This window comes from Anarrhichthys ocellatus, unplaced genomic scaffold (genome assembly GCF_004355925.1).
Source record: "Anarrhichthys ocellatus isolate YVR2014 unplaced genomic scaffold, GSC_Weel_1.0 scaffold36, whole genome shotgun sequence".
NCBI lineage: Eukaryota > Metazoa > Chordata > Actinopteri > Perciformes > Anarhichadidae > Anarrhichthys > Anarrhichthys ocellatus.
The window spans coordinates 4560873-4621905 of record NW_022280066.1 but is presented as its reverse complement, the minus strand read 5'-3'; the positions used below and the strand labels follow the sequence as shown (position 1 = coordinate 4621905).

The 61033-nt window shown below is 43.9% G+C and overlaps 1 protein-coding gene across 3 annotated transcripts; it reads right to left on the bottom strand.

Annotated features, from left to right (window-relative positions):
- Nucleotides 1-3376: 3376 nt before the first annotated feature.
- fndc5a (fibronectin type III domain containing 5a) lies at nucleotides 3377-30015 on the bottom strand. Of its 3 annotated transcripts, none has more exons than XM_031866785.1 (6): nucleotides 29909-30015; nucleotides 12166-12281; nucleotides 10665-10863; nucleotides 4460-4549; nucleotides 4098-4231; nucleotides 3377-3748 (listed from the first exon to the last, which is right to left on the bottom strand). In XM_031866785.1, exons 3-6 carry the CDS (start codon nucleotides 10846-10848, stop codon nucleotides 3689-3691), a joined length of 468 nt encoding a protein of 155 aa, XP_031722645.1. In that variant the 5' UTR covers nucleotides 10849-10863; nucleotides 12166-12281; nucleotides 29909-30015; the 3' UTR covers nucleotides 3377-3688. The 3 variants fall into 3 exon arrangements, with proteins under 3 accessions (XP_031722645.1, XP_031722644.1, XP_031722643.1); XM_031866784.1 differs by lacking the exon at nucleotides 29909-30015 and adding an exon at nucleotides 29443-29612; XM_031866783.1 differs by lacking the exon at nucleotides 29909-30015 and adding an exon at nucleotides 28716-29435.
- Nucleotides 30016-61033: the final 31018 nt, after the last annotated feature.

The window sequence follows — 61033 nt, the reverse complement described above, 5'->3', positions numbered from 1 at the left end:
GTTGGCAAACAATGAATTGGTGCATTACCGCCACCAACTGGTATGGAGTGTGGATCAGGATGTCTAGTACTGATTTAAAAATTCAAAGAAAAAAGAAACAAAAAACTAAAATATATATATATTTTTTTACTATATTGATCCCAGAAGGAATCAATATAGGAAGGAAAGCCTGTCATTGTCAGTGGGCTGCCAATGACAGGCGCCCGGGGAGCCATTAGGGGTTCAGAGTCTTGCTCAGGGACACTTCCGACACAATGATCGAACCGTTGACCCTGCAGTTACCAAACAACCCTCTTAACCCAGTGAGCCACGGTATAGTCCTTTATTATACTTGATAACACTCACTTCTTGACTTCTTTTGCAGAATATATACACTATATCCAACCGTACCTTCATCTTGCCGAGGTCTCCAATCAGCTGCCCTCTTTCCTGCTCATATTTCTGACATTGCACAATAACATCATCTCAAATGTCTCTTACTCTTATTTCTCTACAGACCACCATTGTCCAAATGTGAATTGTATGATCAGCTTATTTCCATGTTAAAGGAATGTGACTTTGACAAAGAGGTTATATTAACAATATCAAACCCGTGTCTGTGTGATGTCGAATTATGTTCCACAGCTGTTCCCCACCAAACTGAGGTTGTTGGATTATCATATGTGTGTCAAACACAATGCTGGAATGTAGAAGCTGTGACCCTTAAAGGAACGAGTTGAGCATTTTGGAAAATACACTTGTTTGATTAATTTGATGGGAAGATACACTCTGCAAGATTATGAATGAACGAGTTTTTAACAATATAGCTGGACAATAACCTGCCACTAAAGTGGATGCAGACAATAGTTCTGCATTTAGATTGGTAGTGGGAATAATATATTTACAGGGACAACATAGAGGAGTGTACCATCATTTGGAGTCGAAGCAGTTTCTGGTTTTTAAGTCAATTTTATTTATCTAACCCAATATTATAAATCACAAATTTGCCTCAAGGGGGCTTTAAACGTGTGTGCAGCCTCCAGCACCCTCTGTCCTTAGGCCCTCGATTCAGAGGACCCGAGCTGAACCCCAGTGACGGCTTTAAAAGCAAACCTCTTTAAGTTCTCCTCATTGAAGCGACGGAACTGGAGGAAAGTCAATCTTAAAAAATGCCTATTGGGAGTGTCCTCTCAGAAATATATTGTTGGCACACTTAAGACCTGGCACCAGCTCAAAGAAACCATTCGGGGAGGCAATCATCATTATCCTTTGCTGTGTGGATGGATGCCTATCGATTGTAGAGCCAGCTACTGGTGCAGTGTTCCCGGGCGGGGGGGTGCTTCAACCTTCAGCTGCAGAAGTTTCCGGTTTGGTGCTGATCCCCTCGTTCCCAATCTGTGATTTTAAACCGGCTCCTGTCTCTGACATGACACGGTGCTCATCGGAAGAGCCCCAGTTTGGAGCTTTCCCACTCTTATCATCTCTGAACAACCTTTACCGGCCACCTCTCTTCCACCACACTCCAGCCTGTAGTGACCTGTGCTGTGTGTGTGTGTGTGTGCGCACACACGTATTGTTCTGAGTTTACAATAAGTGACCTGCCAGAACGAGAGAGCCGGTTCAGAGAAAGAGCTGCTGACGTGTTTATCGTTCTGCCAATACAGCCGCTGAAAGGCTCTCCATTATGTTTGGATGCTTATTTAAAGTGTCCCGGCGCTTTTCATCGTTTTCCTCATCAAAAATAGTCTTTTTTTTCCTATTGCACACGGACAGTGCGATGACATAACGTAATAGAAATAGAACAGTAGAGGAGTGCTATGAGAAAAAAAGGACTTTCACAGCAGTGTATTAACAAAAACAAGTCGCCTACATTTTCAACAGTAGCAGTACCCTTTTACATCAGGACTTCTATACATTTTCCACATGAGTCCTATTTCATTAAAGGCTCTCTAAGCTGACGCCACCAAAAAGAATGAAATATAAAATGTATTTACACATTCAATGTCAGCCGTTTCTTCCAGATGTTCAAACTTACCTTGTCTGCATGTCGTCCGTAATGTCTTCCTTTCACTTTTACTTTGCACACATTTGAATATTATGTGAAAGCTAATGAGTATGACACAAATGTGAGACACAGGGCCTTCCATCTTATTCAGTAAATCATAACATATAATTGTTTTTAAGGCAGTACTACTGAGTTTGAATCAGCTCTCAAATACATCATTAGCTTTCCTGGGGGGGGATACAGGGAGCAGTACCGTATGGCGACAGTTATCCTTATTAGGCTCCTCAGCTTGGAGTTTCAACTCAAACGTTGACTTTGATTTGTGAAAAAGTCTTCATAGAAGCCCTTCTGTCTTGGTGACATGAAGGAAGTTGAATGTTGGGCCCATGAAAAGTTTTTATTTATTATTTTGTCCATGCTCTCCATCAGTTCATACAACAGCGCTGACAGACTTTGCTCTGAAAGTTCAGGAGAGGGATCACCTGCAGGCGAGGCTCAGGTTCCATCCCCTCACATTCGATGTGCACCTGTCTGAACATTGCATGCTGGGAGGTTGAGTTTTGGACGAAACAGGCTACCGAGTTTTGAGTCCTTGCTTCCGCGCTTCACTGAAGGCTGTTATTGCTGATATAAGGGGATCTCTGTAGAGGCCACTTCTCCATAGACGTCCATAGAGTCCGGCCCCCCTTTTTAAAGTCCACTCCCTCAGTTATCACATCACGCTTTGAAACTCACCACCCTCAAAGAGAAAGACACACGGGAATACTAAAGGGCTGATCCTGGACGTGGAATGTAACAGTTCACAAATCTATAACAAAAGCATGAGAGAAGTTAGAGGACAAAAGCAGATGTGACCAAGATGGCCGTCACTGTCGGTACGTGTTCAGATCAGAGAGGCCTTTTATTATGCGCTCTGTGTCTTCTGTCTGGGTGACTCAGCTCTGACGTCATCGCAGCACATCGAAGAAATGGCTCCCGAAATTAGCCAGGTGGCGTCTGGATTCCCTGAGGGGGGATTGGGGGGGGGGGGGGGGGGGGGGGGGGGGGGGAGAGGGGGGGGGGGGGTGAGCGCACGAGAATGAAAACATTTCCCACAGGAGTTTCTGCCTGAAAAAATAAATGAAATAGGACACCATAACAACAGGACTGCTCTGGTGGCACCTTGTTAGAATTAAAAGAAAATAATTCAATAATACACTTTTTATGAAGGAAATAAGGTGTGGAAGAGGTACAGCGGACAATTTCGACCAAGTGGATGCATCTCAGAGCCACGCAGTGACGGGACATGTCTGTGGGTGTGTTGATAATGCGCTGACCGAAGGTCAGAGGGGAGGGGGGATGAAAATGTCTCTAGCGCCGTTTATGGGCTTTGGTCCCTGGGGTTGGGGGTTGGTTTATCTGCAGTCTCTCCACTGCCGGAGCCTAATCTCTGCTGCCCCCCTCATGGTACAGCAGTTATTTAGCATGGCATGGCCTCTGAACTCTACGCCGCGGACTCCACTCTCAGGGCGGCTCCGGCCGGGCCGTTGCCTGACCCTCCGGGGTCATGCAGCCTCAGGCCCCATGCCAAAGCTGAGCAAGCGGTCGCCGAGAGGGCCCACAAGTCCCGGCCTCATCCTGACAAGCAGATGGACTTTAAAAGGGGGAACCGCTTGTTCGTGATTACACAAGGACTTTTGGGGTAAAGAGAAGGCGTCCTGGCAGTCACACCTCAATGATGTTGACGGATGGCATCCTGTTGTTGTTGTTGTTGTTCTTGGGGAACTGCGGGGGGAGAGGAGAGGAAGATGACAGGTCTGAGAGAGAGGCTGGAGTTGCTGCTTGTTTGCAGCAAGAGAGCAAGAGGGAGAAAGATTTGTTTTCTGCACTGGAAATTAATATTATGATATGGGCCTCTGTGCATTGATAAGAAGCCAAGACGTGTGTGTTTGTTATCTGAATGTTGCAAAGTCATGCACATGATGGTGTCATGTGGAAGCACTGTTAAAGCCGAGGTCGACGCTATGATTGTGCATGAAGTGTCGGTGGAAGAAAAGAAATCTATTAGTGGCCAGGATCATTCACCTGCCCGGTGGGAGGGAGGAGGAGGAGAGGGGGGGTGGGGGGGTTATACCTTACTGCGCAACAGCCCCCCCGTCGGATGCTCAGGAGTGCTGCACTCGGAGGAGTTTTTGGCTTTGTCCTTGTTGTTGTTGGGCTCGTTGTCTTTGATTATGTCGTACTGGCGACAGAAGAGAGCGATCACACCTGAGGAGAGGAGAGGAGAGGAGGAGAGAGGAGAGAGGAGAGGAGGAGAGGAGAGAGGAGAGGAGAGGATAGGAGGAGAGAGGAGGAGAGAGGAGGATAGAGGGGGAGAGGAGTGGAGGTCAAACACAAATGAACGCTCATGCTTTTTGTATTTTCTGGTCCTTTCGAGCGAGATCATGACAGAAAATACCGCGTGCGAAAGCGGTGTGATCCTGGTTTGGTCCTCACCTGCCCACATGATGAGCACCACCACGATGATGATGAGCTCCCCCGCCCTCAGCTGGGTGGTCTGGCCCACTTCTTCCATCGTAACTTCGTCTGGAGGAGTCAAGGGGCGACATGTTTAACTGATTGTTGGTGGGAACGGGTTATGATTGACTTAAAAAGTCAAATTCTGCATTATGACTGAAACACAGTGGAGAAATTAGCAAATATTATCATGATTTATCATTGAATGATTTTCTGCAGTCACACTTATATTCATTCAAATGTCCCATCATACTGCCTCACTGTAGAAGAACGGGGTCAGAGCCCCTCATTAACAGCAACCTTTAAAATTCAATTTTCTCTTGATGTTGCCAACATGACCTGAAGTTTGGATGATTCCCCTTTCACACTCAGTTGCCTGTCACAATGTTTTTTTGCATCATGGCAGCCTGTTATATTCCGCATCGAGGTGCTAATGTTTCCTAGTCTTGAGGCGAGGAAGACGAGGAGTTAATTGGCTTTGAACAGCAAAATGCTTCCAACATATCAGCAAAATAGTTTCCTGTTTATTCTCACTGAGTCTAATGACTGACACTTCAAGCACGCTGAGCTTGGAGGCAAATAAGTCAGCATCCCCGTGTTTATGCCACGCTGCTCTCTTGTAATAAGAATTGCCAGGTTGCTCTATCACAGAGCGAGCACACGGAGGCCCGTGCACGATGTAACCGCTTTGCATCAATCAAGAGGTTTGGAATTTGTGACACAGCTGATTCAACATTCAGCCATCAAGCGGTAAACAACTCCTGATGTCCATTTCTTTTCTTTCTTACGGGACAGAACGACAATCATTATTGAAGGAGGGTGGTCAGAAAAGGGGTTGGGGTTATGAAGTTGTTCCTTTGGCTTAGAGACATGGGGTGCATGCCTTAACTTTTTCTCAGCACAAATTCTTATTTTATTTCGGCCTTAAGCATATAACATATGATCGACAGTAATGATCGACATGAAGTTGCAGTTGAGACTCTGTGTCAAACTGTTGCAAAAAGACGTGCAGCCCCGCTGTTGATAAGACTGGAGACAAACTTCTACCAGACAATATGACTGAAGGACGCGGTCAGATGTGGACATGTCTTCATAGTCACGTGTGGATTTGATCTCAGGCCTGTTTGCAGGCTGATTGGATGAAACTTCGATTACAGAGGTGAGATGTGACCGTAAACAACACGCGCGCACAATATGGAAGTGAACAAAAACAAAGCTTCCGGCAGCCAAGAAAAGTTTTTTCAACAAGTTTCAGTTGACGATTTCATTAAAATTCTCTCTTCTACTGAGAACTTGTTGCATCCTGGCAAAGACTAAAGACTGTAAGAACATAAGCTTAATGTTATAAGGTCAGGCTTACAAACTACTTCATGGTCATATTTTTAATTACATCATTGACTTTGTCACTGCACCTTCTATTGATATCTGATCACATAACAAGTACTGTCTCATGTCTCGGCAGGGATATCTGCAAGCAGCGCCCTTCATTAGCTTCAGTATTTTAGGAACTGCTCTTACAACTTTCATACCGTCATAAGTCGATGAATTCTTTAACCTTTGACCATTCGCAGTTATTAACTTTGCTTCTGCTGTGGTATTGGTAATAACCAATCCCATGTGGAGTGAATGGGATCATTTAGTAAGGCACTTTACCTCACTTTAGTTCTCATCGCACATATGGAACAGGAACAGACCCGATTGAACTATGTTTCGCAGTCATTTTTATCCGCTTGGGGTTTCATTGACATACTCCATTTGAGACAGTTGCAGTACGAGGTCTGCTCTCTTTCTTTTAGGATATTGAACTCCCTCACATGGTCCTCAAGGGTTTCACGGCTGTCTCATTCCCTGAATGCTCAGATCTCCGTCTAGACTCTCTCCATCCATAAGGAATGCTGGCTCTCTTATGTCAGCCAGTCTTCACCTCTCCCTATTATGTGTTAAATTGCAGGTGCAGCAACGTAAATGGCAGGGAGCTGAAGCACACGGGGGTTACAGCAGGAAAGTCGGGATTTTCAAAAAAGGCTGACTTCATACAGCCGGGCATCTTGAACTGAATAAACACAGCCAGACACACGTCCTGCATGAGCGGCTATAGAAATGTGATCGCTTATAGCACTGATTCTGTGAGCGCCCGACGGAGTCAAAAGATCACAGAGAGGCAGAACATGAAGGGAATATAGTCAAGGCTTCATCCAGGCCACTGGGGATCCTTCGTACTAGAGCGCGATGGAGGGATAAAGCAATGAAAAGAGTTAATCACAGCACTCGGGATCAATTCTCCGCAGCCTCAATTAAATCCCACCATGGTCTTTGAAGTCGTATGACCATCGGGATTAATATCAAAAGGAGTAGCTCGTGTTTTTTTCTGTGCTTGCAGCAGTCTGCCTGCAGACGTCGGCAGGAATATATCGGGCAAGGCAACGACTCGTAGGAACTTTTTCTTGCACAGTGTGTTGGAAGTCAGGGGCAGCGTAGGGAGCTCTCCTGTCCTTTTGTGCGATGCAGTATGTGACATTTTGGAGGGCCAAGTGTGGCAGGAACCCCACGCTCCAGTAGATTTTTTAGCAACAAGCCATCCTGCGGATCGATTGGCCTCTGTTGCCCAGTATTAACTAATCAAAGCACAACAGCCCGTGTCGCCCGACGCTGCTGCCAGCCGGCCTCACTGGGGCAAACCGGTCAGCTGTAAACACCTCTGATGCACAATGACCAATCGCTAGACAAGGTTGTTTGTTTTAACAGCTTCAGAGTTTAATTCACTTTTAAGATTTGAGCTCGAGAGTTGCTGTTTTGTCACTTTTTATAATCTGATATTTAGTTTGTCGTACTTAAACCCAACGCTCCTACAGATGGAGATCACTATAACGATGGATGGACCGACATTCTGTTTTGTCATCATGACTTCGTAAAGCTTTAGTCATGTCATTGGATCAAATCAATAGAACTATAGCAACAATTTGGCCAATTGTGACCTCCATGACGTAAACTGCATCTTGAAATGAGGTAGTTTTGTTTGGGCTCGACCTTTCTGTAAAGTCTTTCTTTTAATTTGGATGTTTTTCCATGTTTAATAAATTCAGCTTGTCTTATATGTTATGTTAATATTTGATTTATGTAAAAAAAAAAAAGCTGCATGTCCCAAAGTTTCTCTACATTCCACTAGGAATGAATTGTTCGATGATATTTTTAACTAATGTATTTCTTTAACATTCTTTGGCCCATTTAAAGACTTTAGCATCTGTCTTTTGATGTGGCACTTTAAATTTCAATACATATTTACTGCACTTCAGGTCTCCAAAGTCCCAGAAAACAACACTGAGGACATAATGTCTGTGTGTTCGGTGGTAGCTACAGTAAGACCCTGCTGGAGTTTCCAGTCTTTATGCTAAGCTAGGCTACACATGTCCTGACTGAACGCACAGATCCCTCCTCTCATCTCACTCCAGGAATAAAAGCGCATGGGTGTATTCACCAAAACCTTGAGCTTTTTCCTTTAAGGCACCAAAGTCATATAGGATTCTTCCCTCCTCTTTTATGTGGCTGCTTCTGCTTCAGTCGCCATAAAGTGTAAAAGGAGAGTAGTTTTGTTCATCCTATGGGACGTAGCAGAGCTGAGGAGGGATGCTGTCTGGGTAGATATCTCACAGTATTTTATTGCAGCCCTGTTTTAAAAATAGACTTTTGCTCCATCCTTGTTTTTGGGGAAGTTTTCCTGTGGGCTAGGAGGAGAAAGTTCTACGTTTATTAGATCTGAGGAGACCGAGGACCCTTTTGATTCACCATGTTAGTGTGTCTGGTTGTCCAGAGAGTGTACATTTGTACAAAAACACACATAGTAGGCTTTAATTGTCTATTACTACTGACTACCACTTTATCCCATTCTTCTCCTCTCTGTCATTCACTATCTGTCCCCCCCCCCCCACCACCACACACACCCCGCATCTTTCTTGCTTCCTTTGATCTCCTGTATCTTAAACCCATTGTTAAAGGGGAAATTAGATGAAAGATGGAATGATCCGAGCATATCAGGCTCATCCTTTGCTCTTCCTGCTGAGATCAGCATGATATGGCAGAACACAAGGGCCGAGCAGTCGAGTGAGGATGTTGGAAACTTCCCTTTTCTTCGAGAGATGTTCGCCTGTCATATCGGAACAATGGACGACCATCTGTACTGGCAGATTCTCTCTCTGACAATCATCTGCTCTGAAAAGACAAACTTCCTTCATAGTTTTCTCTTTTTGCCTCATTGTGTGCACCAATCCTTTCCAGTAACCATTTAACACTTTTCTTGTCGTCAATGTGCCGAATGATGAGCAGGTGATGTAATTTGTACCGGCTGGAAAGAAAATCATGCAAAAATGAAGCCCTTCATTATAAAAGCCCAACATGTCCTGGCAGATTTGAACAAATCCCCATCTCGCTCTTACAGGGAAATGAACACTCGTTTTGACGGCGTGTCGTGGATCCTGACTTCTAATGACACTTGATTTTCCACTGATTTACAAAATGTTGACACGAGGAACATCTGCTCATCTGTCATCAAAAGGTTCCGCTGTTCCAACGTGGCTCACCTAATTCAACAGACATCCTTGAGCAGGCGGCGCAAATGAGACAGAGAGGGATGTGCAGCGCTGTGAAGTTGTTGTTTTGTAGGAGCGAGGGATGATGAATCACAGGCCTGCTCTCTGTGGACACTTGCTTTGTAAAAACGTATGCATGGTGGGAAACGTGTGGGGGAGCGGGGAAATCTCTTTGCAGTGGATAGGGACTTTCACTCGCTGTGCGTGTGTGTGTGTGTGTGTGTGTGTGTGTGTGTGTGTGTGTGTGCCTGTCAATATGTGGAAATCTTACATTTTTGGGAAACGGATAAGGGAACTGAGGCAGAGTGCTGTTTCCTGTAACTGTCTCTCAGAGGCATCTACTCATTTTTTAAACACTGGAATGGCTCCCTCTGGGTCGCAGCAATGACTTGCTCACTTTAAAGGAATAATTTAACGTTTTGGGAAATGCACTTATTTCGATTGCTGCCACTCTAATGTTTGTAGGGTAAATATGCAGCCACTGCCAGGAGCTGGCTAACGTAGCTTAGCATAAAGACCGGAAGCAGCTAGACTGGGTCTAACTAAAGATAACAAAATCTCGGTGGTGGAATGTTATTAAGGACATTTACTCTAGTACTGTACTACAAATTCAAGGTACTTGGACTTAACTTGCATTTTGATGCTACTTTCTGCTCAGCTACGTCTCAAAGGTTAATATTGTACTTTTTACTGCGCTACATTTGTCTGATGGCTTTAGTCACTTTTGTCAGATTAGATTTTTTCCTCCTCTTACTGTCGAGTGGAAACCACGTACTGTATCTCCAGATATGTTGTATTGAGTGTTTCTGGTAATCTGAAGGATGACGTGTTCCTTTATTTGTTCCTACTTCTGAAGCTAAATCAATTGTTTCAAAAGCCTCTTGGATCACCTTGAACATGCATTGTCGCAAAGCTGAAAACAGGGTTTCCTGAGCCCATGAAAAGTGGACTTTTTAGAGATGCGTGGATCTCACAGAACAGCGACGCAACAAACATATGATGGTCTTATCGAATGTGATACATTGATGTGGATTAGCCCACTGGCCGCCATAACGGAAGTTCTCTCTGGCTCCACACACCCTGGGAAGTATCACACGAGAGATGAGTGTTAAATGAGAGGAAGAATAGATGGAGCAGGGCTTCAGCCTAAAGCACATCGACCCCCCCCCCTCGCAGCTCTGACTGCCTGCTCTCTGTGTCTGATAAATGCCTCTCCTCATTTTGATTTACTGTGCAGTTGTGCTGGGTGCATGCAGGGTGAGGTCGGTAGAGGGGTGTCAATACACAACGAAGTATGGACCCCCCCCCCCCCCACCCCTCTTCAGTTTTTTTTCCCGAGTTACGGTCTGCATGGGGCGAGCTTCAGGAGCACTCTGTTGTGAAATTTCATTTCACGCTTTGCGTGTCTATTGATTTCTGTTGGTCTTTAGACAAAATCAGTCAAGCTATTGTCAAAAGGCCGAGTCCCCTCTGCCCTCGCTGTCTTGAGAAGGACAGAAACAGAGCGAGGAAGTGTGAAGGTTTTTTTCTTTTCTTAAAGTGTGGATATGTTGGATGACTGAGCATCTGTGTGTGTGTGTTTTGTCTTGGTGCCACTTTACCTTTACTCTTAGAGGCCTGAGTCTCGGCCTCCTTCGGCGTTCGGAAGCGCAGGGGTTCGCTCAGCGGGCTCGTCCCAGACATGCTGATGGACTGGACATGCACGATGTAGTCTGTCTCTTCCTCCAAGTCCCATAATGCACAGGAGCGCGTGGTGGTGTTGACTTCCTGGATGAATCGCAGCATGCGCACATCTTTCTTCTGTTGGGAGTGGGACACGGGAGAGGACGGTGAACGTTGTTCACAGCAGGGGGACATGTGTTTTGTGTGCTGTCATCGCGCTCTACAACAGTGGTGGGCATTGACTCACTGAGGGGGCAGTGGTGAAAGAAAAAGGGCACCACCCACTATTGAGAGGGTTATGGTTTGACTTTATATTCACACAATCAGGAGGAGTGTTCAAGAGGCCTTCTGGTGTGACATTATGGCAAAACTTATGTTCGGGAAAGTGTTTAGGGCAGCACCAGGAGAACAGAGTAGTCCTGGTTCAATAAAAAGTATATTACCATATTTGAACTCTGAGAGCAATGCTGCTGTTGTACAGCGCTAGTTCAATATTTTAGGAAATTACATTTATTTGACAGTCTTGCCGCGTGACAGATGGAGAGATTGAAACCACTTTCGTGTCTGTACGGTGAATATGGAGCTGGAGCCAGGGGTCGGTTAGCTTAGCTTAGCATGGAGTAGGGGAAAAGAGCGAGGTGCATTCATGTGCTGAATGCAGCTTCGTGTTTTTCACGCAAAAGCGGCATCGATCTCCTCATCGTTGTAGTCAAATCTACAAATTCAGACAGACAGCATGCAAGTATTGCAACAGTGCAGGTCAGGTTCCTAGAAGAAGAACAAAAAAAACCCTGTATAATGTATCAGCAACAATCACAATATAGGCAGTAGTATATTCCTGCTGATACTTAATTTGCATTTCTGGAAAGAGCACAACGTTGAGTGTTGTTTGCACCTTCGGAACATCACAGTTCACCTCGACAGCATCTCTACTTCCTCTGCACACACGCCTCTGTACCACTGTGACCCACACTGCCCCTGAAGCTGTCCTCCTCAATCACGTCACGTCACTCCCAGCTGCTGTGTACATGTGTGTGTTTGTGTTCATACAGTCACGCTTGTAAAGCAATGCGTTTAATGTCTGTCCTTATGTGTGAACCTGAGTAATGCGTGTGCATGCGTGAGTGAGTTTGTGTGTTTATGTGTTTATGTGCGCACGATGGCAGCATATAATCTCACATTTCACCCGCGTCACAGAGCTGTCAGCGTCTGCTGTTGTCAGAGAGCACCCAGGCAGTCCGACAGGATCCATTGCCTGTGATAATTCCCATAATGCACTCTGACTCTGAGCAAGGGAGCGACACGGTAATGAGAAATGCACATGGCAGCAGCAACAGCCAGTGATTAATTCAATTAGTGTGTGTGTTTGTGTTCTTTATCCACCCTGTTGTCAGGACATTTACATGTATATCCAGTATGTGCTGCGTGTGAGCTGCTCACCTGCTGTGTAATGGCAAAGCCAATAACGGGGTCTCCCTCGGGGATGTCCCATGTCACCACAGCAGAGTTTGCTTTCACCGCTTTGATGGTCACATTGACAGGAGGCGACAAGCTATCTGCAAACAGAGGGAGAGAGAAAGAGAGAGAGAGAAATGAAAGCCTGTTTTATCTTCTGCGGTATGAAGCAAATGAGAAGTCCTGTCGCTCGCAGAAATGGCCAACGAGTAGAGGAGGACAAAACAATGCCTCAGACACTGCAGACTGGATGTATGTGAAAGGGTTGAAATTAAGTTTTAAGAGTTTCAATTCTGTTTGAACAAGTTTGGAAATGGATCGGATGGATTGCCATGAAATGTTTGTGCAGACATTCATTGTGGCCAGAGGATGAATCCTTGCCCTCTCGCACCATCATGAGGGTCGATATTTGTGGTTTTGAGTAAAACGTCTCACCAACTATTGGATGGATTGCTCAGATATTTCCTCATTACCAGCAGGACAAAAGTTCAACGTGTCCAATACCTTTTTGGTTTATGACCAAAGACCTGCAGAGCTTCCCATCAGCCCGGGCTGCACTTTGTGTTTAGGCAGAGGGAGCTAATGTTGGCTAAACTAAGATGGGGAATATTGTGAACCTGCTCAGCATGTTCTTCATCGTCAGTGCGTTTCCATGGTGACATAAGCAATTAGCTCAGAGGGCTGCTCTGCCTAAGTGTAGCCGGCAGGCTTTTATCTGTTTGGCACTCAGCACACACGTTTCAGTCATTCAAAACGTTCCTTTTCAGTATTGCACGGACTTCTAATACCACAGTTTTAATGATGAAGACAGAGCAGCCCAAGTCAACTAGACCATGAACCAATAAGAGGTCAACCAACCATAACTGTGCCAGGGAGAAATAATGAAATCTGTCCGTACTGCACCCTGGATTTATCATATTCTGTCTCTCTGTCTGTCTGTATGAGCTAACCTAATGGCTACAGATATTCAAACACTAAAAAACTTTTATGGGAAAAGCTTCCAATTCTACGCTTGGGTTACTCACCCTAAAACCCAGGTGGACATTACTGCAGTATTTCAAACTAAGAAATAGCATTTTGATTCCAGACAAAACACAACATGTTGCATGACCAAACAACAATTATGATTCCGGAATAAAACTCTTTCTCATTAAAACAATGTGTTCATAGTTGAACTGAATGAAAGTCTTTCCATTGACAAGAAGTCCTCATTAAAGTGTGTCCACTGACCTGTTTAAATATTTTGTGAAGTTCTGCATCAGAGCGGGAAAACAAGTAGGATTAACTTGAAACAGCGGGGTCACAGGCTGCAAGATTTGACAATAATGACTTGGTTTGGTGAAATGATTAAGTGTGAGATTGTGTGTGTGTTCATGACACGTGAACTTTGGTGGCTTCAGCTGCGGCAAAATAAGTCTCTGTAATTACTGTATTACGTGTTGCTCCAGACTGCACAGCACACACCTTGTCAGACATAATGGAGAGAACGGTACACCAAGAGCCTTGCAGTACAGGTGAGACAATCTCCATCTATTGTGACACGAAAGCATGACGGTATGCACCGTGGTGCCAGAGAGGGATCATCGTGTAAATGTAATCAGTCATGACTGCCAAAGTCTGCTCTTGGTTTTGGTTTAGAGGCCTGAGGGGCTCATTAAACGTCATTAACACTGTGAGTGGGTAGAGCTCTGAACTGCTGCCTAATGAATTTCTAAAAGAAAGGCAAGGGAATAATCAATCACTCAATAGAACCTGTTGATTTGAGGATGCTCTGTATAAATTAGGATATGTGACCAAATAAGTTGCCTGAGGAGAGTGCCCAAACAAGTTCAGATATCTTCCAAATGAGGACGTTCTCAATTAGACATTCGTTATTATTCAGTTTTATGGATTTTAATTTCATATGCAACGCTTATTTTATTTATACGCACTCAAATTTGCTTTCTCGCAGTTAGATGACAAGGTATCGATTCATACCACTCTCGTGCCTCTACACTAAACAGCTAGCCTGGCTCTGTCCTGATAGCTTAAGTAGCTTTCGTGCGCTTTTACCAAACAAGACATAATTGAGGGATTAGTGAGCTCCAGAGGTGCCAGTAGAGGGATTTTGTTACCTGTGGACAGAGCCAGGCTAGCGGACACCAAGTCTTCTGAGTCACAGAGGCCTTTTTGGGGTTGATTGATATTTGTAATGTGAACCAGAGGCGAGAGAGATGAATAGGGACGAGGAGAAGCGGTCACTCTCAGCGGTGCCGCTCCTGTGTCATCGACGGGATGTAAATCTATTTCAGCTCACCAAATGCAGTCAATGGGTTATTGAGTAGGTTAACGCTCACTTGCCCTTCAACGGGTACAAATCACACAGCTGGTAATTGCAGGATGATGGGCCGCTGTAGCACTTGCATGCACGCTGACACTGTAATGTACATTCAGAGACATCGCACCGTATCCCAGAGGGCCCCTGTGTTACATCTCCGCCCGCCCGCTGCTGAACGTTTTGATGGATGGCCTGCCCCTGTGTTACATCTCCGCCCGCCCGCTGCTGAACGTTTTGATGGATGGCCTGACTAACGGCACATAACAGGATGGAGACCCGCTGCATCTCATCATCAGCTGGGAGTCTGATGTTTGAGATGGCTTTGCTTTTGAGGGGTGGGTGTTTCGGGAGGACGGGGCTGAGGGGACTGAAGAGTTCACAAATCAAACTCATTAACTCTTGGTTTTTTCGCCCTCACTGTCTTTCTCTCTCTTAATGCAAAAACACACAGTGACCGGTTAACGTCAACCTCCCAACGCCCCTCAGGGAACACATTATTTTCCGTGACTCTTTTTTTTTGTTTGCTCGTTCAAAAACGTTCTTTCAAATTGGAAATATCTATGTTTTCTTTCTCCTCTTTCAGCTCTGACGAGAACCGTGAATAAAAAAGGGACCGTATAGTGATTTACTATTGCACTTTCATAAGGTGGGGACTGGAGACTTGTGAGAACCAGAAAACAATAAATATATTAAAAAAATAATCAAAAATCAGTGCAGCAGAGCTATTTGATATCACAACCTAGAAAGTGTTATATATAGTTATATTATATGTACAAAAACTATAGTTTGTTGTATTTATGAAAATATAGAACACGAATAAAGACAATTCTTGACATTTTACTGCAATTTTACCTGATATAACAATATCAAACTCTTATGAAGAGCTCAGTTTGCTGCAGCAGTTGAGGAATCGCTCTTTGTCGCTCATCTCCAGCATGACACTTTTCAGCACATGCTGTGTGCTTGTTCTGGAAGCATACAGGTAAGCCAGCATCGTTGGCAGTGAAAGCAAATTAATACGTCCACGCAGAGTTAAACTCTCTATTTTCCTCCGTGACTTTTCTTTATTTGGATTTATCCATTGATAGTTTACCGATGGCGGGGGTCTGAAAATCATGATTAGCCGTTCGCGTTCGCAGGGAAAAGCACTTGACAGGGGTAGAGGATTTAACTGCCTGTGGGAATAATTAACATATAAGATTCTGTTCATTCCTGCTTATAAATTATATTCTCTCTGAACACGTTTCTCTTTTTGGAGAGTGTCATGCGATATATTTTCTTCTATCAGCGCAATTTCCCTGTTCTTCTTTATATTTCCTCGTCTCAGCCCGTGTGTCACGGTGTGTATAAACCTCACTCGAGTCAGGAAACTTGTCAGAATACCCATATTTGATTGGCTGAGCTGCATCACCTGATGTGATTTGCAAAGCATTGGTCGGTGTGTTTCCTGCACCGCCGAACAAGTGCCGTAACGGCTGAATAAGAGGCGCCGGTTAAAGTATAAAATCGGATTTAGGTCCTGGGTCCGGAACCGGTCCGCCAGTTAGGGACCCCTGATGTAGACTCAGGGAGCCGCAACAGAGGGGCTGAAGAGCCGAATGCGGCTCGCGAGCCGCAGGTTGCCGACCCCTGTCCTAGTGAGACAGCCAACACGACAGCCAAAATGTCAAAGTAACAAAGAGTAACTGGTATCAGCAACTGTAATGTAATTACTGCATTTCAAATAGTTATTCCTTCCACTAACAGCTTCCACACCAGCCTAAAATAATTCAACCAAATGTGCAAACACAAACTGACTGCACCCTACAGGTTGGGTGTGAAAGCACTGGTGGTATGAGTCAAGCTCAAAAATACACACAGGATCCCACACTCCCCCATAATTCAACTTAATAGGTACAGTACGTTTTGTAACACAGGCTCTCCTGCCTGAGATTGGGGGCTCGACAAAGGCTCCATAAAGCTCCTGCAGAGCCACAGAAGACATGTTCACTGATCTTTAATTTTAGTGCAAGTCTTCAAACGGCTCCATTAGGCTGTGGAGAAAAAAGATGTCAGCTGATTTTGACGTTAACCATGTTGACTACATGAATATAAAATAGTATCTTCCAGAGGGATGGTAGAAGCAGTCTGGTGTCACTCTACCCATCTCTGATCCCATTAATCACATGACATCAGTCTCACCCATGAGACTCTACCCGAGAGGACAGCCGTCACTTCCCACCTGTCAACGCTTCACAATGGCTGCCCACAATCTTTCCAATGATCCAATCACACCACTTCAAAACAAACCGACCACGGTGATCTAGAAGTGCGTCTCCGAGCCGTGGCGTGTGGGAGTCGGTGAAGGCATCAGACCACGTAACGAAGTCCGCGTCCTTGTAGCCGACCGCGGTGAAACTGAAGGGTCATCTCTGCACTCATCTTCATCGTCATCTTCGCCTGCTGCAAAGCCCTTTTGAAATTTGAACTTCCTTTCCCACTGGATGATCTTAGAATAATGATGTTTGCATTGATGTTTGCAACTTTTGAATAATGAAGTAGAGTGGAGCACTTCTTTTGTTTGCAATTATTGTGTCTTCAAGTCTCACCTGGAGGACATACCTTGATCTGTCTGAGACGCTGCGATTAAAGGAAACATATTGTGCTCATTTTCATTTTCATACTTGTATTTTGGGTTTCTTCTAGAACATGTTTACATACGTAAATGTCATTATTTTTCTCATACTGTCTATCTGAATATACCTTTATTCTTCCTCTGGCCTGAAACGCTTAGTTTTAGCGACTGTCTCTTTAATAAGGGTGTGAATCTTTCAGTATTTCATGATTCAATTCAATTTTTATTCTCGGTTCAGTACGTAGGGGGGGCTAACTACAGGGTCCACTCCAGTCCGCTGTGCGCAATTAAGTGCGGAGTGGTAAATTATGGCATGAAAGTTTTTATATATTTGAAAAAAGTCATATCAACTGATTGCAATAATGTAAACAGACAAAGACAAAATGTAACCTTATGCTAAACTTGTACAAATATACACTTTTTACAAAAATGTTTTAAGTATTTCTCGATCCTCCGTGACTTTAAGAATACCAGGTTAAAGTTATACAGAAATAACCTTTTGAAAGTGCCACAATGGACGAGGAACAGCTGATTGGTGAAGTTGAAAGGAGGACTCCCTCAGTCCTGAATAAGGTGGCAGCTGGCTGAAAGGAGATCGCCTGAAAGTTTCCTATTTGCTGTTGGCAATATTGTACGTCATTTCCAGTAAATATCGCAACATCCAACGACCATGTGTTTTCTGTGTAATAACTACAGCGTCTGAAGATATGTCTGATCTGGAGCGCACAGCTGATATGTACATTGTTTGTTGACATGACATATAGTAACGCTTCCTGTTAGGACACGGTGTCACACTCTCTGCGGTCCAGTTCTCTGCCATCATTACAGTTGTTGTTGAATTATTCCTTGTTCAGCTTGACCAAACTTTATATTTCATTTTTTAATGAATGAAAGTGACGTTGTGTGACTCCTGTCATACAGTGCACACAAGGCAGACAGCCGGGGTAGGGCTGCTGTTATTTCTTTCACTATTGAATATTAATTTTGATATTTGAATGCAATATCTAGATTATTTTAAAAAACAGATATGGGTTAGGGTGTGTGTGCACAAGTGTGAGATTTTCAAAGGGAGTTTTTCATAAGTCTCCTTTATATAGGAGACAATGGTAATAAAATATGACAACATGTATATATATATATATTTCTTTTACTCTCCACAAACAAAAACTGCATTACACAACTGAATTTCTTTCTGCATCCCTGTGTTGCATAATGACAATAAATTATCCTTGAATCCTCGAATTCTTGCGACTGCAGGAGATTGTGATAAGGTGGGAAGTAAACAAAGTGAACCCTTCTCTTTGAGTGTCCTCACGTCTCACCGGTTCCCTTTTTGTCTGTCTTTGTCCGTCTCCTCTCCCTCTGCCGAGGGACAACGAGAGCGGACGACGGCCGTGACTGCGGCCCTTAAATATCCACATGTCACGAGAGTCCGCTCTAATGAAACACCAGACAGATGTCTTCATAAACTCTCGCTCATCACGGTGGCACACGGGCCACCTCACGCTGAGAGATGGGGGTGACTTTGAGCCATGACCGATGTCCCTAGTGTGTGTGTGTGTGTGTGTGTGTGTGCGTGTGTCTTTGTAAGCCCATGATGATGATCAGAGTGACAGCTAGTTGACCATCCCATGCTGAGGAGTGTGAAGGGTTGACAGCTCCTTAATATCCCTGTTCATTAGAGAACACACCGGGAGTGACTGTATACAGTCAAGGAGAGACACACACACACACACACACACACACACACACACACAAGGTGAACCATCCTGGTCCATGAAGCCTATCATTATTTAATGAACGTTCTCCTCATCTCTCTGATCTCAGAAAGACAGGATCCCTCCTCTCACACCTCCCCCAGGCCGGCTGCCATCTCTCCTTCCTTTTCTCCTCTGTTTGTTCTGTGTTCACTGCTTTTAGACGGGTGGTATCATATGGTGCTATAAATAATAATAATAATAATAACAATACATTTTATTTATATAGCGCTTTTCATAAAACTCAAAGGCACTTTACATTAAAATCATCATATATAAAAGCAATACACTAAAAACATAAAATACACAATAGTGGTCACACATTAAAAACAGTTTTGAACAGGTGGGTTTTGATCTGTGATTTGAATATGGAAAGTTCAGTGCAGTCTCGGATGTGTATAAAGAACAAATAGCTTGTTTTACCTTTACCAGTTTGTGGAATGTCACTTAAGCCTCAAGACTCAAACCGGTCTCTGGAATTCTTTTCTTTCCAACAATTGTCTTGTTTAATTAAGGAACCACATTTACACTTGTTTTTTTAACATGTGATCTGTTTCTGGAAAACGCACGTTAAAGCTCGGTGTAAATGCAGGCGGAAGGCGAACGCCATTCGGAACACATCTGCAGGACGTCCCATTGTTTGTTGACGGCCAGCTCCGCCTACATACTTTGCATATTGAGATCTAATCACGACGTGGGCAGCATCGAGGTAACAGGGACACTTCATATGAGTTTTAAGTGCAAAAGCCTGTGATCAGATGTCATTACCCAGATATCCCATTGATTGATCTTACGCTAATACCAGGGATAGTGGGGTTAAGGCGGGGACGGATTAACCCACCAGGGGAGGATTGAGCTGTAGGCACACGTCAGGTTTGTCTTTAATTGGAGCGTAATCAATTTAAAATAAAGCTATTCAGTTTTAAATCGGCCGTAGTTGGGAAAAGGACTTGTGTGAATGATAAAAATGAATGACGGCTGAATGAAATGAAGCTTCTTCGGTTTATTCGGACACTTGAACAGAACAGAGCTATCGATGTTATTTGTAACACCTACTTTGACGAGTCAAAAACCTCCGCTGTGAAAAAGACCTATTTGATTGTGAGTTTGGAGAAGTTGCCTACCCACATGCCTCCACTGTGGGGACTTTGGAAATCTTTGCCTGTGCACAGTGTCTGCGAGTGCAACCTGCTCAGCTGCACTACACTCTTGTGACCCACAGTCGGCTGCAACGGTCTGATGCGGCCTGAGCAGACAGAAGGCGCTTTGAGACTGAGAGATCCTGAAAGCTACCGGGGCGGTGCTCCAGCCTCCGCCCGCCCCTGCTGGGAGATACTTGTACCACCTTATTACATCTCTGCAACACTTGTTGATGCATTTCTCTGAGTCAGGCCTCCGGGCTGGCCTCGGCTCCCCGGGATGCTAATGAGTTAGTCCGTGGGCTTGTGAACTAACATGAAAAACTGCCCGTTAGCTACATCATATTCCACCAGCCTATCTGGCGTTTCAGAAGCACAGGCACACGCCTCGGGCGTTCCTTACTTCCTGCTCCTTCATTTGAATCCCGTTGGGGATCACCGTGCAGCTACTAACTCACTTTTAGCACCTTAAACCACTTTAGCTCATTTCACAGCTAACGGTAAGTAAACAGTCACTCTGTATAGAAGGTGTAATAAGCAGCAGGTGCGGGTTATTGTTGGTGCATTTGAAGGAAGGAGAAAAACATAAAACGTGCCGCGGCCATAACGGCTAGAAAGCGCGAGGCCACAGGGGACTTATCGACTGTAAATCAGCGCACGTTGATTAATGCTGCGTGGTCTCGCGCCGCCGCTGCTAACAACGGCGCTGGGGGGGATTACAACTGCTTGCCACTTGTTTCCTCCCGCTAACATGCCATTGAGTCTCGAGGCTTGTGCAAGCTGCGGTCGCACTGTTCTCTCGAGGGGTTAAGCGCACATGCAGCCGGCAGGGCCGCGGCTCCCCTTCATCCATAGTTAATGTTGCATGATAGAGCCATCAGGAGGGTTTTTTGTGCCGATCTGGAGTTTGCCCTTGCATGTGTCAGAGGAGACCTTGACTCATGGCGGCGTCCTTGTGGATACACACACACACACTCACTTGTATACAGAAGTTAGGAGGAGAACAGTATGACACAAACACAAGGCGCTAGTGTGTCTCATTTACAGACGACAACATCTGGTGAATAATGCGGAAGTGCTAATTTGCGTGCACGCATCGGCGCCACACTGTAACGCTGTGTAATGTTTAATGAAAAAGGCATTATGGGAAAATTATCAGAGGCCGCCTACTGTTTCAAAACCCGTCCCACTTCATTTTCATGCGACTGCTTGATATGTTGTGTAAACCACAAAAGACTGTTCCTTTATGAAAGTCCTCTTTTCTTCTTCTTTTTTCTCCCGCCATGTGTTTCATATGAGAGCTTTTTCACCACCTCCTTCTCAGAGGACATCCACCTATTTCATCCTCGATTGACCTCAACGCCTTTTTTTTTTTTCAGACTGTAATGGACACTCTGTACTCAACCTCTCCCTTAGACACACGCACATGCACACACACAAGCTGTTTTTGTCTCACTTTCCTTTTGCTGCTATCGATTAGCCTCATGTTACTCTCACACTGGCTGCCGATAAGATGGTTCACAATGTAAACAGATTCAAAATGGAAGAACTGCTCTGAGGCTGGATTATTGTCTGTTTATGGATTTTAATTTAGGATTAATTCGGGACGTCGACCTTTACCGGCAACAGAGGGCCCGATTGTGCGAACGGGGAAGGCGCATGTGCGTCACGACCAGAGCCCGTGCGTTCTCCGTGGGTCTGCTCACACAGCAGCCCGGCACTATCGGATAATCACACCTACGGGTCTTTTTGTCCGTTCTGTAGAGAAATGAGTTATTTACTCATAGGAAATGAATTTTCCAGCCCCGCTGGGCCACGGGATATGCTGACATGTGGGATTGCTAAATAGAATCTTTCTCCCCCTCTTTCCATCAGATGGACACACACAAACACACACGCGCGCTTTTCTCTAATTAAATGTCAAAAGGCAGGGTATGAAAATCGATGCAGCATTGTGTGCAGAGAGAATGCAGGCCAGCTAATTCATAAAGGCAAAGGAGTGCTGTGAGGTTGATTATTTGAGTTGAGATGGAGGTCCGACGATGCTAAAGGAGCCCACGGCTTGAAAGGGGAGAATGTGAATAATGCTCTCTCTGATTCCTCCATGTTTCACGCTCTCCTGTTGCTGCCAGCGTTCTCTCCGTCTCTCTCGCTCTTTCTCTGGGTTCGTCTTTCTCTCATGTGGCTCCAACGCTTGCACTCCCTCCCGTCTCTGTCTGTCCATCCGTGTCTCTCTCCACTCCTGGCCATGCATGGCAACAAACCCCCAGCGGTCCACATGTGTAATCATGGGCAGAGCAATTCCCAAATTACAGATTCATAAACCATGTCAACCATGAAATTATAGCAGATCAGCATTAATAATGACATTCAGCAACATTGATTTCAATTCATTTAACTAAGACGGGTACATTTTCTGTTGAACTGTTGAAAACAAATGCAGCAATTAAGAAGCAAATTGAAATCAATACCATTTGTAATCTAGGAATTTCTTTACCTCTCCCCATACAGTTTCCTTACAGTATTTATATCTAACTAACTCTATTTGCAATACATGACATGACATGTGGCATTAGTGGAATTGTTGTAGAACACGATGTAAGATACAATAACGATGCAGGAACACGCATAAAATGAGTGTTGATAAATCCTTTGCTCCAGTGCATGCTGGGAAGGCTTTCACGCATGCGCTTTTGAGACGCTAATATCTCAACTGTCGTGGATGATTTTCTCGTCTTTGTCTTCCTCTCAGCTGTCTTCAGGGTCAGGCAGAACCCTCTAGTTGCTACGTAGAAAAGGATCTCCGTGTCTTGTTAAAGGTTTTCAGGGAGCCTTACTGGAATAATCTGATTTTCTCAAGTTTGATACACTGTAAAACCCTTTTATAATCCATCTACTGTGAGTGATGAGAGTTTTTTCGCTGTGAATTCAGAGTTAAAAAGATGTATGTTGGTGACTCACGGGGCGATAGGGGAAGTGAGGAAACTGCTTTTGTCCAAAATGTTTGATTTGAAAGGGTAAGGGTAGGCCGAACCGAGTAGAAAGCTCAGCAAAAGAAATATACTGTTACTGTAAAGGTCATCAACATTCTTTATGCCTTTTATCAAACCAACTGGAGCGTTTTCAATAATCATAAGAGGGCCTGTTTCTGAACAGGGCCCAGAGTTTATAGGAGATTCATCATTTTTATGCAGCCAGTATAGGATTTTCTGGATATATAACATGCCATAGAGTACTCGCATTTGATTAATACCAATTTTCTTGATTGTGCGGAGAAATCCCTACGCCCACATTTAAAACTCGTTTTAGAAATGCTTTGATAAATGAGGCATCGGGACAAAACAAATCCCAGAAGACACACTCCTGCAACCATAAATGAGTCTGTGACACCTTTCACATGTACGTTTTTTGACATTCCCTCCACACGGCAGCTCAGACCCCCCCTCCACCTGCACACATTCAGTCAACAAACTGCGTCAGTCTTTTGGCATCATCATCTCCTTCTCCCACAGGCCCGGCGTCCAGATGATCGCAACAATCTGTCCTCTAGCGTCTGTTTCATTCCATTTTAGGCAAAAAACAAAACCCTGGTTGCATAGTTAAAGAAAAGCTTCCAAGTCAAATTAAATCAAAATGAAAATAATTCAAATCAGATTTATTTTCTTTTTTTCTTTGTGTTTCCTGTTGTTTGTTCTTAATCCTTGTGTTGCCACCAGATCTGAAAGCTTAAGAACATAACATATGAGCCCTCCAGCCAATGGCGAGCTCTCTAAGAGGCTCTTTGAAGCGAATAAGTGGCTGACACTCAGCAGTATACTGGCACTTATGTAAGACATTATAGAAATGCACTCTCATCTCGGTTCTTTAAATTCAGCTTGTCAGGTGACAATTAAAACGTGACAGGTGAAGACGAAGATTAAGTTTATGAGTTAGTTGTGGCTTAATCTTTGCTTTCTAAAGCTCGGTCTGTATTTACACACAGATCTACACTTGCACAAATACCTGTATACATGCAGCCCTGTGGCTTGTTCAAGTTTGAAGACAAATACTAAAATGAAGTACAGAGATGTGCATAAAAGTATAGCCCTGAATCATATGTTACATCCTATATCTAGAAGCCAAATGTCTTAAGTTGCACCGCTGTGAACTGATATTCTTCCTCTGGTTTTTGAGGTTGAATAAAAGATGTTCAGATCGTGTGATTTGGGAGAAGTGGAAAGTGACTCTTCTGTTGTATGGTACAAAGGATGGTGATTTAGGAGTGTCCATCTCTCATGAAATGGCTCGACAAAGCCCTGAAACATTCTGGCGTGCAGACGATTGTTCAATTTTGATTCAACTTTGAATTGTTTTAGTTCCCTAACTTCGTCTGAAAAGAAACCAAGATGGACTGTTGTCACAGTGCATATTCTTTCAGTGATTTGTGGATTTTGAAAATCTGATCTTCTAAAGGTTCTTTATATCTTTAACTTATTGTTTTATTTTAAAATGTATAAGCAGCCATTTGGATGTGGCTTATATGATTTTGCGGTGTCTTGTGATGACACGATAATAGAAAGTTACGAAAGTCACCAAACACGCTGGAGTTCTACCGTTGTTGCATGCAATTGCAACATGATAAGGTATTTCCCTGCAAAAAGACCCCAAATCTGATGCAACATGTTAGTAAGAAGAAAAGGCTGTGACTATGCTGTGCACTGTGATAAGCTTAAAAAAACTAAACATGCAGTTGACTGCTTTAAAAAAAAACAACTTGCGAACAAGATTACGAACAGCTAATAATGACAAACAGCTAATTGTGTTCGCACAATTGACTAGAGGGAAACTAATGAACAGATAATCACATGCACTTACACACAATTTTTGCATCCCCCACATCTCTTACATTGCGCACACACACACACACCTCCCATCCTTCCGTTGCCATGTTAAAGTGCCTATTCAGAGGGAATAGTAATGATTCCCTCCAATCAGGAGGCTGCCCCAGGTCTAAAGGACTCCCATTTGCAGCAGCGCTGCATTTGGAGGATTAGAAATACACCACAAGACACCGCTGTAGTTTCCAACGTGCACAGTAAAGCTAACGATATCATCGTTTCAGTGTCCTGCAGACTGTGTGCTTATTGTCCGACTAGTGCTGCGATATATGTCGATATTACATTCATCGTGATATGAAATATAGACTTAGATTTTGGATGAAGTAATATGGCATAATTGTTGTCTTTTCCTGGTTTTAAAGGCTGCATTACAGTAAAGTGATGTCATCTTCTGAACTCTAGCTGTCCTCTCATTTGCCTCTATACCACTTAGTCGTTCTATCCACATTACTGCTGATTATTCATCAAAAGTCTCATAGTGTAAATATTTAAAGGTACCAATGGGCAACTTCTGATTTTTGCTTTTCTCCATACTGCACAGCCCGCGACACTGACACTCGTCTCATTTCAGGAATGTGATATAAAAATAAAAAAACTGCCATCTGGAAACACTAACACGAGAGACCCGAAGGCTGTTTTTTCTTTTTAAATGAATAATGCACCGTGTTCCGTCTGCAGAACAATCCTTAAGGCGAAAACAAGTGTGTTTGATAAACAACCGTGTGTGTGTGTGTATGTGTGTGTGTGATAAATAGCTGCCTCTGTATCTCTTTGACTGACTGGCTGTCCGCTCAGAGATTTAACTCGTTTCTTATTCGATGGTAATTTGGTGAAGATGGGTCTTTTTTGCAAACGTTGCCTCTCCCAGCTGTGGCCTCTAACTTTTCTCTAAAGGCAGCTACATTGCTCAGCGCTTGACACATAATATACTGCTACTCCCAGCTAATGTATCGCCTTGCAGGTGGTTGCCAAAGCGTTCCTATATTTTACAGCATAATAGATAACCTCTGAGCTCTTGAAAGACTTGCGATTCCTCCATTATTATGAGCGCTTCTCAAACAGCCTGGAGCCTTTCCACCGTTTGCATCACTGTTCAGTTTGATGATTGATTCCGTTTTTTTTTTCTCTTCTTTCTCCAAACTGTTTTAAGGCCTGAGGAAGTCTGCCTGCGAGGATTTATGGCCTCATTTATGTGAATGTGTTAGAGAGTCGATTTACATTTTAAATGGAAACATTACCTTTCCTTTCCCCCGGATCAACGGGCTGTTTACGAGTCACTGTAAACACAGACACAGTAAAGATGTCATCGTAGTGTACATTTTATGGTGCCTGCCAGTAGTCTCCGCCTCGACATCGATTTGGCCCGCTTTTCCTGGCGGAGGTGTCTGACGGAGTCCTAAAATAATTTCGAATCGACTTGAATTGTGAATCCAGAAGGAGTGCAGTCACTCTTCAGGCCATCATTTATTATTGAAACAGCAGTTGACACAACTCCAAAAAAAGGCCTGCGATGAAGCGAATGAAGTTTGCTCTGTTGTCATGGAATGCTCAATGGTTATATCTCCATTTTAGCACTTTAAGGACTTTTTATTCTTTGGCAAACAACAGGGACTGGAGCACACTAATTGATTTTCAGCTTTTAATAGCTCAAACACACCAACGTTTCGACACCACTGTGTCTTTATTAGTCAAAAGGGACAAAGACTTAAAGGGATAATTCTGATTACTTGATATGGGGTTCTATGAGGTATTTACGGGGGAAGCAGCTCAATGTTATTTTAGCCAACTAAAAAAGAATCTCAAATCTATATCTGTTTAAGTGTAGCTATGTAGAATATATAAATAAATATAAACATGTAGTCAACCTAGAATAGGTGTATAACTGTCATTGGACAGTCTGTTGACTGTCGGATTTCAAATGGGGCCCTCTCTTATCTGGACATCTCGTCTGGGTTTGCTTGATGAAGATCATTTGATACGAGCTAAAGCTCCAGAATGGACCTTTTAGGCGAAGTCGACATTTAAAGACATCACTGTAAACCAGTGAGCACATGACGACTGATGCAACCTGGTTCTTTGTATTCTGAGCTGAAGCGAGTTCTTCTGTCGACACTTGGCCACAGAGCTGTCGTTGACTTTTATTGTGTTTTCACTATACTAGCGTCCTTGTAATGTTGTTGAAATCAATGATTAAAGGTGATAAGTTAATACTTTGATATAATCCATTAATTAAGTGTGTAAATGCTGCTCATAGTCTTAAAACACACTCATGTAAGCTGACATTTTAAGTGTTTAATGTGTGTCTCTAATTGTAACTCTACTAATAACACATCTATAACTGGTGTACAAACAGATTTGATAACATATAACAGTTGGAATTAAGTAAATGAATCATTCGTACATGTTTGTTATTAATTTGAACGCACTAAGGACTCATTTGTATGTGCAATCTTATATCATTGTGTATGTTTATGTTGTACGGTGTTATTAAGCATTACTTAACTGGGTAATATCAGTTACCGATATTTCAAAAGAGGATTAACAAACACTTACAAATGGATATAACAAAGCAATCTAAGCTTACGGTTAGTGTGTTACGAACCACTTATGAAGTGTTAAATACGGGCAGTTAAAATGAAGTGTTGCCAATAGAAAAACTAGAAGGTGCAAAAATACACCTTTTTAAAAACAAGACGGTCTTGCTTGAATGAAAGAAAACAAAATTGTATTATTCTCAAGTGCTGCCTATAGTGGACAATCGAAATATAGCAACTGACATCAGTTTACAGCTTACCAGTAAAAATGCTAAGGGGCTAAAGTGGATGTGTGTGCGTGCGTGCGTGTGCGTGTGCGTGTGCGTGCGCAAGAGAGAAGAGCAGCACGGTGATCCAATGCCAGTGAGAGGATGCCGAGCAAACCAGAGTTGCATTTTTGATGGCAGGAGGGAAGTGAGGCACGCCATCGCAGTGAGTGGTCAAAGTGTGAGTGTGTGTGTGTGTGTGCGTAGTCTGTGCTGTAAAAAGCACGTTTTTATAGATGCACTCATACAGTATTTGACATCAGCACACACACACACGCATGCAGTCAGGCACAGCATGCATTAGTGGCGTTATGGATCTATGTGAGAGGACCACTGTGGCTCCTAATCCAATCATGTGTTTCCAATGGCCAGCGGCAGTTCGTTACAGTGTGGACTAAACGTCTCATATTGATCCGTGGTCAACAAATGTTCATACAATATTCAATTATTCACGTTGACAAAGAAGCTCAGGTCCACATTGAGCCTGTGTGTGTGTGGCAGATTATGGTACTTGCCTGAAATGAGATTCAAAGGTCAGTGTGGCTAACATCAAACACGCACACACACGCACACACACACACACACACACACACACACACACACTGCTTTGAGGCAGACAATAACATAGTTTGTTACAGGTCATTTCAGCCCCACTCACTTGATCAATCAATCCACCTGACAGCTGTCTGTGCTGCCATGGCGCTCCCTCAGGTGTGAATGCTCAAATATTATTTGATTCCTTTTTTAGATGACAAACACGGAAATGCCGGCGAACACAGCTATAGCCTTCATTTACCACAAACACATCAGACTACGCAACGTCTCACAACAATATCGGTTGCAATCTAAAGCCTGTAAAAATCCAGCTCCGTATGAGACGGCGGTATTTTCCACACTCTGCAATCCCTCCATGGTTACCTTTTTTTAATAATGATAATAAAAACCCCACTCTGTGAGCCGCTGCTCCAAAATGCAGCGGCTCACAGAGCAGAAAACCTCGTCCGTCCAAATGCACATGAACAGAAACTTACCCGCTGTGACTCGAGGGACGCAGAGACAGCTGAGGACGAGCAGGGGGACAAATCTCTCCATCTTTCTAACGCTTGCACGACGTGTGGTCCCATTTACAGCCGAGGACGCTGCGTTATAAACGCCGGTGTGCCGTTGTGGCGCCGCTCGGCGTTCTCGTCAGTTCATGCGTATCGTCTCGACTGGGGTGGTGGAGGTGGAGACGCGGGGGAGGAAAAGGTAAAGGGGACAGCGACCGGTCTGTCGGGCGGCTTTTCAGCACCTCGAACAGCGCTCCAGGCGTCACCTCCGCGCATTCAAATGCCTCGCATGTGCCAACGGAGCCACGGACGGCGCAAACGGAGACCGGAAACCAGCCAGTGAGTCATATAACCTGTCGACTGTTGTCGAGCCTGTCCGCTGTTCACATGCGTCTTCGGTCCTCCAGCTGTGCACCCCCCAAAAAAACTCCCCGATCTGCTGATGATGATGCTGCTGGTGATGGTGGTGGTGATGCTGGAGGTGGTGCTGGAGCGCTTGCTCGGCTGCTGCAGACCGAGTGAAACGTGCTGGCTTTGTCTATATGAGCGTCTGGACCGTCCCTGCCTGCCACACTGACTCCTTCACGGTGACAGACAGACAGACAGAGAGAAGAGGGAGGCGGCAGGACGTTCAGGACAGCCGTCCTCAATAAATCATAAATGTCGGAAAAAGTGGAATAATGAAACTTTGTGGATTTTCTATACTTACAGGCCTGCCACACTGATCCCATTGTTTTCATATTGTTCCATTGTTATGGCTGACTTTCCCCAGAGGCTGGCCACCAGAAACAAAACCCAGCCAGTCCAGCTGGTCCAATGCAAACTTGTCACCAATAAAAACAAAAAGCCCCCCCCCCCCCCTCCCTTGATCGGCTACTGTCTCTTTCGCTCTCTCTCTCTCATCCTCCTGCTTTACTTGCCCACTTGCTGAGCCGGTACTCTGAATTATTGCTGCCCACTCATCCGCTGAATATGCATACACTGGCCCACGCAAAAAGTCTCTGTGGCGCTGCTTGCAACCGCTTTTCTCCCCCCCTCTCCATTTCAAAAACAAACATGCACTTGACTTCGCCGCTGAGTTGACCCCCCCTCCCCTTAGTTGTCCCATTGTTTCAGAAGCACAGAGAGCGCATGATGAAGCGAGTGAGGAAGTGGATAAAGTCTGCATACAGTACCTGATGGTTTCCCTGCAGCGCGCTGTGCACTTGAAGCATCCCGGGATAATATGTGTGTGTGTGTTTGAGTGTTGGGGGAGTGTCAGTCCCCGAGTCAAGAGAGACCAGCACTGTCCCCTAGCTGTGTCCCCAAGAAGTGTTTGCTTCACCCCGCTGTGTGCCTCGATTCATAGCCGGATGCCTCTGACGTGCTTCTGAGGAACACTGGTGGTGGTGGAGGTGGAGGGGTTATTGGGGCTGCTTTGTTTTTTTTTTGTTGCATGTTTCGCTCTCCTGTAGGCTACTGCTGCTCTCTCCCTCCATCTGTGTGTGTGTGTGTGTGTGTGTGTGTGTGTGTGAGAGGGAGAGAAAGGGAGAGTAAGAGAATTTGTCCTGTACAAACCACCTCTATCACCGCCATAATGTATCCACGAGCTGCAGCAGCAGCGGTGGTGGGGGAAGTATTCATATCCTTTACTTGAGTTACAGTATTCGTGTAAAAATACTCCTTTTTACAGGTAAAAATCCTGCACTAATAAAAGCATGTTTCAGCAGCACAATACTGCAAGTATCAAAAAATACACGTGTGCTTAATGCATAAAAATGTCCTTGTTAGGGTTATACTACTATGTATTATAATAGGTTATATTGCTGAGATGTGTAATCGATGTATTTGGTCGAGGTGGAGCTACTTTTGACAGTTTCATATCATTTTTTGTAATTTGAATTTGTACCACTGGATCATATTTTATATACTGATCATATGCATTATATGTAAAATCTTTTAAAAGTAAATAAAGACGTTGAAGATGATACTGACTGAAATAGCCGGATCTGGTATCGGTGACAATAGGCCGATCTGCTGTCGGATACCATTATTTTAAATGGCAATTCAGTAAATTCTCATCTATATATTTACTTTTTTCACGTTTTTGTTTTACAAAGTCAGGAGAGCAATGTTTGTATCGAGCTTGTTGTTGAATGATAGTGTCTTCTACACAGAGAGGCATAATGCTTATTAATTAATTAAACGCTGGTATCGGATTGGTAGCAGGTATCAGCTGATGCCCAAAGTTCATGTATCGGGACTGAAAAAGTGGGATCGGTCCGTCTCTAGTAAAAACTACAATGTTTTCCCCTGAAATGTGGAGGAATGAAGTGGCAGGAAATGGACACAGGCTGCTCAAGTGAAGCGCAAGTACCTAATTCTTTCCCTTTTCATACTAATGCACTTGGAACATTGTCACGGTATTCGTGTTTTTTTAGTGTCAGCTACAGTAGCTAAGCTAAATGTTGCCCTTCAATGAGGCCCTCAGTGTTACACCCATATCATTTTGCTAAACTTTTTGCTTCACATATTGTACATTCTCCAGAACCATTTGGGCGCGATTCAGAGAAAAATAAAAAGTGAACATTATTGTTGGCGCCAAGACTCGCCCGGTCGCCGCCCCCTCACTGCTTCGGGCATCCTTCGTCCCCTCTCTTCCTCTTTTGTGCTCGGATCTCTTGGCTTCATGCCACGATGTCTTTAAAATCTTTAAGACGTAACTGCCGTCTTTATAAGTTGTGTTATCGTCTTACCGCTCATGTTTCTTGCCCTATCTGACTAGTTTTCAGCAATGTCACCGTGTTCAAAGATCTCAGCCATTAACTGTTTGTGATTGCCAAAGTTACAAAAATGAGACACAAGTTGTAATGAACTGGAATGATCTGTAGGGCATCAGCCACTACTATTGCTTAAATGGGGAGATCGACTGATATTCAGACTGGACGAGGAACCAGAATAATGCATCTGAGATGAATCCTTTTTGTTTCAGTGTGTTTCAAAGAAATGGAGAGTTTTATCTGATATCTTTCGGACACTAGCGCTGGTAAGAAACACACAAAGGTTCACAAATGAGAACAGGAACCCAAACCTGGGGGTTGAGGGTTTTTTTTTGTTCCAAAATACAGAATTCTGACTGTCCATTCATAAGTTTGCATTCATAAACATGATCCTTGACAAACCGCTAAATTTAAATGAAAGACCCTTTGGTGGCTGAGTGTTAATCTGCTCATGCTCTACAATTTCTGCAAGCGAGCTTTGAGATCACTTCTCTCTGTTTGAAATAACGGGTCATGTTCATTTTCAACACAAACGTCTGTGAGCATCAACAAGGTGTTTCCATTTCAGCAATGCATATGAAGCAAATAGAAAATATGTTGCAGGGTAGAGGAGCACACACACACACACACACACACCTAAGGCAGATGTACTTCATTCATTTCAAGCCCAGGCATCACAACGACAACCCTCTGAACTGTCAACAGTTTCCACACCAAAGGGGAACTCTCAGGGATCTCTCAGAGTCCCGGGCCAACTGAATGTTAATGGTCTTTTAACTTCAGCACTCAGCAAACACATAAAGGACTTAGCCCAAGCGAGTAATTTGCTTCTGGAAATTCCTCACTGATACTTTACAGTCTTCTACATTAAACGCAGATCAAGCAGAAAATCTGCAATAAATCTGATGTCTTTATGGACATTCTAGTTCATCCATGTTGCTGTGAGCCTCAACCTAGCGGAGCGGGACGTTGTTTATCTCAGCGTGTGTGTATGTGTGTGTGCTGGTGTTTGTGTTTGGTGAGGGAGAAGGATTTGTATGGTCCCTGTAATCACTTTTCAAGAAGGGGAAGTGGCGGGCAGAGGGCTGGTTAAGTTCTGGAGGTTATGCTCAGCTTCCCCAGCTCTTTGAAGTGTCCTTTATGCCAACGCTGACTGTAGGAAGCTCTGAATATGCGGCTCACTGCTATGACAGAAAGGCCTGGGTCACACCTGTCAGGGTGGTGATGTGTCGGGACGCCCGATGCAAAAGCAAACGGTGACGGTTGATTTGGTGCAGCATTTGTGGTAATTCAATGTTTTTTTTAACCATCTGTCAGCAAGCGCTCCTTACACTGCTAAAGAAAAGTGACCCAGTACAGACAAAATAGATAAGCTTAGGAAACTATTGTGACTGACTACCACGTGTGGTGGCGGGCGTGGGTGGGCTCAGCTGTGGAGGGGACGGAGTGTGGGAGTGGTTCAGGGAACGGTGCCGGGAAGAAACTTAATTAGGCGCAGCTGAAACAGATCCTGATTGTCTCACTCTCGGCTGTATTTAATCACCAGTAGGGATGGAGGCGGGGGGGACAGCTTGGGACGAGCGACAGTGGTACAGCAGGACGGGAGATCACTGCAAACTCCCGCGGCGTGTGCTCGGAGGCAAGGCAGGAGAGCACACGGCCAAGCCCAGTCAGATTATATGACAATAAAGAACATTTGAAACCGTCACTCAACTGTGTGCTGGCGTCATTGTGCTCACAAGACCCACCGGGTAGCAGGGAACCTGTTACACCATGTTTTTTAAATTGATATGGTAATGCATAAAACTCCTTTTTAGTAAACGCATACATTAGAACTATCTGTTTGAACAGACCGAAAATACACCGTTACCTCCTCAGAATAAATTGACATAAAAACAATGTCACTATTGGGATTTTTAATATATAATAATTTAACAATCTGTTGAATTATGTATTCTATAACCTGTATGCTGTATCCACACTAACGTTAAGAGGAATAAACAAACAGGTGAAGTACTTAATCTCTTATGTGTTTGCTACATATACACTCCTGTCTGCAGCACAGGAATGAGTTGAAAAACATCTCGGGTGTTTTGCTTAGCCTGCTGCTGCCACTGCGACCAAATGATGAGGTGTTTGTTCAAAGGTCAGCAATTAACCTCAACCCTGATCCTCCATTATGGTCCATAAATACATTTTTAGTGGATACAAAACAAAGAAACAAACATTAGCCCATGGTTATTTGAGACAATTCAGACATTCTGTTATGCATTTAATTTGAAATTGCTGAGGCATGGAGCTCAGCCATTATCACTTATTGTCACAAAGTAAGAACTCCATCTGACCAAGCACCACGGCCACAGAGGATTATAAAAAAAAACCAAAACAGCTGCTAAAATCCACAACCTGCACAATAGCATTTTTTATTTTTTACTCAAACAGAAGGAAACAGCAACTGGAACACCACGGCATGAATATTTTACACGCCACATGAGAGCTTCCCGGGACTTTTCTGCCTTTCAGAATGAGTTTAGATTATGAGCTCTGGCAGGTTGCTCAGAGGTAAAGACCAGGACCAAGAGGGGATTCTTTTTTTATTTTTTTTTTGAGATTGGTTCGGGTTGGAAGCGGGGATGGAGGGAGTCTGAAGCGAGGGGGTCTTCATTCCTGTTTCGGCTTGATAGGATTGGGACTGAGGCCCAGAGAGACGAGACGCAACAAATTCTGAGCTCTGACGGCAGGGTAAGGTGTGATTAAACCTGCGAGAGGAAGACAAGAATGATAATTCAAGTAACAAAACCAAAACAAACACCTCTACTTTCTCCCCTCCTTTTCAGTCTTGAAGATGTTGATTGACACCCACTGTTGACACACCAGGAGGAGCGAATATGTGTTGGCTGTGCTCACAGGTGGAGCAACCGTCGCTCCTGGTATGATTGAGTTCCTGCTCATAATCCCATTACAGCGCTCACAGATTCAGAGTTAATTTGTAGCTTCGTGGGAAGACACGCTCCAGTCTGAAAATGGGAGGGAAATCTGACCTGGCAGCAGCTCACTGACTCAAAGCTTCTTATGGAAGAACACGGAAGATGAGGCTTTTAAAGTGACCGGAAATTAAAACTAAATTAATTTCGACGGAAGCAGAGAGCACAGCCACCTCTGATGGGCAACAAGTGAGCGCCTCACTCTGACAACGTGCCATCTGCTGAGGCAAATTGCTCCCGTTTGTTGCTTTGGTGATTCCGACTATTTGATGAAGGGCAATTATATCCGTCAACATGCTTTGTTGAGACGTGGGACAGCACACGCCTGTTGGATTATACAAAAGCACAGGCTGGCAGTGATGGATTACTACAGTGCAGTTTGTCAGGTTTCTGGTGATTGGCTACGATGAGAATCACGATTTTGTTAAGTTCTGTGTAAAATAAAAAACATGAAATGGAATTTTGCGTGTTGAATCTGCCACCGTTTCCAATATCAATGGCATTATAGTCCTTGTCCTAGCACCAGTAACTAAGGGGGGTGGGCTGAAAGGGTCAATGAAGTGGTTGTGATTAGAGCTCATTGGTGAAATACCCATTGTTGAAGTTGAGACTGACATGACTACTGCAAATAACAATCTATTTCTGATGTAAAAACCTATTCATTGAAAAGTCATACAGTCTAAATATTTCTTGTGATTAATATGTCTCCAGGTATTTTACAATTAGAACAATAAACTTTATTATCTATGAGGGCAGCAAAATAAAATGTTCAGCAATAAATGCCATTTGAATTGTTGTAAGTGTGAATAATAAATAATAATAAGGATGAATAACAAATCAAATATTGTAAAGTTGCAATTCCTTTTTGCATAGCTGTCAACATGCATGCCGATGCCAATATCTTTTTTTACAAAGGCTATTGTTCTGCCAGAGCCTGGATTTGGCTCACATTGTGCCTGGCAGTTTATCCCAGTTTGTTTTATACACAGTAGTGTAAATGTGCGTAACTGTGCTTGTGTTAGCTCTCCTGCGCCAGCTGCTGTGCGCTCGGCTGAACGAGGGTGAAGGCCAGAAGATTGTAAATCATTGAAGGAAGGAGGATGGAATTACAGGCATCGGCCCAACCTCCACTTCCTCTGTGTTTGACTGAGTCCCAAGAAGCACAGGCTCAATAATGAGATACAATCCCTCCCCTTTGACCACAAGAACATCTTATCTCTTTGACTTTTATTTGGGTTTAGTCTTCCCTCCTTTGTATTCTCTCTTTCATCATCTTTACCTTTCGCCACTGTTTTATCTATTCATGTCCAGCCTATCTCCCTTGTTAAAATGACTCTCTGATACCATCTTGCAGTCTTTATGCGGTTGCTTTTATGAGCCAGTGAGATTTAGAGCGTGTGTGCCAATCGGGACCGTTCACGCAGCCAACGAGGCCGTCCGCTCAAATAATGACCGCCGTGAATCAACCCATGAATGAGACAGCCACTGGATTCAGCACCACGGTCAGCACTTCTGCTTTTAACTAACCCTATGAGTGGACGATAAAAGCAGAGTGGAGGCTGTTTGAGTTGGGTGATGAGTGTCACAGGCGCCTGCTCTCCGGTTCAGCTCGTGCCGAGTGTTTTGATTTGGCGGAATAGTTACAGTGGAGAGAGAGAGAGTTTTCTTCCCTTGGCGGAGAGGTCAGTCTAATTGGCCGCGTTTTGCATCACAGAGCACAATTGCGAAAGAGGCTGTTGCCGGCCTCATTTGGGATAAAGCTCTCTGACTCCTGCTGCAGCACCTATTCATCAAGACTGTAATCTTTACTTTAATGGGGAAGAGTTACTGTTTGCTTTGGGAAGTGAGGGAAATGACCTACCTGCTGTGGATAAGCAAGTAAAAAAATAGGAAACTATTCCTTTTTAATTGTGTGTTGTCTGTGTAATGGTGGATGTGAATGTTTTATTGGTTTTAACTGCAGCATAAGCTCAGATGACTGTTAAAATACGCAGGTGCTTTTAATCAGCTTTCATTCTATATCTTTTTTTACATTTTTGTTTTACAGCTCTTTAGGAGTAGAACTTACTGTTCTCAAATTACAGTGATTGAAGTTCCCTTAATTGATCATTAGAAGAGCAGAACAAAGAGTAACTCTCTGTGGGCGTGTGAGCGCTGAACTGTCAATGAGTAAAACCCCTCACTCTGTGAAGGGAGAACCGTGTTCTGCTTACACTCGCTGCTGACGACGATCTAACATGCAAACAAAAATCGGCATTTGCAAATCCCCCCCCCCCCGCTCTAATGTTAATCAAAGCTGCGACGAACTCTTCTCAAAGCTCAAAGTGTGCACAGTTCACCTGAGATGAAATGGCAGCGATTGATTGAGAGAAATCCCCTAAGCTGCTTCTGCATCTGGTTTCTGCCTCTCCGACTCTTGATCTGCAGTGTCACTGAAGTTCCAGCGCTCCAAGAAAGCACTCAGGAAAACTACAGCTGCTGGAAAAGAAAAAAGCTGTATTATGAATATTGATAGAGCAGGAAGAGCGGTGAAGGTGTTATTTGTGTGTGTGTGTGTGTGTGTGTGTGTGTGTGTGTGTGTGTGTGCGTGTGTGTGTGTGTGTGTACAGGAAAAAGAGGAAGACATGATGAAAGTGTACATTTAACAAGCTTCTCAGTGGTTTGTGACAGGTGAGAGGGCACTGTATCCTCCTTGGCACTGATGGGAGTATCACATCTACTGACGTCACTGACCCTCCCTCTGACACACGCACACACACATACACACACACACACACACACACGCACGCACACACACAAACTAATTAACTTTGTTGTCATCCAAAAGTCACACAGTAAGAAGAAAACGAAGCCAAACAGTTAAATGATTGACCAAACTGTTCGCTGAAAGACATCCATCACATGCTTCCTGGTTCAACTTTGACCTACCGTACTCAATGTAGTGCTGCATTAGGCTATCAAATTTGATTTAAAATATCTTTAAGGCCCGCACACGAAATCTGATCCAGGCAGCCCACAAAAAACTGACTAGGTTCTATACCTTCAAAGTGATTTAGATCATCAGGCCAAGCTGTCGGTTTCGATTGCAACCACTTGAGCTTCTTCTGACTCTTTTTGTAGCGATGTCACTGAGTTCCCCGCAGTTAACTTGGTGAGTAAAATAAAATTACAACTGATACACACACACACACACACACACACACACACACACACACACACACACAAATAAGCTGAGGATTAGCAAAGAAGACTGGGAGGGGGGCTCACACAGGAGGACTAAACACTAATGATAACAACAGTAGACTGGAACAGCACCCTCCATGCTGCACTGTAAGCTTGTGTGGGCGGACTCACTGACTTGAGGAACACAATTACTGACACACCGCAGCGCTCATTTGCCTCCTGAAATAGTGCATCGGCTGTTGTGTTCTGCAGTGCCTCTCTCAAAAATCATGCTTTGTCTTCCTGCTGATCTGACGTGCTTCACAAAAATAATAAATTCATAGCAACACTGCCCTCCCACTGGTTTGTGTGTGTATGTGTGTGTGTGTGGGTGTGTGTCTTGCTCTCTTTGCCCTGCTGTTGTAAGACGCTGCAAGGATGCTGCTGCCCTTTTCACGCCGTCTGCCTTCTCGCTTCACCCCCTCCTCTTTTCCATCTGAGACATTAATACTCTGAGCGGTAGCATTGTTTAGCCTCCACACACACACACACACACACACACACACACACACACACACACACACTACCATGCACATAGACGATACATGTCTTGCATTGACGTCATCTATAGCTTCTGTTGCTGCTTCTGCATTCCTGCTCAAATGGATGAACACATGCAAACACACAGACTTGTTCCATTTTATCACTCATTTTCTTGCAACCCGCCACATGAATTTCACATCTTAAAGATTGAAGACACTAAAAAGCAATATCCTTTGCATGACACACACACACACACACACACACACACACACACACACACACAAAGGGCAAAAATAAAAACTCGTTAGACGGAAAAGAAGCTGGAAGAGTTCTAACTATGCGTTCTGTGGCAGGTCAGTAAATTGAGTGAATACTCATCCCGCCTCACTCATCCCTCTGACCTGCCACTCAGTGCCTCTCTCACTTAAATGGACCGCAAAGCACCGGTGTTTATGTCTGCGGGGAGAGATTTCCTCGTGGTTGGCTTGTATGTTTTTGTATTTGTCTATGACTGTAGTCACACAGGAACCGGCTTGTGAGCCGAAGGGACTCTGATCTTTTCACGGCTGTCGAGCCGCGGAGGAATCCTCTGCGGTGCGCTCGCCCTGTTTAGGCAGACATGAAGGTACAAAAAGTCAGATGTGTGCCATCAGGACTTTGAATCTGTGTGAAATCAATCAAACGGCTGAGCCGAGGCACGCCGTTAGAACCCGAAATGAAACTCGTTTCCAATGACACGTCTCGGATGGCTTCCTCGGAGCGATTAAACGTGATTTATCTCTTGACATTACCGCATGTGTCTTTCATCTTCTTTTCCTCTCCTCACTTTTCTCCTTCCTTCTGTTGCATACCGGCAAAACCAGTGTGTGTTCTGTGTGTGTATGTGTGTGTGTGTGTGTGTAGTTTAGTGAAGGGAGAGAGGAGCATTTGGGTACATAAGGAAGCCAGCCCACTGGGGAGCTACAGCGGGCAAAGCACCAATGCACAGAGTGTGAGTTGAACGTCGGCCTCTAATCGAAAGGCTCTCTCCCTCCAAACGCCCCCGCGGTCCAGCCTCTAATGTAACGGGTCACTTTCACACACCTACACTCTCTAACACCTTGCTGTTCATCCTTCATTGAACTTCAGCTGGTCACAATTGCACAGTAGTAGGCTACTAGTAGTAGTAGTATGAGCTATTCAGAGTTCTGTAAGTGTTAACTCTTTCAACGGGTAAACGGAGACCTTCGATCACGATTACAGACATCCACGTTCACTACTTGATTCGATCGATTTGTCACGCCACTATCAGGTGACACTTTTCCGGTAGAAAACGAACAACATCAGCATTGATTCCAGAGCAACTACCTCACCATGGATCATTACAGGTGTTGCTGGCCTTGCTTTCTAGGAGCAGCTGTTGTGCGGTTAAATTCTGCATTTTATACTATTATCTTCATGCATTTGAAGGCAGCCGTTTGCGGCGTTGAGTAGGACGATGGACATAAAACAGAACTTTCCTTTTGTTATCTATGCTTATTTTGTTCTGCAGAACTATTTTGAAGTTCACAAAGAAACTGTAAACAAACAAAAGTATAAATGCTGCCCTCCAGTACGCAGAGAATGTGAGAACAGACGACAGCACAACCAAGGAGACACGAATTTCTAAGATCTTAAGTATCAAACAAGACCATTATGGAAGTACAATAATACAATAATACTACACCGGCAGGCGCACGGCCAGGGTACATGAATGGTCATTTGATATGAGTTTTCACGCGTGTTAGCGTGAATGTTTTTATTCTAAAATGGGGCTGAAACGCTCGTGTGTATGGAGATTGTTCATCCCTAGTCACGTTGACCTCAAGGAAAGTGTCAGAACACCATTTAATGAAGTTGCATCTTCTGCAAAATAGACGAGACACAGTATTTATGAACTAAGGGGAGGCAATAGCTGTGTTGAATCTAACCTGCTGGGTGCAATTCTGGAGGAAATCATTAATCCATAGAATGAGCCTTGGATCCCTCGGTTTGCCTACCAGCAGGAGAGGCTGGATGGTGTTAAACGCGTTGCTAAAAACACAGAACACAATCCTCACCAGGCTGTGAGGTTGTTCGATATACTCATATATTATACGGTTGTTCATTACCAGCAGACAATGTGTCCTCAACCCCCTACACCCTGGCTTTTATACACTGTGAGGCCAAATATGTAAACACTTCCCTCTGCACTGTAAACTCAAATCATCCTCTCTTTGTATCTCCGTCTCTCCCTCCGTCAGTCTCTTTCTGTCCTCTTCTTTCTCACTCATTGTCTTTGTGTCTCGCAGGTTATTCCTATTAGACATCATTCAGCATGGGGCTGACAAAGACCTGCCTGCTGCATGCTGATAGAGCCTCTCCTCTCTGCTCCAGCCTCTCCTCTCTGATGTTACGCCATGAACACACACACACACACACACACACACACACACACATGCACGCTCATACAATAAATTCTCTTTGTATTTAGAGCGGTAAGTTGTGTGTGTGTGTGTGTGTGTCGAAACTGAGAAAAACCGGAAGGATTGAAGCTTAACAATTGAATATTTTCCAAAGAAAAAGGAGAACAAATGAGTAAACGAGTAAACAAGTTTCAGTGGACAATGGACATAACACACAGATTTAGATTCTCCAAAAGGAGGATAGCAGTGCACTCGAAGAGGGAGACAGACGAAGGGCCGCAGACAGTGATGGATGCACGCAGACGGTGGGCGACAGTGAAAAATGAGACGACAGGAAGTGTTCTTGAAGTGACACGTATAGGCCACTGATGATGATGATGATGATGGCGGCCGCGAAAGGGATGAACAAAAAGAGGGCTAGAGACGAGGGGTGTGTGAGATGAACCTGACTGGTCGGGTCAGTGAAGTGAGATTCACTCTGTGCAGCCTAGCCAGAAGTGTAGTGACACCCGCATACAGCTTCATCAGCGCTGAAAGGACCGAAGCATGCAGTGGAACGGCTATAAGGTTAGCAATATGGGGTGAAGAGGAAAGGGAAAAAAGAACATTGGAAAAGATGAATGTGCAGATTATAAAGAATCAAAGAAGAAGAGCTGCACCTGCAAGCTGCAGTCATTTTCATATTGCATGAAAACATTTGCCAGATGTGCATAGCGGAGCACCTCGAAGCTTTTGGAGTGCTTTCTGTCTGGAAGAGAGACCTTAATGTTTCACTGTTTGTGTTGCCTTTTTATGTTCGTTTGACTTCTTTGGTCTGGTATGATTGGTGATAAGCTGTATATGAGAAAAAAGCTCTATGAAGCCTTTTGTGGCTCCAGAGGGAGCTGTGTGAAGTCTGATACATTGTTTAAAATGGCTTTCAGACGGTTGGGTCTGAAAATGAAAAAGAAAGCGTGGGTGTGGAGTTAGAAAGAAGTGAGCTTGCCAGAACTTCGAAGTTCTCATCTCGGCTTGAGTTTAGCAGGTAATTACCATTTTCACCATCTTAATTTAGCATTTAACATTTCCTAACTAGCACTAAACACAGAGTACAGCTGATGATGATGGGATTGTCAGTACTTTTACAGGTATTGGCTTGTAATTACAGGCTGTATATAAGAAGTTGAAGTTTTTAAGTGTTTTTTGGTCATCCCCATCCTACTTTTTTTGCCACCAGAAGTGACACGAGAGGTAAGTACACTAGAATGCTGAATAAGACATTTTCCGTCCACCAAATGTTACTATACATTTTTAAGAACTGAAAACGCACTGTGAAAGGGTTTAAGTTCCAAGACGAAAACACGGACAACTCCCAGACCGGACAACGCCCTGCTAGCAACCTGTCAATCACAAGGTAGCCACGCCCCAAAGCACACCCTGCATTATCGTATATATTACTCTAAATGGGACAATCATTTATTAAATGAACACCATGCTGTATTGAAGAAGTCTTAAAAGTCATTAGAAAGAATACAAGTTTTAGACACTTACGCACTTTGAAATTGCAAATTTGACCTGAAGATGATGTTAGATGAAATATCAGGGGAACACCAAAGTAATTGCAATTCATTCTGAGTGAGACATGTATGTCTGTACCAATGGTTAGTATTATACAGTAGTGCAAAATGGGAATGAAGGATTTGTTTTTTTTTCATACCGTGTTATAGAATATGTATGACGAGGGACATTAAAGGGAAACAAATGTATTTTCACATTAAGATTATATCTGGACTCCCATGTGAGACGTGTAAATATTTGAGCATGTACATATGTATGCGCAATGGGACATAGATACACGCATGCATGCATCTGTGGATATGATGTAAATGTGTTTCTTTTTCAAGGAGGAAGGAATAAAAGTGTGCAGAAAGCCGGTGAGAGGCCAGCTTGAGCAACCTGCAACACATATGATTACTAACAGGCCGAGCCGACCGTGAGATGTGTGTAGCTGCCACTACACAAAAATACATCACATGTAGCACAAACCTCCTAAAAAGAGAGACTTAAAGAACAAATGTCTAAAATAGAACTTTAAACCAGTGTGATAGACTGCACTTCGCTCACATGTATTCCACTGATTGGACTTTCTCTTTGGCGGCGGGCCTTTAATCGAAATATCCGCAGCGGCAATATATTTAAACCCTGTTACTTCACTGCACACTCCCTCTACATTGGGTGAAGAAATGCCCTTCACAAATATGTAAATAAGTACGAGGAGTGCTGAAGCAATTAAGAAAGTGAAGTATCTCAGTTTGATCAGATCGATCAGAGCACAGATGAAGTGCTTCTTATTTAATGTGTCCAAGCTCAATAAAGCACTCATTAGCGTGGTGATGGATACCAAGCGCTGCTCTTAGCCGTCACAAAGTACATCTCCGTCTAATATCGGCCATAAACAACGTACAGTGCGGATATGACATCCATCGGGCAGGCGATCAAGCTGTCATTCAGTCGAGCCCACTGAGGACCGAAAGGCACGGTGCTGAAATAGTTGGCCGGGCTGTCAACCCGTCAACGTCTCTGCCAGAATATACCGTAATATACTCTACTCTGACTACTGTGTGAATGATGAGGAACACAATCGCAGACTTGTTCCATTTTAGCTGAGAGAGAGCGCTGCCGGCCACCGAGAGGGCCACTACCGGGATTGAACCGTAGTGAGGGCCACATCAAAGAAGTACTTCACTGGGAGGCTCATCATAAACAAGAAACAATGACCCACGTGGCATCGGTTCAGTGTTGTCTTGCCAGCTTGGATGCACTTGGTGTCTTTTTCTTTGTTGTCTTCACGGCACATGGAAGCAGCGGAAAGCCGAACTTCGATAGGACGGCAATGCCGCGTGGCAGACTGACTCGCTGAGTTTAATGAGGGTGTTAATGTGGTAACAAAGCAGTTTTCTTTTGATCTCTGGTGGTCTTCTGACAGCTACATCAAAACCGGCATTAGTTTGAGGTTTTGTTTTGTTTTTCCTCGTTTGATCTGAAGGGATTCCTCTCGGTACGAAATCCGTCCGTCAGGATAGTTTCAAAGCAAAGTTCAACTTATTCTCGATATTGTTCATCTGTGAGAGACAAAAGATTGCGCTTACATTTCGACCAATAAGAAAACAAGTGGCGCTTGGCTCATGATCGGTCACGTCAAAGCCCCCCGACCTGCCCGCGTAACGCTCGGACCTTCAGTCGTCCTAATGAAGCACGTCCTTCTCTGAGGTCCTCGGAGACACTGGGCCCAGTCAGCCTCAGAAAAGCTTCAGCCCCTGTGGCGGCATCCCGTTTCGTGGCCAGGCCATGTCCCAGCCTAGATCGGTCATTTCACCACCATTCGGCCTCTAATGAACTAGAGGACGCAGGGCAGCGAGAGGAGAGGAAGGAGGGAAGCAAGGAGGAAACTACAAGTGTAGGCCCTTAGTTGTAATTAAGAGACTCTTTCCCTCATGAAAGTGGCTCTTTTGTTCCATATTGGGCATTCACAGGAACGGGACTAAGCGGTCGAGCCGCTCTGACCACTCTCACATTCAGCTCTGTAATAAATGGTCAAGCCGTGAATAATTTCTCCCTTTTGGGAGGCTTTTCTTCCCGTATGCCAGCTCTGACTAAAGCTCTAATTTTAACTGATTGGTTCTTTTGTGCTTTCGGGGCTCAAGCGCCACACTCGCAATCTCTCATCCAATGTATGCAAAATGTACATTTCTTGGCCGAGTCAGCTCTTTCTTCACTCTGCACCAACTGGGAAAGTCGCATTAATTAAATATGAGAGGAGAGACCGTGGTCTCCTGGATCACAAAAGAGTTATGTGCGTCTAGCATGAACATTTCTTTTATTCTGCTCAGAAAGGTCCATCTAGAATCATGAAATGTATAAATACAACTGAGGTGCTTCTCAGTGAGATGTATCTCCATTTTAATGAGAGAGTCGAGGAGAAGTGGTCTTGAAGAATATTACTCACAGCACAGTTTTAATGTTATGATCGAGCATATTAATCATTTATATAACCCCAGTCCACCGCGCATCCTGCCCAACCTCCTACCAGATTGTGTCTCTAAATATAGTCCCTCCTGTTCTCTCTCTTCTACACACACACACACACACACACACACACACAGCAACATTGTCAGACTTGTAACACTTTCCCTGTAGCCATGTTGTCTCTCTGATTGAGCTCCCAGTAGATAACTCACTTTCGTACGGACAGATGCCAGAAGGAAGCCAGTTAGGTTGGAGCAGGAAAACTAGCTGTCTCCTCTCGTGTGTGTGTGTGTGTGTGTGTGTGTGTTTCTGATCGTCTGCAGGCCACATAACTTGATGCCAGAACTTGATGGCCCGTTGTGTGGACAGTGTGTGATGTAAAAGGATAAAGTTTTGTGTGCTGAATATTAACACCTTAACGCGGCGGTTTGATGCATCGCAGATTGAAACCTTTGCCCTGCTGAATATCAGATTCTTCCACCATGTTGAGCAAAATGAACCTACAATCAATACATTTCTTATCAATGTGACACACACTTGCAGCGAAAGTGTTACAGTGTTGTCTGGCTGCGCAAGGAGGTTAAAGTGAAGTGCATCCCAAAAAAGTGCTATTTTTCGGAAGTTCCCTATCAATGTAGCATCTGCCAGTGTCTTCTGGCTACTCTGCGCTCATTAGCAGGCAGACTGGTACAGGACTTTCTCCATCTGGTAGCCCCGAGCAGCACGCAGTCCAGCACAGAGCGCTAACCACCAAGCATGCACACAGTGTAGGTAGAGTAACGGAGAACATGCATGGCTTTCCTAAACAGATTGCTAAGCAAAGCCGCTCAGACACCCTGTGTGTGTAGATGACACTAATAATTGTTAAGTCTTTATTAGCTTTGTAGTTAAAGTTCTATATGTAGCAGCTGATGCTATAGGTCAGGACAATCCCATCAAAGTTAGCAGTAAACTGATGCTGACAGCAAAACACCATCATAAACGGGTACAATAACAACAGCCTGGACCATATTTTCATTTAGTTCTTATGGGAATTGCAGCTCTCAGAAGAGCCACACGGTTTTGTTTTTTTGTTTATTAAATGAAACTTCAACTCTTCTTTAACTATTCTGCAAAAGTCTGACTGTCTGTGAAATACATCAATTAGAAAGTGCGGTGTTAGCACAGCAAAAGTAGCTTTCAGTGAGCCTAAAAATGAAAATAAAAAACGTTAAATATGCCTAAAAATCCCGCTTGGCAGGATGACAGCAACTCCTGTAGCTGAAGAACAATCACAATCTTACTTTTTAATGCATCATGCTTCACTTGACTGAAAAACAGCTGCATTTTGAAATTCTCTAAACCTCAAAGTGAGCAACATCCATATTCTGTGGTTGCTGTTTTTAAATGAAGAGAACTGCTATGTATTTGTTAGTGTTGTTATAATGATGCTACAGTATGACATTACATTAGAGGACCAAAAAAAAAAAGTTTAGTGTGATTGCTCCCAGAACCACTAACTAGCAGAGATAAAGGCTTACTCTACAGGACTAAAACTGTGCGTCCTGATGTGTTTTTCACTTGCAAATCAGCTATTTTCGGGGGGAAATATGGTGTACAGTAGGCAGTCACGCTGAGCAGAAGGAGCCTCAGCCCTCACTGTACAGAGCAGAGCTGCTCCTCTGCAATCTGAATGCCATCAGAAGCGCTGTGCTGTTTGTGCTGTTTTCTGACTGAAGGTGTAATTCACCCATGAGGAGGAGTAATTAGCAATTCTTTGTAAAACTGTGTTTTCTCTGAAAAGCTGCTCAAACCAAAGAAATCATTTGGGTCTGTCTGTCGTTCCTTTCCCTCTCCTGCATCATACGTATCGCAACAGTGGATTACTGCTGTTGTAAAGCTGGAGGGGAGATTTGATGATATGCGCTGTGGGTATTTCAGGAAACAAAACAGATGATCAGAAGTCAGAAGAAGAAATTCAAATCATCTAATGTGCCTGATAAAGATCAATGAAGAACGTTTATCAGCTACATTACCCTGAACCTACAAGCTGTGTCTTTCAAAATAAATCAGTGCAAATATATTTACATAACAGGTGTCACACCCAAACCAACTGTGAGATAAGAAACACAGGACTGAGCATGTGACGGCGGCGACAATTCCCCGTGCGATTCATGTGGCACAATGGCAGGATTAACACTTTTCCATTCACTGGAGGGATTACACGAGGGGGGGGGGGGCACCGACTATTCTCACACACTTACAATGATTCATGGGACAGATGGAAAAGGCCGGAGACGAGAGGAGACGAGAGAGAGGAGGCACGTGACACAGTGTCTTGGGAATGGGGAAAGAAGTCGGAAATGAGGTTGGCTTGAGTGACAGTTGGCTGAAGTGCCCGTAGAGAAAAAGACGAGGTCCATAAGGTGCGAACATCAGTTGGATATGTACGTCAATCTGTACAACATTTTTATGGCTATTCCTCTAGTAGTTTATGAGGTATTTCAGACAGAGCCATGCCTGAATTGCAACCCTTTTACAGACAAAGAAGAAGGAGAGGGAATTAGAAGTAGAAGCAGGCAGCTTTGTTCTAGGTACCTCCATCTCTTCCACTTCAAAAGGTGACGGCCAAGACAAAGCTAAGAACTTTATGGATGCAATTTCAGAGTGAGCAATTGTCATTTCTTTGAGAGAGTAGTCTCTCTGAGTTGCAACTCCTTTTCCCAATCTTACTCTAAGACATATGAGGACACTTGAGATGGTGGGTAAATACACTTGAATTCCTGTGAGTGTTTTACTATGGAAATGCCACTTAACCGGCCCCACCTGAGTCCCCACCTGAGGAGTGGCAGGTGACAGTGAGGCGTTTTGTCACTGATGGACGAGCCTCCTCCTCACCACGTCTAAAGGCCACCGGGCCAGATGGAGACCTGACGGGTGGTCCCTTATTGATGGGTGCCACACACCGGGGGGAATGGGTCGATGGAGAGGAATAATAACTTCACTTGTGAATTTGGAATGGCTTTGACTACAAATCAAAATGGCACCCACGGGGTTAGCTATTATGAATGGATATCCGTGAGGCGTGGATTGTCACGGACATTCACCGGCCTGCTCCTAACCCTCGCTGGCTTTCCTCTCGCCCGCTCACACCAGCCAGCTGTAATGTCTGCAGCATTTATCTGGCAAAGCCTAATGACGTATCAGCAATAAGAGGAGAGCAGGTTTAATGATTTCATCAGGGCTCATGGATCTGCCCAGCTTTATTTAATTGCAGTCCAGAGGAAGGTCGTGGTGTGGTGTGGCCACTGCCCGAAGGAAAATGCTGCTGCGGATGGAAGTCACACAGAGGTGTCGGCATGTTTCAAAGATAATTCAATTGCAATTGAATTTCTTGAATTTCTTAAATCTTCCACCTAGCTGCTCTTCTTGCTGTGAAATGTCTTTATTCAAACTAAACTGTGGAACTGTAATAAAAAAGTATTTCATCCTCCAGCACAAGATTCTCAGAGTTTTGTGCAGCTTTCCAGTTGCAGTGGCTGCAGTCATTTTGACGGCAAGATAATATGTTATAGCTTCAACTAGATCTGCTATAGCTCACAGAAGAGCTGAAGCCTAAAGGACTAGATCAACAGTTTGGGAAGTTTGGGACAAAATATCTGTTTGTTCAATGTGAAGCTACAGTAAGCAAACGGTTATGTTACCGTAGAGTGAAGACTGGAATCAATACATTGTTTGTCCAGATTTTTTTTACCCATCCACCCCGACCCCTTCCACTTTGTATGTTGTTTTTGGGGCACTGGCTGAGACAGCTAATGCTGTCTGTCATTCTTCTTCAGTCTCACTCAAATGGCACTTTCTTATCTCATGGATCGATACACATACTGTACCTGCTAAATGAACTGGGCTGATACTGAAGACTGCCAGGTGTAGGAGTTCAGTCAGTACACCGATGTGCTCTGATTATTCCCGACCGTAGTAACATGCGCTATCTCATTTATACAATATTAGCTGATCACATCACTCCTGGGTGAAAGGTGAGTGTTTAATATGCTTAAGAGGCAACTGTTAGACTTTAAGCGGTTCTGTATGGCCTACTTGGCACCTCGCAGGACCTTAAACGGGACTTAAACTTTAGTATGTGATCATCGCTGCAAATTTAGAAACCAATGAACCAGTGGGCAAATTTGATGACTTTTGTCTGTTGTTGATAAATGTGCTGCTGTGTACTGTATGTGTTTTCCGTAGTGTACCTTTCACCATGTTACCTCAGTAAAGTACAACTCCGTCAGGATGAGCGTCTGTTCATGTGCACACTTAAATGTGACTATAGCTCTTGTTTGATTGACACACTCATAAATACATGCGTGTCTGCATGTGTGTGAACGTGGACTTTTATGTTGTAAAGTTTAACTTATACAGTATATGTATATCTGTCTTTTGGTGGTGAGACTGAATCAAAACCATGAAACTGCAAGCTGGAGAACCGACATAAAGTCATTTGATCCACTGTTAACATTGATTATAGCAGCATTAAATTCATCACAGTACAAGCATCTAGACACAAAGAAATCAAAGTAAGCAAAGAAACAGAACAGTGAATATTATCTTTAAAATTAGAAGCCTGCTCTTGTTTATCCATATTTTGAAATTGGCTCACACACAGCACTAACAAGGCGTCAGTGCAGCAGCTCGCAAGCTATATTTTGAGACACCTCCAGAAAACTAGTGCTGGCCTGTGAATGCAGCCCAATTGCCAGACAAGAAGGCTGATATCGGATGATTCTGCAAAACCGGATCATGTCCAATGCCACCATTTTTAAAATATGTCCTTTGTTCAATATCAGCCCACGGTTAAGGTTAGGGAAAGATTGTTATGGCAGGTAAAATATTGGGGCAGTAACTAAAACACTTAGTAAAAGTGAGGGAATCACAGTTAATAAAAAGGAAAGAGACGCCTTGGTATGGATCATGCTACTCCCTGCATTGGCTCTGAACATTAACACTGAATGTAAATCGTGCACAAAACGTCCACAGGTTCACCTGCACCAGCCCTATGTTGGTGTGAAAGCGTGTCTGATCCGATCAAGCTGGCCCCAGTCCCAGAACCTTCTGCCAGCTAATGTTGTCCTTCCTTCATCATTTTCTGTAAGTCAGCACCCATTACCTCTCCGAGCCACCCCTCCATTTTCCCCAGCCAGCCTCTCACCCGGCCTCTGATCGCTGCCAGCCTCTAACGGTACCCTGTGTTGGAAGGACTCCAAGTTCAAGGCTCCCCAAAATAATAAACCGACTCCCATGTTCTGTGTGGAGCAACAATGGAGCTCAGCCACCGGCGTTATTCCTAAAAGACACTCACACAGCAGCAGTAATAAAGGTGCTTCAGCTGGAACGGTGAGGAAGGGACGTTTGCGTGGATGGCCGGTTCATTTACCCTCAGGCATTCCTCTAACACAGGGGAGTACAGTGTGGAGCTGTATACCATGTTTGTGGCCATTTATCTAGATGAAGATCATATTCTAGCGCCGCTGCCCCCACTGTGGGAGCGGTACAGCCTCGGACAAATATGCTTTGCTGCTGGAATTGAAATCCATCGATCTGAGCGAAGGAACCGCAGGTTGAAGTGGAAAACAATTTGTTTTTTTCCGCTGGCACGTTATCGATCAGGAATGTTTGGGGCTTTTCATACTGAATGAGGGAGGAAATGAGTAACACAGAGAGAGTGAGAGAAAGAGAGCAATTTTCAAAATAGACACCGGCGTGAAAAAGATTAAATAAGATTCGCCATAGAAGTTGGAATGGGGAAATAAATCCTCTCTGTGTTGCATTTAATTTCTCCATCTCGCCAGAGTTATTAATGTTTGAGCCTTAATTACTTTGTGGACCGTGGTGAGTCAACGCTGTTTGCTTTTTTTTTTCTTTGTTTGAAACATGGAGAAGCTCTTTACACAGGCTCGTTTTTTATCGAGGAGCGCTCTGGAGCGTAATTAACGGACGGGACAAAAACTATGAATAGCAATGCGTTTTTTCAACGCGCTCCACTTTGGTACCTCCTTCATCTCTTTTCAGGAAGTGTTTGACGGTCGAGGTAATTCATTTGTGCGGAGGCTGTTTAAAAAATGAACGTGTGTTTAACCGTGAGGCCTGTGTTAAAAGTGTGAGAGGGTTTGGGTGCTCTGACCCGTCAATCATCTTAATCTTAAACCAACTCAGAGGTCCTACTGACCCCGATGATGCGCTGCCAGGGCCACGACAGCCGCACAGCACAGTGGACGCTCAGACATGGCCTGATTAAAAACATACACGATTGCCTTTTAGCCAGCTTTAAATGTCCCTCATTGAGACAGGGTCTAAATCATTTGGCCTGATAACGGCACAGGCCGTGATGGCTTTGCCTATTGCATTACCGCACGGCAGCGGACCCTGTAATCATCACTATCCCACAATCGATGAGGCGTCCATTCAGCGCTCCGATTGACAAATCGACTCCTTCGCCTCCAGCTCACCCGCTCCTCCCTCTCTCTTTCTGTCGCTGGCCAAAAAAGGAAAGTAGAAAAGACTCTGTTTTTTATACCACATTGTGTGTAATCCCCTCCATTTCCAAATGGTATTCAGCCTTTGGATGGACAATAGCACCGGATTGTTCAACCTCAGCATTGATAATGTGATTTGCTGGCTGCTCTTGGTGGACGTCGAGCACGATGATTCCATTGAGTGTTCAGCTCTGCATCAGCGCAGAGGCCGACGTTTGCCTCCTCAGCTTCGTTCTATTCATCACACCTCGCTGTGAGAAGGCGCTTACTTCTGCCTCCATAGCCTACATGCACAGCAGGCATGGCTGACGACCATGTTTCCATGAAAGTGGGGCTGACTGAGTCGATATTTAAAGAGATGAATCGGTGGTTCTTCTTCATCGGTTCATCGGTAAAGTGCTATAGTGCAATGCAGTAAAATTACACTTATCTTTAACCACGATCTCTGGACTGGCGCTTAGGGATCAAATTGGACCATTTAACGTGAACCCGCTGCCCTCATGCGCATGGAGTCAGTGACCTACATGTCAGTCCCTGAAGCTCACACCGTCATGACTGCCTACAACTCTGGGCCCCCTAGGTGTACTTAGAATCAATTGTCTGTCCGTCTATATCACGTTCTGTCAGTTCTGTATCAACGGTGATTATAAGACTGTAATGGAGGAATGATTCTTTGGCAGTGGGTTGTAAGTCTGTCTCACTTACGCTGATGGATGTACTATGAAGGCCTATGTGAAGGAGTGGAATGGCAGTTTTTACAGCGATGGACCCATTCAGAAACAACGATGAGCCCTTTTTTATTTGCATTCATTTAAGGTACATCCAAACACCAGATTACCCGCTATTACCTACCCACATACCTTGAGAAAGATTTTTTTATTTCTCAAAATTTTGGCAACAGGAAGTTCTTAATCGAATAGAAGAGACGTAATTGCCTTGAAGATCCTGTGTGGTGAGGTGGCAGATTGCAATTTCTCCAGTGTGCCAAGCTTGTTGGAGAACTACGCTGGCCGACTTGTTGCAGTTTGTGCAGAAATAAGTGCTGCAGCTCCTCGAGACCAACAGAGGGTTTCCCCACGTTTTGTTTTCTGACCCCGGTGACCAAAAACAACGGCGTCACTCGTGTGTTTTTGGAGATTGTTTTTGTCCGTTCTGGGTTACTGTAGAAACTCGGCGGCTGGCTAAGATAACGACAACGCAACGATTCTTCTTTTCAGGCGATTATAAACGAAAGAAAACATACTTATTAATATTATATTACATTTCAGCCAGTAGATCTCCTGTACACACTGTTCATTTAATTGAAGAAAATGTCTAAGTTAGATGGACTCTCTGAAGACCCGTAGTATTTAATGCTCAGACTCATATTCCTTTTGTGTATCCAAAGCTCCCAGCTGAGACAAATTATTATTTTATGTTAATGGCTCATACCAGCTAATAACATTCACCGCATGAAGGAACTGATATTTCTGTTGTTGTTTGTAATAGAACAATATTATTGTCCCGACAATGCACTGCACCATGTAAGAAACCCAAGAATGGGATACATGGTGGTGGGTGTCATCTTGCAATTTTTGAAGTAAGCAGGTCAGAGTAGCCTCCACAGGGCTGCCACTACAGATGGCTCATTAGACTAGCGTTTGATACCCCCCCCCCTCTCCTGCTCTCCACTTCGCCTCCATCTCCCATCCCGCCCGCTGTCATCCCTCTTTCATCAGTCTAACACTCTACCAGCTGCTCACATCCAACAACCACAAGAGTTCATACACCAGAAAAAAAAAGGGAGAGCTGTGAAACATATTGCAGTATGAAAAGTGCAACTAAATAGTTGAGAGAATGCTTTTCTTAAATTATGCCCACACAGAGAATTTGAAACCATCTCCTGGTATCTCCTGGGAACCAGGAACCAGTTGCACCAGCTTGTCAAACTCTGCCTACAAGAAGATAAGTTACGGAAGGTAGATTTACATCACTAAATAAAAAAGGGTCGCACTCCGTAACTACCAGGTGCAACTGTCAGCTACTGTAACTACATGGCCCATTTAGATTGAAGAGTAAATTATGTAATATCCAGCAGTTACAGAGCATCGTTACTCATTTGGAGTCAGGCTTATGTCCACCTGATGAATGTTTCAGATCCAGCTGATAATTATTTGTAGGTTTATCAGTACAAGTGTCCCCTTTAACATTTTTTAACAAAGTCATTTCACAAACTTTGAAATAGATTGAGGACCAGCTGGTGCAACCAAGTGGTAAAGGAATGAATGTTGTCAATGTACCTTTCTGCAAACTACAGATACGTCAAATGTTGACGTTTTTTCATCCGTCAGAGCAAGTACAAGTACAACAAGCGACCGTTATTGAATGTTAAGAGGTACAATCATGAGTAACAAACGAGGAAGTCCAATCAGGGTGGGTGGGAGCGATGGTGAATGGGTCAGCAAGCACTGGACTTTCACTCAGGAGGCCGCCGTTCGCGTCCCGTGACTTTACATTTGTGACATTGAGAAAAACAAAATTCACAATGCTATTCAAGTGTTATGTGAGGCTGACGTGAAACATATTCATGGAACATATGTTTGTTTCTGCAAACCGGCATATCCATGTGCATCTACAGTGCAGCAATCTATTGATTGACTACGCGTTTGTTTAAAGTGTCCAGTACTTTAGTACAACACAAGTATACATCTCTTTTCTCAAGCAAGTACTGAAATGGACACATTTATGTGTGTGCACAGGGGTGACCTATATTCTGTTCTACGACACACTTTATCACATAAACATGCTGTACAACCCCAATGGCTGCAGATGTTTGTAAATGCACTGCAAAGATTTATTTTATTATCGCTAAACGCGATGCCTCACATTTCATCAAACAGCAGCCGTGCATTGCTCTTCATTGTGGCAGTTGAACGGGTGTGTTTTTTTTACAACACTTTGATCGTCCCGGTGTGTGTATCTCTGAAGTTTATTGGACATTGTTTACGGCTCTGGGGCTAAAGACACCATGCTTCTGAGTTATTGCCGTGTTTCAAGTGTGTAATTGTGCTGCGAGGTGTCTCGTCTATGATCAGGTCATTACACGGAGCCCCGTGTGGACAGACAGAGTCCTTGGTTGTGAATGTGTCACTGATTAAATGCGTTGCCAGCAATGGGTCTGACCAGTAAAAAGAGCCTCAATGCCTATGTCACAACCACCATAATTTAACGACGTAACCTCGGTCACACGCACAAGCCTGCCCTTTACAACAGTACAGTATAAGCACTCGAGGGCGCCCCTCGCCCACCTCAGATTTACAGGCAGTTATGTTTGCTTTGCAGTTAAAGCCCTCCCTTCCTCTCTGATATCTTTATGGCATCCCCAAGGGGATATCTTGTCAATAAATAATCACTGGCAATGTAACTTAGGTTAGGTTTCACATCACCACCGTCTCCCCCTCTCTCCGCTGCATTTCTTTTACACTATTGATGCCAAGAATAGCCGATCGTAGGAACGGAACGGGTGAGCAGCTACTGAAGCTTAAAGAGTCTCCTTCCTTTCCTCCTCGCAGACGAGTCCTGGAAATTGACTCGATGTTCGGTGTGTGAAAGTGCAGAGGTGGCTGCAGGGCATTGATTGCATCTAAAAGGCGCTGTTGGTTGGGTGTAGTTAGTCTGAGAAAGAGGGACTCTGGAGATGGTTACGTTGTCTAATGAAAGCTTTGTTTTCTCTGCCTTTGAATTGGGCTCACCTCATCCATCACCAGAAGCCCATCGGTGAGAGATGGTGGGAAAAGTGTGGAGCCTCTGGGACTCCCTCCAACCCCATCTCTAGAAATGAGAAGAGTAATAGGACATGTCGTATCGGACATGTCCTTTGCTTAGATGTGGTTTAATGAGGTAGGTCAAAGGATCAGGATCCAAACATCACACTGGAACTACTCCGAGTATAGGACACATGCTTGTTGTTTGTTTCAGATTGTATGCGTGACAATTGCATGCTGCTAAGAAGGGCTGCTTGGTGCTTATCTCTCTGCATGCATGTCCAGTCAGGGACATGCAGGCAAAGAAAGACAAAGAAAGACAGAGCGAGCTGTAGATGGAAGGAGAGTGAACAGATCCTTGAGGGAGTGTGGCGGTGGCTCTGGCATTAATAAGCCCCGACTTGGCTGACCTCTCTGGGCTCCAGAGAACGTTGGCAGCCACACACACAGCAGCCAATTAGACCCGACCCGGACCCGAGACACAGGAGATAACAAAAGGGCAGTGTGTGTGTGTGTGTGTGGGGGACTTTCACCCAGGAGACTGCTGACCGTGTCCCGCCCCCTAGACCTTCGTTTTTACCTCTGGTTATGAGCTGCTTGGTTCTTGCAACAGTCCTTAAATATACCACACTTTACCTAAATACAATGCATTTACTTTAAGTTGTTAACGTCTGTATGACAGTATTGAATGTCTATCCCAAGGAAATGCTTGTATGGGGAGTCACACGGAACTACATTTGTACTGAGCGTGTTCCATGACCAGCACAAAACGGCGTTGCACAGGTTTAGAAAGGGCAGATGGTTAAGTCTGCATCTCACTTCCACGCTCTGCTAATTGGTTTGGGATGGCACTTAATATAACGGACCCCCCCACGCAGTGTTTATTTAAAGCTGCACTAGTCAATAATGTTAGATTAACAATCAAACAGCTGTGTTTCATGTAAAAGTCGTCATAGTGATGAATCCACTGAGATTGGAGTTGCACTCAGCTCGCTTTAACATCTTTTAGCTTACTGTTTTGGTTGTACGGCCTGCAACTTTTTTTTGGTTGCAGCAAGAAGGCCCTGATAAATCCCAGGCTAACTGCCGGGCAGCAAAATGGCAGACAGATAAAGTTAGCGGCTAGCTTCTGAACATGGTGAACTATTTCCCAGCTAAATCTACCTAAATCTAAATCTAAATCTAAATCTAATAAAAGCACAACCCCTATTATGGCTGGATTTATATCCAAAACTATTCAAATTACATCAAAATGTGTGCGTATTTACGATTCCATATGTGAAATATAATGCCTGTGTCTGCCCCGTGATTCAGATCCGCGATCTAAAATTGAATGGGTCCTTCTGTGGCCCATGCTACACCCTTTTTCCATAATTCTGCTAACAAACGGACAAACACACCGACAATCCAAACCGAGAACATAACCTCCACGGCGGAGGTTAATTAACACAGCAACTTTAACGAATCCAAGAAATTGTCGCTTGGAGCCTGAAAAAAAAAAAAAAATGTGTTAACACAAATGTATTAAGATATTTAGCTTCAGGACAGCAATTATACCTGTCTCAACCTGGCTGCCTATAACTATGCATTCATGTCAGCACTTAATGGTTTTAGTGTCTCATGGTGTTAGTGACTGCTTTTATCCTGCAAAGACCAGTGAAGCATAGAATTATCTTTTTATGTTTAGCATTTAAGTTATTAAAATGTTAAGCAGGGAGTAATGTGTGTCTTCTGCGCCGCTTGTATTTCCCCTGATCCTTTTTCTCGGTGGGTTTTTGTATCTCGCTCTCTCTCACAGTGGAGATATTAAGCTCAACTTCGCCTCCTCCACAGCGCTCCCTGGGGATCCCATCACGCCCACCTTCTCCCGTGGATACCTCCGCTCTCCCTCTCATCACCCTTGGAGACCCCAGCGAGACGTTTGCACCCAGCAGACATTGGCCCATAGCACGAGTCCACCGATAACGTGTCCGTTATCACCTCCGCTTACAGAGCCCGGTTAGCTGGTTGTCATTCCTTAGAACGTCCCCGGACTGACAAAAGACTTCAATGATTCCCAGGTTCAGCGTCACTAATCCAGATGCACTTAATTTGGGAAAACAAACAATTAGGGGTTAACAACCATCTAATTAGCATCCTATTTGCAATGTCTCTCATACAGCTGTGATAAATTCAGCTTTGGAACTTGTTTTTTACTATATTTTCAACAGTGGTGCTGTAACTTTTCCCCATTTTCATCTGTTGTGTGTTGTAGAAGAGAAATAAAAGAAAAGGGAATATTTGTCTGAGGCTTGGTTGGGATGTGTTACCTCCTTTGCAGAAACAAACCGTCAAGGTTTCTTTGTCATCCTAGACGGCAACACCGCCTGCAACGCTGATTTATCTAATTAACTCAATCTCTCTCGTAATATTCTGCTGTTTAGCTCTGTGTGATTTCTCCACAGGGCTTCTCACCTCCTCCCACTCTTCTACACCTCTGCCTATACCTTCGTAGATTTCTCCGCAGTAATACCACTGTGGCCCTTATATTCAACAGTAATGTGTGTAATGTATATTAAGTGGGTTTCTGTGCCAGAAACCCTTTGAAGTGGTTTGGACTGCCTCCCATCTGAACCAAACAGTTAGCTGCCTCGAGGAGATTCATTTCCCGCATTAGAAGAAATAAAACCTATTCTGTTAAATCTGAAAAGACCATGAAGTATTCCTTTGGCAGCCTGCAAGCTCAGTGTTTGTTCAACAAATCCTAGTATTTCTCAGTAATCCTCAGTAATCTTCTATCACAGACTATTTCAGCACCGCAGCCTTGAATCTGAACACTCTGCCACGACATATCATATGCACTGCACATCCTGACACATTCAAGCGGACTTCCTCCTGGGACACATTACCAAAGCTCAGGAGCTCCGCCCCAGAGGACTATTACCCTTCTTAATCGAACCTGTGCAATGTTGTTTTAGCTCACGTTCATGGCGTTCATGTGGGAGGTCTGGCTTTAATTTGGCCTTCAGCAATTTCGTATGTTGTATTTGTCATACAGTAATTGCTTGGTGAGTCGCAAACACTTCCTGAGGAGGCTCTGGTCATGCGGTCTCATGCTGCAGGTGTTTTATCATTCGGTGATGGTCAGTGTTTTTCTCTGGGAGCTCCAGGATTAAAAAATGCAAATCAAAATCGGCAAATTGGCGAAATCCAGTCACTCCAATGGAATCGGCACAATCGGAGGATTCACTCGAGGAGGCAAAATAAATTTGTGCAAGTATTCTGCATAGAGTTAGTTTATTAAGTTAAACTTTTGTGGACTTTCACCTGAACGTTGAGCAATATCACAGTCTTGACAGTGCTGTTGAGAGAGTTAAGCTGCTCTACAACAGAGCTGCGGTTTGCCGACAGTGACACAGTCGAAGTTACACATACTGACGTGTTGATCTAACGTGCAAACGAGATTTATTTCATTTTCTAAAGCTTATAGACCAAATAATGTTTTTGTCTCTTTGAGTAACAGCCCAAATCATCATATACCTCATACTCAACGTACTGCTTCTATTCCTATTTCTACATTGAATATACAGGTGGGAATAATTAATAAATAAATAGTGTTTTTTAAATATATTTTACTCTCATTTCATGCATTTTTATGTATTTGTCTGTTAGGTTTAGCTATATATTAATTGATATATTAAATGTATGTATTTACTAATTTTACTATGCAAAGAAAGCTCTTTGAGGTACAATAAAATCTCCTTAGCTCCATCTTATCTTAGCAAAGGAAAAAAGGAGAAAAAAACACTTACATAAAAAAGACCCATATGTAAGACGCACTCATAGCTGTACATCAGAAACAAAGATGTGCTCCTATATAAGGTGAACTGATGCTTTCTGTTTCTGCTCCCCACTGAGTCTCTGCTCCCTGGAGGAGTCGGTATCATGCATTGAGAGTGCATTGAGAGTGTGTTATATATGCACAATAGCTCCCAGCTATCTGACACCAACACGTTTAGATCATACATCACAGTACACCCAGAGGCCGTATAGCTTTGATGTGAGCAGTAGCAGCTCTGTTGTATTCAAAGCCTGGAGCTCATTCACTGGTGTGTGATCTGATCCCATGCCTTTTTTTTAACATTAATCAAAAAAGATGTTCTCATGTGACCTACTGTAAGACATAGAGTGTAAATAATGGGCATTTCGACAGTTAAAGGGTAGAATAAACGGTCGAAAAGACCATGATTTACAGTTAAGGGTTTCCACAGTTACTGAGCCAAAACAGCAGAAGATGAAAGAAGAACAGAGTGTTTCTTTTTCTGCCTGGCTGGCTCGAGGCCACTGGAATCGGCACATGGCCGCCCTAACTCAAGCTGACACCCGACATTACGACTGCTCCATCTCCACTCTTTTCTCTGGTGAATCTAAAAAACTCTCTTCTGATTTCCTCCACTCCTCCCGATTGCTACTTTCACCCTGAAATGATCAATATTTCAGTGAAATGTATTGGATTTAAATCAGTTCGACCCAAAATGTTCTCTCTGTCGTCCTTTCAGTTACTGTGTCGCAGTGGTGGGCCGTCAGAGCCTTTGCTGGCCTAGACAGAATCACAAAGTTATAGCTATTTTATAATTTTATTATTTTTCATAAATAAACTACATGTATTCTAAATATTTTTTCCCATTAGCTTATTTTCTCATTGCATAGCTACTGTCTTCCTCAGTTGTGCTGACATTACATTTTTAGCGTTTTCGCATGTTTGGCGGTGACAATCCAAATATCTACTGCCTCTGTCGAGCTGACATTTTCAGCCCTCAAACGCATTAAAACATATTCAAGGAATACAACTGGGGAGACTCGACTGTCAACACTGGCGTCCATGAATCGGATGAACTGTACAACCGTGTCATTGAACTCTTTGTAATCAAAGAGAGGAGGATGGGGTTTGTCTTTAAATAGTGAACAGCAGCTTTAATAAGTGAACTGCTTTAGTTTTACATCTGCAGTAGCCTTACTACTGTGTTCATGTTTCTATGGTGTCGTTTTTATGATATGGTTAATATTGTTCCCTCTGATGTGAAGAACATTTGAATGGTGCTCTTGAGTGTGTGGCGGAATGCGTGTTTTAGTGCTGCAATTTTGCTGGAATGTGCAGAGGCCTGTTGAATTGTGTTATTTGGCTTGTATGTTATTCTACCTGCTTTGTTGTCATATAAATATATGTGACTGGTTCTTGTGAGTTTGTTCTTGTCATTGTGTTAATTACATTGATTTTGACTGTATGCATTGCCCGTTAATGACGAAGCATCCCATCATGCTGCGTCATAGTGACAGACCTGCATCCTTTATAGTTTTGTGCGTATTCATGTATCTGCACTCTGCAGTTTGTGTATTTGTAGCCCTCATAGGTGTTGAGCTTCAGGTAACATTTTATTTCACTTGTCAAATGTTGCAGTGTTATGTGAATATAACATATGTGCATTTTTTACACAAAACAAATAATAACCCGTAGCTGTGGCGTCATAATCAGGTTATTAGGAGGTGGTTCAACTGTAGTAGGACAGCACTGAAGACCCAGGTATAAATTACACGGCCTGCCACTGTTTGGCAGTTAGGAGTGTTACGGTGGAGTGAACGTGAGGTGGATTTTTATGAGATTGTATGGCCCGGTGTTAAGCCAGGAAACGTACGTGACAACGCCAAGAACCAAGAGGCATCGCAGGCACTGCGAGTACCTCACACCAGGGAAGCTGAACCCACTTTTAAAGCTTTTCTGTGCAGGAATTCAGGCTCATAGGAAGCCAATGAAGCTCAACTTAGCCTTCACTAATAGCTATGCAGGTTGAAAAGCTTCTGGCACAAACCAATGACGCCTAATACTACAGCACTACAGTTAACCCTACCTTCATGAGGGTTTTTTTATGTTCACTTGTTGTTGAAACTGTTTCAGAGAGGCGTTGATTCTACTTCAAGCAATAGCTCAACATTTTGGGAAGTACTAGTAACCTTATTGGCTTTCTTGCCAAGAGTTATGCTAGGTGTTTTCCCCTGCTTACAGCCTTAATGCTAAGCTAGGCTAACATGCCCCAATTAAAGGTACAGTGTGTAGGATTAGGTGACATCTAGCAATGAGGTTGCAGATTGCAACCAACTAAAATGTCTCCCGTTCACCAAGCGTGTAGGAGAA

Coding starts and splice junctions, on each gene's coding strand:
- fndc5a (XM_031866783.1), bottom strand. CDS start 28,776: ATGGAGAGATTTGTCCCCCTGCTCGTCCTCAGCTGTCTCTGCGTCCCT. Junction 10,864..12,165: donor GCTTTGCCATTACACAGCAG/GTGAGCAGCTCA, acceptor CACTCCCAACAG/AAGAAAGATGTGCGCATGCT. Junction 3,749..4,097: donor GGGGGCTGTTGCGCAGTAAG/GTATAACCCCCC, acceptor CTCCCCCCGCAG/TTCCCCAAGAACAACAACAA.